Here is a 69,785-nt window from a genome sequence, read left to right as displayed (position 1 = left end):
CTTAACCACTGCGCCACCAGGGAAGCCCCAAATTCTCTTTCTTTATTGTGTTTACATCTAGTGGTAAAATGTTCACAATAAGTAAGTAAACAAATAAATAAGCGAGATGATATCAATTTGTGAAACCATGAAGACTACACAACAAGATATTGTGATACCGTGATGGAGAGTGTTTTATCATGGAGATTGTAGTTAACCTGAATTTCCTAAATTGTTTATGTCATTTGTGATTATGTTACTCTGTAATATATCAGCTTAAACATAATTTCCAAGGTCTTTAAGAATTTTGACTGATATTAAATCAAGTAAGTTGGTGAATAATCTTTAGATGGCTGAATAATTTTTAAGGAAGATAGAATACAAAAACATTGGTCACCAAGCATGGTATGTACACACACACATACACACCACACATGCCTCCTATTTTTATGTTTGAGAGTAGATAAACCTTTGGGGTATATTAATGTATATGTTCAGTTTTGCCCCTTTAAGAAATTTAAAAGGGATATGTGTGGCCATAGGAAGTTTTATGTTTGCTTTGCTCATAGCTAAACGTTTGTGTATTTCAAACCATACTCAGTTACTTGCCTACAGTTACCTCCATGAGGAAATAGAAGGTAGTTACATTGGTTAAAATTTGTAATTTATATGCTAAAAGAGTAGAACTTAATGTTCTCAGCACAAAAAAAAGGAATGGTAGCTATATGATGGGATGGAGATGGTAGCTAATACTGTGGTGGTAATAATTTTACAGTTTGTAAATGTATCAAATCAACATTTTATACATCTTAAACTTATACAATGTTAAGTACCAATTATATCTTAGTAAAGCTGGAAAAAAAGAGAAATGGATAGGATCCCATTTTTTAAATTGAAGTTTGGTTGATTTACAACGCTGTGTTAATTTCAGGTGTACAGCAAAGTGAGATATATATATATATTTTTTTTTTCAGATTCTTTTCCATTATAGGTTATTACAAGGTATTGAATATAGTTCCCTGTGCTATACAGCAGGACCTTGTTGGTTATCTATTTTGTATATAGCATCTTGTAACTGTTAATCCCAAACTCCTTATTTACCCCTTCCCCGCTTTCCCCTTAGGTAACTGTGAGTTTGTTTTCTGTGTCTGTGAGTCTATTTCTGTTTTGTAAATAAGTTCAATTGTATCATTATTTTTAGATTCCACATATAAGAGATATCAGATGATATTTGTCTTTCTCTGTCTGACTTATTTCACTTAGTATCATAATCTCTAGGTGGTCCATCCATGTTGCTGCAAATGACATTATTAGTTCCTTTTTATGGCTGAGTAATATTTTATTATATATATATATCCATTCATCTGTCAATGGACATTTAGGCTGCTTCTGTGTCTTGGCTATTGTAAATAGTGTGGCTATGAACATTGGGGTGCCTGTATCTTTTCAAATTAGAGTTTTCATCTTTTCCAGATATATACCCAGGAGTGGGGTTGCTGGATCATATGATAGCTCTATTTTTAGTTTTTAATGGAACTTCCATAGCGGCTGCACCAATTTACATTCCCACCAACAGTGTAGGAGTGTTCCCTTTTCTCCATGCCTTCTCCAGCATTTATTATTTGTAGACTTTTTGTTGATGGCCATCTGACCAGTGTGAGGTGATAGCTCGTTGTAGTTTTGATTTGTATTTCTCTATTAGCGATTTTGAGCATCTTCTCATGTGCCTTTTGACCATCTCCATGTCTTTTTTGGAGAAATGTCTATTTAGTTCTTCTGACAATTTTTTGATTGGGTTGCTTGTTTTTTTTGTTATTGAGTTCTGTGAGCTGTTTGTATATTTTAGAAATTAAGCCCTTGTCAGTCACATCATTTGCAAATATTTTCTCCCATTCTGTAGGTTGTCTTTTCATTTTGTTTATGGTTTTCTTTGCTGTGCAAAAGCTTATAAGTTGGATTAGGTCCCATTTGTTTATTTTTGCTTTTATTTCTTTTGCCTTGAGAGGATGACCTAAGAAAACATTGGTACGATTTATGTCAGAGAATGTTTTGCCTATGTTTCTTTGTAGGAGTTTTATGGTATGATGTCTTATATTTAAATCTTTAAACCATTTTGAGTTTATTTTTGTGTATGGTGTGAGGGTGTGCTCTAACTTCATTGCTTTATATGCAGCTGTCCAGCTTTCCCAAGACCACTTGCTGAAGAGACTATCTTTTCTCCATTGTATATTAATGCCTCCTTTGTTGAAGATTAATTGCCTGTAGGTGTGTGGGTTTATTTCTGGGCTCTCTATTATGTTAGGATCCCATTTTATTCAATATGATGGGAACTAGAAAAATCTTTTTGAGATACACAAAATAAGATACGAACTAATGTATGAACCTATCACTTTTCTAGAAGAAAAATCTAGTTGAGACAATGTCAATTCTCTTCATATAAATGTATAAGCTCAAAAAGTTTTGGGCTTCCCTGGTGGCGCAGTGGTTAAGAATCCGTCTGTCAATGCAGAGGACACGGGTTCAAGCCCTGGTCCAGGAAGATCCCATGTGCTGCGGAGCAACTAAGCCCGTGAGCCGCAACTACTGAGCCCGCGAGCCACAACTACTGAATCCTTCGTGCCTAGAGCACGTGCTCCACAACAAGAGAAGCCACCGCAATGAGAAGCCTGAGCACCGCAACGAAGAGTAGCCCCCGCTCGCCACAACTAGAGAAAGCCCGCGTGCAGCAGCAAAGACCCAATGCAGCCAAAAATTTATTTTTTTAAAAGTTTTAATTTATATGGGCCATTGAGACTATATTAAGAATTGAAGTAGCAAAGAAATATGAATATGTATGTAAGATTATGAGTGTGATTGTGTTTATCAACGTAAAAAGAGCAATTTTTTCTTGAAGTAAAATAAATGGCTGACTGTGCCAGAATGTGAAGATTAGTAAGAGACAAAATTTGAATGGGTAAGTTGTAGAAGTTTCAGGGAAAGAAAAACTTGTTTTCTATGGTTTATAATACCTACAAATTGTAAGTCTCAAAAGAAAGAATGAAATATGTTAAAACTTTTGACAAAATTGGCTCAGCTTTAATGCGTTTACTCATAGGACTTGTTATAAAGGTCTGTGCTGCGGGCTTCCCTGGTGGCGCAGTGGTTGAGAATCCGCCTGCCAATGCAGGGAACACGGGTTCGAGCCCTGGTTTGGGAGGATCCCACATGCTGCGGAGCAGCTGGGCCCGTGAGCCACAACTGCTGAGCCTGCGCGTCTGGAGCCTGTGCTCCGCAACAGGAGAGGCTGCGATGGTGAGAGTCCCGCGCACCGCGATGAGGAGTGGCCCCCGCTTGCCGCAACTGGAGAAAGCCCTCACACGGAAACGAAGACCCAACTCAGCCATAAATAAATAAATAAAAATTAAAAAGGAGATTTAAAAAAAAAAAAAGGTCTGTGCTGCAAATTGTTATATTAATACAAGAGTAGAACTTGATTTTTTTCCTTTATGTTAAAATGACAAACTAGTCTTGGACTATTCAGTTTGTTATCAACAAGAGATAGTAAAAGTTATTTTTAACTTCTGTGTAATCTGCCCAAATATCAGATATTATATATCTGACCAGAAGAACTGTCTGTACTTTCTGCTGACTTTGTCATGGCCTTGGTTATTTCAAAACAAAAAAAAACAGTAGCAGAAATTCCTCATTTCTTAGATAGTTGAAGTTCCTTGTAATTATACCTACAGTTATGTTTATTTAGCACCAGTGTATTGTCACACTGGTTAATAGATAGCCAAGCTACAACCATTCATTGTTCCTAGGCATCTAGGCTTCCATCTTAAGCTGTTGATGGTTTTTTGAAAATTCTTTACAATATTACCTTCCCAAGATCTATCCTGTAGTTTATAAAAATGTAATTATTAATGTGTTTTTACATGTCAAACCATCTTTGTTGCTTCCTAGATGACTAAAATACCAAAGGCTTGGCCTCTTACCATATAACCCATGATGTGTCATTCACAATCAGGAGGGATAGTAAAGTTAATTAGCTGAGTTTAATATGCTCTATATTTCTTTTTTTTTAAATATTTATTTATTTGGCTGCGCCAGGTCTTAGTTGCAGCATGCGGGATCTTTGTTGCAGTATGTAGGGTCTAGTCCCTTGGCCAGGGATCAAACCCAGGCCCCCTGCATTGGGAGCGTGTAGTCTTAACAACTGGACCACCAGGGAAGTCTCGGTATGCTCCATATTTCTTAATTGGCTTAATCCTGTTGTAGGATATGCATTAAATATTAAGCCCACAAACTGGGACAAGCTGTCCCATCAAAAAAATAATTTCTATCTTCCCTATGTTCATCTTTTAAAGTAGATTTGTCAGTATCCCCATGTCCACAGTATATTCTTGCCTTTGAGGAAACACTGACAAAGTCCACAACCTAATAGGATTTTACTCTCCTCTATTCTGATGTAGTTGTTTTCTCTAATAAATTGATAAAGCCTTCAGTCTAATCAAGATCAAGTGACTTTTGCTTTCCTTGCATGCTTACCTCAAGTCTTCTGCTGCATGTAAAGTCTTCAACATAGGACAGTCCAAATGACTTGGTGGGAAAGATTGCACCAGGTACTCTTAACTGGAATAGACTTATAGTGCTAGGCTTCTCCACATAAGCTGACATTGCAACCACAAGTAGATATCTATATCTATATCAGGATTTCTAGGACTCTTGTTAGTCCAGAAGTGAAAACTTCATGGAAGTATACTTCTGGTCCAAGATTTGTGAGTCAAGAATAAATCACATAAGCCTAATAAGTTGATGAGGGGAACATAATTGTAGATTGTGGTTATGCATTGTAGAATATTGTTGCTGGACTATTTTTAATGTTTTGTATTTGATATACCTATGAGGATGTCCTTGTTTTCTCTGTTGCTTCTTTGCTTTCTTCCTGATCTATCTCTAACCCTCAGTTTAGCAAGGTACGCTTATACAAACTAAAAGGAAATATTTTTAAATGATATTTTGTTCCCACTGATCCCTCGAAGTTCAAATGTGAATACTTTCTCTGAGCCCCTAGTAATGTAATTATTTGCAAAGAATAACCACCAAGATTCAAAGAAGCTGCCCTTAATCTTTATCAGGCTGCAATTGGACAAATCTATTATAAAAACAAAGCCATCCAAAGAGTTTTATATTTGAGAAAATATGATTGTGTAACCATTAAGGAACAAGAGTTGTACCTCCTTGTGGAAGCAAGACTATGAAGTCCTCCCAGGAGACTGGCCTGATAAACCTATTTTATGGCTTACAGAGCCCAGCATTATGCTAGTAAGATAGTAAGAATTTCACTTGCTGGCAGGTCAGGAACTTTAGCAAATGTTGAGGACCTCGAGAAAAGATGAATTCACTTATTTTTAGGGACTTCAAGTAAAGCCTGATAGAGGTTAATTTCTTAGCTTTGGTTTTCTCATACTGGAATAGATGAGCAAAGAAGAGCAATTTTTAAACATCAATCATTAAATGATTGAAATATTAACACTAGAAAATATTACTTGATACAAAAGAAAACAGTAAAGGAGGAATAAAAGAACAAAAATACATATGAGATATTTAAAAAATGAAATGGTACTTGTAAATCCAATTATATTAAAAGAGCCACATTTTATAATGGGTCAATCCGTCAGGAAATTTTAAACATATATGCGCCTAGCAACAAGGCCACACACACACAAAAACACCATGACCAAGCGAGACTTATTCCAGGAATGCAAGGTTGTTTAACATCCAAAAATCAATGTAATATGCCACATCAAGAGACTAAAGGACAAAAATAACATGATCATCTCAATAGACACAGATCTGATGCAATTTTATGAACACCCCAAGTGTATTTTTTGTAGAAATGGACAAGCTTATAAATTAAATTCATATGAAAATGCAAGGTACCCCAAGTAGCCAAAACAGTGTTAAAAAAAGAATAAAGTTGGAGGATTCCCACTTTCCAGTTTCAAAACTTACAAGGCTACAGTAATTAAAACAGTGTAGTACTGGAATAATGATAAGCATATAGATCAATGGAATAAAAGTGAGAGTCCAGAAATAAACCCTCACATTTACAGTCAATTGATTACAAGGGTGCCAAAACAATTAAGTGGGAAAAGAAGAGTCTCTTCAAAAAAAGTGCTGGGAAAACTGGATATCCAAGTGCCAAAGAATAAAATTGGATTCCTACGGATCACAGGCATAAATGAAAGAGTTAAAACTGTAAAACTCTAAGAAGAAAACATAGAATAAATCTTCATGACGATACAATGGAATATTACTCAGCAACAACAAAAAAAAGAAGTACCGGTGCAGACTTCAACATGAACCTTGAAAATGTTATGCTAAATGGAAGATGCCAGCCACAAGGACCACATGTTATATGATTCTATTTACATAAAATATCAAAAACAGGTAAGTCAATAGAGATGGAAAGATTAATGGTTTCCTAGGGCTGGGGGTAGTGAGGGGGTGGGGAGCAGCATATAAAGAATGTGGGATTTCTTTCTGGGATAATGAAAATCTTCTGAATTGATTGTTATGATAATTGCACAGCTCTGTGAACATACTAAAAGCTGATGGATTGTATACTTTAAATGAATGAATTGTATGATATGTGAATTATATCTCAATCAAGTTAAAAATATGTGTGGAATGATAGTGGGTAATGAACATTCAATCCTAGTTCTTTACGAAATCTCCAAACAGAAGTCAATCCTCTGGCTGTAGTAGTTGTTCAGTACTCATGCTCTAGATTTGCTGACCATACAACAATGAGGCATCTATGCACATGAGTCAGGTCAAATATCCCCAGCATATAATGAAATCAGCCATTTTTGTGATCATAAATAATTTTTGAAGTTTGTAGTCATAGAGGTGGACTGATAAGAAAACTTATCCAGAACTCAGATATAAACCAAAAGGATAACCAGATGTCTTGTCAACATCATACAAGAGCATGGCCTAACAAGCCTGCTTAAAGATCATCTGACTCTCTAGAAATATGTACGTTTGTTTGATTTACTATTTACTGTTCTTTGTGGGGGGTTTTTGTTTGTTTTTTTGAAGATGTTTTTGATGTGGACCATTTTTAAAGTCTTTATTGAATTTGTTACAGTATTGCTTCTGTTTTATGTTTTGGGTTTTTTGGTCGCAAGGCATGTGGGATCTTAGCTCCCTCACCAGGGATCGAAACTGCACCACCTGCATTGGAAGGCGAGGTCTTAAACACTGGACCCCCAGAGTCCCCACTGGTCCCTTACTGTTAATTAGGGTCCAGACATTTTACAGCTCTGTAAAGTTAGATGCTAACTTGTAGAAAATTTGATAAGGTACAGTTCGTTTGTTTGGTTGATTGGTTGTTTGGTCGTTTGGTTGGTTGGTTTGTCTAGTAGAGATGCAAATTATTTCTATCTGATAGAAAAGATAACCCCAAAAGTTGTGTTTTTATTGCCTTATATGGTATTAACCAATTTTGTACCTAACATCAATATTTTGTCAGCATTCTTTGTCATCCTACTATTTCCTCCGTTAAACATCTAAATAAAACTTTGATACACACTCACTATATGTATGAATATTTTTAACATTTTCAAAATTATACTTGGACAAACTATTTGGAGAGAACACAGCGTTAGAAACAGATCCTGGTTCTGGCACTTACTAACTGTGTGACTTGGGCACAGTATTTAATGTCTATGAGTCTCAGTTTTCTCTTCTACAAACTGTGAATGCAGTGCCTACCTCCAGGGGTTTTAGTGAACATGAAATAGGATCAACTCATGAACGTGAAAGAGCTTATGACTGATAACACTGCTTATTTGTATACATAGTAAATATGAATTTTATATTCATCTATAGGTTTTTCTCCTGGGCCCTAAAGTAGATGTTTTTCTTGCCTTATAGAGCATCAACCCATTTTGCATCTAATTTATCAATCTTATTTCAGCATCCTTTGTCATCCTATTGGTTGACTGATACTATTTACAGTTCTTCAATTCCTGAATTTTTGATAAATTAGGACACTGCTTGTACAAAATTAAAGGGAAAACTAAAGATCGTCTAATCTAATCCCCTCATATAGATGGGGAGAATAAACTGAGGCTCAGGGAGGGTGAGTGACTTCCCAAGGTCACTGGCAATTGTCAAAGCCAGACATGAACCCAGGACTGTCTGAATACAGAGCCTAAATTCTCTGTCACTCTGTGCTATGATTTTGGCCAGGGTCTGATTTTATCAAGGCCCTAAGTTCATAACTCTTATTGCAATATTTTCTTTTCTATCACCAGCACTTGGTACAGAATAATGTTCCCTCTGTTGAATGAATGAATGATGGATGCTGAGAGATCAACCAAGGCTTCTCTTTCCAGGTCTGATGTTCTGCCTAAAGGCAAAGTTCAATGCTTGAAAACATCGTATTAGTCAGGATTCTCCAAAGAAACAGAACCAATTGTGTGTGCGTGTGTGTATTGTAAAGAGATATGGGGGGAAAGAGATTGATTTATTTTAAGGAATTTGCTCACATGAATGTGGAGGCTGACAACTTCAAAATCTGTAGGGTAGGACAGCAGGCTGGAGGCCCAGGGAAGTGTTGATGCTTCAGCTCAAGTCCAAAGGCCATCTGCTGGCAGAATTCCCTCTTCCTCAGAGGTGGACAGTCTTTTTCTTAAGGCCTTCGACTGATTGGATGGGGCCCACCCACATTATGGAGAGTAATCTGCTTTACTCAAAGTCTACTTATTAAAATGTCAATCTCATCTAAAAAGATACCTTCATAGCAGGACACGCCTGGTGGGCCAGTGGGTAAGACTCTGCACTCCCAATGCAGGGGGCCCGGGTTCGATCCCTGGTTGGGGAACTAGACCCTGCATGCATGCCACAACTAAAAGATCCCACATGCCGCAACGAAGATCTCACGTGCCGCAACTAAGATCCAGCGCAGCCTAAATAAATAAATAAAGCTTCCTCCCTGGAGGCTGTAAGTACCTTGAGAACCTGATTTCATTTGTCTCTGCCTCTCCTGTGCCTGGCATGGTTCTTGCCACAGAGTAGATGCTTAATAAATGTTTGCTGACTTGAGATGAAAAAAAAAAAAACCTTCATAGCAATACCAAGAAGTGTTTGACCAAGTATCAAGGTACCATTTCCCAGTTAGGCTGATGCATAAAATTAGTCATCACATATGTGTTCCCACAGTCCGAAGGAAACCTTAACTAGGTAATTGCGTGTGTGTAGAATATAAGATTCCTCTCAGCTTCTAAAGCAGACCAGAAAAATACAGAATTGCAAGAAACCAGGATCTAGAGATGGGGGGTTCATGGAGGCCATGCGGACTCTGAGCAAAGCTCCATGATACACTGGGACAGAGCAAGCCATCTTGAGGGCCAACCTAGAACCAAAGAGTGTCAGCCAAGGAGAGGCAACTCTGAGTTCACTCTAAGAAACAATTTTTTTAGAGCTGTCTGAAAATGGAACAGAATAAGCTTTCTTGGGGTGTTCATGAGCTCCCTACACTGGAGGCACACAAGCAGAGGATTCCACTGGAATGGTGGAGGGCCAGGGAGACAGAGGGAAGTGAGTGCAGCATGGGCACAAGGTAATGGGCACGAAACTGGCACTAAATCATACTACATCATGGCTTCTTCTGCTGGCTCTATCACTAGTTTGCTATGTGATCTTCAATGAGTCCCTACCCCTCTCTAGGTCTTTTGACCCCAAAAGTGAAAAAAAAGGAGTTAAATTAGATATTCTTTGAAGTCACTTACACTTCCAAAATCCCTTTAAAGCTAAGACTCACAGATCATAAAATGACTACCATTTTGAGTTAAAAGCATGTGAATGTGAGGTGATCCATCTTGTTCCACATATGGTTATGTCCTGGCTCAGACATAAGCTCCCTCTTCCCAGGCCCCTGTACAGCTCAGTTCTTTCCAGGAAATCCGGAACTGGGCACCAGGACTCCTGAGATCACTGTGCTCCCTCCCTTCCCCTTCTCCCCTGAAAAAATTCCCAAGGTCTTTTTGCTCTACACATCCTTGGGCAAAATGCCTTCTTACTTTTTGGGGAAGCCCCACTTGCTTGCTAATTCTCTAAAGAAATATGCTTTTAGCCTGAAAACTAGATGCAGGAATTTTTTAAATTACAACTTTTTTTTTTTTTTTTTTTTTTTTACTGTAGCTGAAAGAACTAATTGAACTAATGATTAGGCAAGAAGGTAAAATGATGGAACTCTCCAAACACGTGGAATTTGAGATTAAACAAGTTTCTGAGCAGACAGGAAGAAAGAAAAGGAAATGAAAGTTTCTGTTTTATAGCTTTCAAGCAGAATGATGGTCACATGGTCTCGTTAATGTGGTTATAATTATTTGAATCAATTCTCATGGCTTAATTCAAAAGTGTTCAATTATCACACAGTCATGTAGCTGAGAGAAAAGAGAATGCCTATTACTGCAAGATATCTCAGTCCAGTTGGACTAATTTTTGATGTAAACTGTGAGCTCAAGAAAAATATATGTAATAAAAGCCTTTGCCTTTTTTTTCCCCAAAAAAGATTACTTACTTAAAAGACATTGCTTTAAGAGCACGTACCGTGTAGCTAGGATTTTACATGCATCATACCACTTATTCCTTGTAACAATTCTATGGTGAAAATGTTATTAACTTAACCTCCCAAAGAAGATAAGTTAACTTGTCTAAGATAACCCAGCCATTAAGTGGCAGAACTGACTCTAAATGTCCTGCACCTAACTGACTCTTACTGAGTTAAGTCCTCTCTATGCCTCTGTTTTCTAATCCATGAACTGGAGTAATTCCTGTTGTAGTTAGTGCACAGTCAGACCATTAGAGGCATGACAGTGATAGAGGGTAGAGGACAGTAATTGTGAGAATCAAAATGAAAAATTGTTTTGAAATCCAAATGGTGCTTCTAAATTTTACAGAGTATTGGTAAATATTACTTAGCTACTTTAGATATGCATGTAAGTTTTATTTGTCCCTCCAGATTCACCCTCCACACACTTCTCCATTCTGCATTGTACACGGGGAGGTGCATCTGTACCACATCTATCCCACATCAATGGGCCCTGTAGGAGACACTGTCAATACCTTACTCAAATCCTTTGGACCTCACCCACTTCTGTTCTCCACAGACTTCCAACTGCTACTATCTGCACCTTTGTGTCTGAGGGCTTTTCCCAGAACCACACAAGGCCAGTCTGCCAGCCTGGCATTCCATACATACCCAGGAATTAACACCCATCCCCAGGAGCAGCTCTCGATCAAAGACTGTAGAGCTACAGTATAAATACCCCAACTCCCTCACCCTTTGATGGAATTATTTTTTTAACAGCAAAATTGTTGGAACCATTTTGAGGCATGTGTTTATATTGTTTTCCTGAGTTTCTCTATGGGACTCAGCTCCAGTCACCCACTCTGATAACTGGTTTAATAACACAATCTTATTGGCTACCTTCTCTTCCCTGTATCACTTCCTCACTCCTCTAATAGTTTACCCTAAACCTCTCAAATAAATGACTTACTTAAACCCTTATTGCATAGTCTGCTTCTAAGGGAACCCAAACTAACATAGGTTTCCTTGATGTCTGACTTTCTGCTGGGTTTAGCTAAGAGGGAAGAACCAGCAGGAACTGAGGTGTTTTGCATTCTACGCTCTACCCCCAGGATGTCAATGCCTGGCTCTGTCCTGTACCCAAAGGTCCAACTCCTGTCAGGGGCCTTCTTCACACAGTTCTCTCTGTCTCCAGATCCCAGCAAGTGCTCCCTCCCCTTACCCTGTCAGGCCTCAGGCTACAAACAGAAGCCCACCTCCACTAGCCCTGGGGTACGGCAGTATTCCTTGTGATTACCCTCCACCCCATTCACCCTTTTTGCAAATAGTCCCTTCATTAAATGTTCCTCAAATTCCAAGTTTAGTCCATGATCTGTTCCTGTTTGTACCACAAGCGGTTCAGCAGGTTTGATGACTTCTGGGTTTGGCTACAGATAGTTGGGTGAGGTGAAGTACACAAGGTGATGCAAGGATGGTAGAGGGGGCAGAGATGAAAGGACAAGTGTACAGTGCAACAAAGGTTAACTGTTGTGGTGGGAAGGGAAACTGGTTATATTAGTTATCTTATTGCTGTGTAACAAAGTATCTCAAAATTTAGCAGCTTATCAGAAGAAAAAGAAAACACTAACTTGAAAAGATATCTGCACCTCTGTGTTCATTGCAACATTACTTACAATAACCAAGACATGGAAAAAGTTGTTTCCATGGGTGAATGGATGAAGAAAATGTGAAAGATATGTATGTATGTGTGTGTGTGTGTGTGTGTGTGTGTGCGTGTGTGTGTGTATATATATATATATATATATTATATATATTATATATATAATATATATAATATATAGAATGGATTTCATGTAATCTTGGCCAAGTTACATAACATTTTTTTTAAAACTGAAGTATAGTTTATTTATAATATTGTGTTAGTTTCAGGTTTATAGCAAAGTGATTCAGTTATATTTTTTCAGATTATTTTCCATTATAGGTTATTACAAGATATTGAATATTGTTCCCTATATTATACAGTTAATCCTTGTTGCTTATCTATTTTATATATAGTAGTTTGTACCTGCTAATACCATACTCCTAATTTATCCCTCCCTCCCTCCCTTTCCCCTTTGGTAATCATAAGTGTTTTCTTTTCTTTTTTTTTTTTCTTTTTAACATCTTTATTGGAGTATAATTGCTTTACAATGGTGTGTTAGTTTCTGCTTTATAACAAAGTGAGTCAATTATACATATACATATGTCCCCATATCTCTTCCCTCTTGCATCTCCCTCCCTCCCACCCTCCCTATCCCACCCCTCTAGGTGGTCACAAAGCACTGAACTGATCTCCCTGTGCTATGCGGCTGCTTCCCACTAGCTATCTATTTTACGTTTGGTAGTGTATATATGTCCATGCCACTGTCTCACTTTGTCCCAGCTTACCCTTCCCCCTCCCCATATCCTCAAGTCCATTCTCTAGTAGGTCTGCATCTTTATTCCCATCTTGCCCCTAGGTTCTTCTGATCATTTTTTTTCTTTCTTTTTTAGATTCCATATATATGTGTTAGCATACGGTATTTGTTTTTCTCTTTCTGACTTACTTCACCCTGTATGACAGACTCTAGGTCCATCCACCTCACTATAAATAACTCAGTTTCGTTCCTTTTTATGGCTGAGTAATATTCCATTGTATATATGTGCCACATCTTCTTTATCCATTCATCTGTTGATGGACACTTAGGTTGCTCCATGTCCTGACTATTGTAATTAGAACTGCAATGAACATTTTGGTACATGACTCTTTTGGAATTATGGTTTTCTCAGGGTATATGCCCAGTAGTGGGATTGCTGGGTCGTATGGTAGTTCTATTTTTAGTTTTTTAAGGAACCTCCACACTGTTCTCCATAGTGGCTATATCAATTTACATTCCCAATAAATTAGTAAATTAGGTCACACTAGGTTAGGAATATCATTGGGGACACACAAAGAATTGCCAGGAGTCCATGGGCACATTCAGTTGTAAAGAAACCAATTTCTAGACTCTTGACTTCCTAAAATGATGAGCCTGAGAACACTGTCTCCTTTCCAACCTCCTCTTTCTCAACAGCCCTTCTCTCATTTTACTGAAAAAAACACATTCCTCTTTCCCCGCTACCCCTCATGTGGCTAATCTGACCTTGGTGCATTGCCCCAAGGGACAGAAGCCTCTGAGTACCAAACAACAGGACCAGCCAAAATAAGGGTGTTGATGTGGAAAAATGAATGACCCTAATCTCTGCTTAACAAGACCTTTTGCAACACAGGAGGTTTATAATTCTTTGCTTTCAACAAAATTGCTGAAGTAACTAATGGAATTGTCAGCTAATAAATCATGAAAATTAATTTTTGAGGCTCATGATGGAATTTTTGGTACATAACTCAGAGGAAATACAAAGAATTGTGTGACAATGCTGTGAGAAAAACTTTTCATTTCCTTCTACCTATTCATGTGAACAAAACTTCTTAGCATTTACATTTTTTCAAAGTGAAAGAATCAAAATAAAACTGATACTGAACCCTGTCTCAAAAAAAAAAGTAGCAGCTTAAAACAAACATTTAATATTTCACAGTTTCTGAGGGTCAGGAGTCCAGGAGCTGCTTAGGTAGGTGGTTCTAACTCAGGGTCTCTCAAGAGATTAAAGTCAGGCTGTCAGCTGGGTCTGTAGTCATCTCAATACTTGACTGGAACAGGAGAATCCACTTCCAAGCTCATTCACTAGTTGTTGGCTGGCCTTGGTCCTCATTGGCTGTTGGTGGAGGTTTCAGTTCCCTACCGCATAAGCCTCTCCATAGGGCTGCTCACAAAACGGCAGCTTGCTTTTCCCAAACAAGTGATGTAAGGGAGCACCCAACACAGCAAGAGGGCGCCCATCATAGAAACCACAGACTTTCATAATCTAACCTCAGAAGGGTCACCACCACTTCTACTGTATGCTATTGGTCTCACAGACCAACCCTGGTACAATGTGGAAGGGGAATACACAAGGGTATAAATACCATTGAAGGACAAGTTGCAGGCTGGCTTCTACAGGTGGTCAAGAGAAACAAAACATCCCATTGAACTTCCCTGGGAGGCCAGAAAGATCCTCTCATGTAAACTGACAGCTCAAAGTCTAAAAGAGCTTCCCAGAAATGAACTGTAAGAGGCACTCAAGAGGCACAGATGAGAGTGTGGGCAAGACTGGAGATCCCAATCATCCAAACATAATAAAAGAAATCAACTTAGTTAGTGCTCATTAAGTAAGCTGGAGATCCATGTAACTTCAGACAAACACTTCCTCTCTCTGAAACTGTTTTCTCACTTGTAAATGAAGGGACTGGACTAAACTCTGTGGCCGAATAACAAATACGTAGCAACTTATCATGTTCTGTGCTCTACCCACTTTAACTTTTAACTCATTTTTCCTGCATGGCGAAAGGCAAAGCTCATTTGGAAGAGCCCTCGGCACCATTGCAAATGTGTTGGGTGCTCCCACACCAGTTTCCTATTCTCAGCCTGAGCTGGAGCTCCGAAGATGTGATCATGTGTTTAGTAATGGGCTGGCTCTTTCTCTGGGCTTCTTGTGAAATATGCTTCCCTGTGTGGCAATCACCGTGCTTTTTGACTTGGAACAAAGTAAACTAGAGGCTAAACAAGTTAGCTTCATCTGCTTCCCTTAAATATGAAAGTGTCTGATCCTTTCTGTGATGTTTTTATTTTGACCTCCGGGAAAAGAGAGAGTCTTGATAATTTCTGAGGAAATAAACTCCCAGCGGCTGAATTTGGCTAAACCATGAAATGGATTTTCCCCCAGCCTAACAAGGGCATCTCTGCTGAGACTCCAAACTACCCTTCATATGACAGTCTATGTACATGTCTTCCCAGGGTTGGGCATTGGGAAATCCTGTGAGCTCTACTTCAAAATATAGTCAGAATCCCTAGTCCATGGCACTGTTGCCTGTTGCCTGGTCACTGCAGTAATCTCCAAACTCACCCCCTGCTTCTATCCTTGTCCCTCTACAGTCCATTCCCAAAACAGCATCCAGAGTGACCCTTGTTAAATGTAGGTTAGATCATATCACTGTTCTGTGTGAAATCCTATAATGGCTCCCCACTTCCTTCACAGCAAAATACAAAGTCCTTAAAATGCCTTCAAGATCCTGCATGAGCTGCACCCCCATTACCTCTGGGACTTCAGCCCCTGTACCTCTCTCCCTTGCTCACTCCTTACCAGCCCCACTACCTCCTTGCTGTTCCTCAGTTAGGCCTTAGAGACTTTGCTGAGACTCCGCTTGGAAGGCTCTTCCCCAGATGGCCACCCGGCCCTCTCCCCACCTCCTTCAAATCTTTGTTCCTATCTTACCTTCTTATGAGGCCAACCCTGACCACCCTATTTAAAATTGTGACCAGTTTCCTTCCCCTATTTCTTCCTTTACCTTCTGAAAGAAGGAGTTACCTAAAGACCAAAAAGAAAAAAAAATTTAGTTACTGGATTCCATCTGCAGCAAGTTCCAGATAGTTGAAGATAGTATATTGAGTTAGGCTGGAATTCAATTTTCAATTCTCTTTTATTCAATTCAACAAACAATACACTGGTAGTCTCCCAGAAGCAAGCTTTAGGGTTGGATGGTGAATTGTGGAGAGATGGAGGTCCAGCAAAGTGTAGTGAAGGCAATAAACTTGGAACAAAGACCTGCATTCAAACCCTAGCTTCACCTCTAACTTCCTTTGGGAACCTGGGCAAGTCTCTTCCCTACTCTGGGCTTCAGTTCTCCATCTTGAAAATAAGGGGAGGGAACTAGTTAGTCTCTAAGGTCACGTTTGGCTCTATAGCTCCATGACTTTACCCTTATTTCACAGAGAGCTATGGTCTCTTGTGTCAGTTGCGAGTTCTCAGGGGTGAGTGGGCACAGAGAGTGCATGGCCACCAGCTATCCCTTATAAGCCAGCACCTCAGGGGCCTGAGGTCTGCCTTAAGCACTAGCAGCAATTGGGTAATAGCTGCAGTGGTTAACCTGAAGTCACCCTGTGCATCCTCCAGCCGAAAGAGGATGCCCGTCTCACCTCCCTGCATCCTCAGCAGAACACAGAGGAAGTGTTCCATGGTGCCACAGAATTAGCATTAGCTTCCGGTTAGTCTACTAAGCAGAGAAGGGGGGGCGGGAACAAGCCTTGGTTAGGTTTGAGGTATGCTTGGGAAATTACTGTTGAAGCCAAGCAGAGAGCATTCTAGAGGTGTGAAACTCATGTGCCCATAATGGGAATGATGCAATTCCAGCAAAGTTCCAGGGCAAAAATGAGTAGGCTATCAATTAATGTTCCACTTTCCTTTGCATTTGCTTTCTTCTCTTTCTAAGTGTTGTTAGAAGAGCAACTGGTTTCTTACTCTGCTGTGAATATAAGTGAACTGCTGTAGTGTGCAGGGAACTGCATTTATGGAATTAGAAAACAGAATACTGTACCAGGAGTGAGAAAACCTGGGGCATGTTCCTGGGGCGTGTTGACGCTCAGGACCTCATTTTCAACATTTGAAAAATACAAGTATTGAACTAGGATCTTTCTAGTATATGATAATTCTAAGGTATCCAGTCCACTACCCCAGGAGGCTATAGCAGGCGTCAGCAAACTCCAACCCGTGGCTGTTGTCTGTTTTGGTAAAACCTGCCAGCACCACTGAAGCAGGCTGGCCCTGTGAGCCTCAGAAACCAAGCCAGGTATCCTCCTATGACTCACTTTCTCCCTCTGCTCCCAGTGCCGGTCTGCAGTGCCAGTGCCTGTGCCTTGCTGCTGTCCAGGGCCCAGGCTGGTCCCTACCTACACACTGGGGATTCTGCTACTGGTGACTACCAGTCACAGAGCAGAGGAATCTCAGTCTGCCCCAGTTGAGATGGCCAGGCTTTCTTGGGAGAAGAGAAGGGCACCCGGATCTCAGTTTCCTGCACTGTAAAATAGAGATAATGATACTACCTGCCTTTTGAAGTTCTGGTGAAAATTAAATGAGGCAATGTATGTATAGTTTTGACACAGTGTTCTGCATTCAATTAAGTGCTCAATAAACATCAACTAATATTACTATTCAGTTCTATTTCTTCTCAATCACCAACTCTAATATCAGATAGGCAATAATACAACACTAGTACAAAGAGAAAAGCACTGAACTGATGGCAGGTAACATGGGCTCCAGTCTCTGCCAGCCCAGCTCTAAGTGGTTATTTTACATGTCTAAGCTTTAGTTTATGCACTAGAAAAATGTAAACGACACCTAGCAACATTGTTCATTCATTGATTCCACTCCTTCATTAGGCAATACTTATTGAACACCCAGAGTATAGACTTAGTCCTAATGCTAAATATGCGAAACCCGAAAATGAATGAGATATGGCTTCTGCGTGGAGGAGCTCAATCTAAGAAACTTCAAACGAGATAACGTCCGTGAAAGTTTCCTATAGGTCAGCAGCAAGACTGTCAGAAGCAAGTGCTGGTGTGGACTCTTAGTTTTCCAGTTCCAAGGAAACTCTGTCTCAGAGACCCTCCCTAACTTCCGGATGTTTGTCTGGAAGGTGAGGGCGGTAGAGGCAGTGTTAAATAAAACGGAAGAGCAGCCTTCCTTTCTGTTAGATACAAAGGAAAGGAGCGCACTGAGTCTGTCTGGATTTCTTCTGCGACTCCGTACTTGTCAAAAAAAGGTCTAAGCTCAGCCCGGACGGCTGACGCTCACAAAAATGGTTGAGGGGGAAGATGCAGGCAGGGGGAAACAAAAAAACAAAAAAACAAACAAACAAAAAAAAAAAAAACCTGGATCCCCAGCTGAGCATGCGCACTTTGACTTTCTTCCGGCGCAAAGCCCCCCTAGCTCGGAAACCTTACGTCAAAGTCTACGTTGAAAGACACAGGGAGGGAAGCCAGGGAAACGCTGACTCTCGAGTCACGTGATGCGACGAGAGCGTCGTTGACTCCTCCCCCTCAAGATGGCGTCGTTGCTGCAATCGGAGCGGGTTCTCTACGTAGTCCAGGGAGAAAAGAAGGTTCGGGCCCCGCTCTCGCAGCTTTACTTCTGCCGCTATTGTAGCGAGCTGCGGTCGCTGGAATGTGTGTCTCACGAGGTAATGCAGTCGTCCCATGAAGAGTGTGTGTGTGGGGGGAGGGGGGAAGGCGGTTCCTGCTAGTCACCGAGCCCAGCGGGTGGTAATTTTCCTAGCATGTTGATTGGCTCTGCCTTCCGTCACTCAGATTTGCCTGTGATTTAATTTGCTTATACGTACGTAATTTGTCACTTGGAAAGGAGGAGCGGCCTTGGGTGGGGCTGAGCGGCCCTTCTGTTCTAGAGCGCCCTCTGGGACAAACTTGACTTTGGGGACCCTGGCCATCTCCTGGGGCGGGGGTTGGTAATTGGGTGGGTCAGGGGAAAAAAGGTATGGGGGTGCTTAGTTCAGGCCACTTGAGGGGCGAGGTATCGTCTTTCCAGCATTGACTGAGGGAGTGGGGAGGTCCGCGGGCATTCTCATCCAAGCCCCTCCCATCCTGGAAGTTCTGCCCCAGCTTGGGCAGAAACTGGGCCTTCTAACAACTGCCTTGTTCTGTTTCCTGACCCAGCCCAAGGCCTGCAGCAGATAAGAGGTTGGGATGGGGTGAGCTGAGTGAAAAGCGCTTACAATAGGGTCTGTCGTTTAAGAAGCTCGAAGTGTTACATTCATGGCGCTTCTCCTGAGGGTACATTTCTGACTTTCACTGGCGCAAGTGGGCGTTGGAGGCGGGATTGCTCAAAATGTAAAAGACCCCCGGAAAAAAAATCACCAAATAACAAAACCCCAGAACTTCTGCAGCACTTGGAGCATGCTGTTCGTTCAGTAGGCTCTGCGGATTAAAAGACGCGTTAAGACGTAAATCTTGCTGTTGAGTAACTTGCAGTCTCGTGAAGGAAAAGCTGATTAGTAATAATACATAGTTAATGCTTATTCAGTACTTTCTATATGCCACGTGCTTTACATAATCTTTAATCATCCTACAAATTAGAATGGATACCTTTTTTAAAAAACCACTTTACAGTTAAAGAAAGAGGCACATAATGTTTGCGCTGGGTCACACAGCCAAAAATTTGTGGTTGGGAGGGGGGCACCAAGATTTGAAACCAAGCAGCCTGATTCAGAGGACTTCAGTGAGGATCCCTGGACGGTTAAAAATGCATATGAGAATATGTCCTATACTATAAGCCATTTTACACATTATGAATAATTATTATTTTATTGGGAATATTTTTCATACTGTTAAGAATAGTCAGAGAAAGCAGTTAAATAACACAAGAGAAAAATCAGTGCTGTATTATATACATGATTTTTTTTTCTCCATCTCCATTAGCACTTTGTATGCTTATTCTTTGGCAGGTCCTTTCTCTTTAGGATGCTGTCCTAACTCCATCTCCAGAATTTATTGGATTAGATTCTCATTTGGTGATCATTAGGGAGCTGAGTCTCCATGATCTGTAAGGATCTCTTCAGCTAGGACATTCAGTCTGTGACTGCATCTTTTACAGACTGGTGTGCACCTGTGAAATGGAGGCCATTAGGGTGTGGGGAAGGATGATGCTAGTGAAGGCTGAAGCAGTCCAGAAATTTCTAATGACAAGCCTGGGATTGGAGCTTCACATGAAGGGATGAGCATAATTTGGAAAGGGGACGGGGAGGAATGAATTATATTTTGCCTTTTATGATAGTAAGTGCAAATATAAGTTAACAGTATTATATTTTGTGTTCCTGGAGACTTATTTGAGCAGTAACTTTATCTTTTCAAAGGTGGTTCTGTTTATAAGCAGATGATGAAAAAAGAAAACAGTTTCTGTCATAGTATTTATGTTCAAGTGAATCTGTCCATCTGCAGGTGACTAGAGTTCTAGAATTATCAAATAGGATCTACTACATTAAAGAAAATATTTAGTCCTTAAAAAAATACAATGAATTTAATTTTTGTACTATGTTTTTGCATTAAATGCAGTAAGACTATGTTGTTAACTTAGTAGTTTTAATTTGCCATTTAAAAATCTCTAATTGGTTGGCTACAGCTGACTTTGTAAATGTTAATGTATGCTTTTCTTCAGTGAACATGTAATACCTCAGTAATGGGAAAACTTTTAAAATCTCTTAACAGTTTGTGTGGTCAAGTTATTGCAGTCACACAAAGCTAGACTAGATAGAAGGATATTTGATCACAGCCTCATAAATTGGGTTATTTTATTTGTTAATCTATTTAGATTATCATAGAGATCTTCTTTTACATAAACATGTTTTAACACGTCTAATACATAAAACCCTGATGAAAGGGAATAGGAAAGACCAGAAAGGAAAAATAGAAGGATTTCAGGAAATCCAGAGGTTAAGAAAACAACAGGTGATTGAAGAATAAACCCGATGCTGAAAACAGCCCAGGTTCTTTGCCAGATCAATGATCTCTCACCTCTGCTGCAGAATAATGTATTTTAAATTTCACTAATTGGCATAGACATATATACAAGCCAAGCTAAATGTCTTTTCCTCCGATTTTTTGATTTCTTGTTTCTTTCTAGGTGGACTCTCATTATTGTCCCAGTTGTTTAGAAAATATGCCATCGGCTGAAGCCAAACTAAAAAAGAATAGGTAAGACTGGGATCAATTTTTTCTATTTTCCCCAACTATTTTTTTAATAGCTGGTAAAAAAGCACATGGAATTAACTCTCATTTTTAACAAGCTGTTTTTCTTTTTTTAGCATCACTTATGCCAAAGATGAAACTTTCATTTTAAAAAAATAAATTGTATTTTAGAACAGTTTTAGACTTAAGAATTACTGTGAAGATGATACAGAAAATTCCCGTTACTCCTTACCCAGTCTCCCCTATTGTAAATGTCATATATTAGTATGGTATATTTGTCTCAACTAATGAACATTATTGGTAACATTATTATTAAATAAACTCTATATTTTATTTAGATTTCCTCAGTTTTCCCCTAATCTCCTTTTTCTGTTCTAGGATCCTATTCAGAATACCCACATTATATTTAATAGTCATGTCTCTTTAGGCTCCTCTTGCTGTGATATTTTCTTAGACTTTCCTTAGTTTTGAGGAGTACTGGTAAGATATTTTGTAGAATGTCCCTCAATTGGAAGTTGTCTTATGTTTTTCTCATCAGCTGGGGGAATGTGTTGTGGGGAGGAGAAACACACAGGTAAAGTGCATCTCTCATCACATCATATCAAAGGTATATACCACCAACATGACATCACTATTGATGTTAACTTTGATTACCTGGCTTGTGCTAGTGTTTGTCAGGTTTCTCTGATGTAAAGTTTCTCTTTTTTTTTTTTCTTCTCCTTTTCCATATTGTACTCTTTGGAAAGAAAGGCACTGTTATAGCCCACACTTAAATAGTGGGGAGTTATGATCCCCTTCCATGAAGGCTATCTCCATGTATTACTTGGAATTCTTTTGTGTGGAAGATTTTTCTCTTCTCCCCTTTTTATTTATTTAGTCATTTACTTCAAGCAGTATGGGCTTGTGAATATTTATTTTATACTTTAGGTTATAATCCAGTACAACTTTTTTTTTTTTTTTTAACTCAGATTGTTCCAGCTTTGGCCATTGGGACCTCTTTTAGTAGACTTCCGTCTCCCTTTGGCATACCCTCGTCATTATATGGCAGTGAGGAGGAGGGAAGTGTTATTCAATTGTTTGAGAACTTTCTTACTTACTCCAGGCTCATCCTCTATATTTTCTGCTCCAGTCCTAGAATTAGCCATTTCTCCAAGGAGCCCTGGTACCTTTTATTCGAGATTGGTATTGCAAACCAAGATCTAGGTAGTATTAAAAACCAAGATTGGTATTAAAAACCAAGATTTGGTATTAAAAACCAAGATCTGGTACTCACTGCTACTGGTGCCATTTTGGTTTTTAGCATGGTGTGGAAGTCCCTTGTAACCAGTCACACCTCTGTACCTCCATGGATATGAACCACTGTTTTGTCTTTCCTGTCCCGGAGAAACAGCTCCTTGTAAACCAGTTTTGTATGCTTTCCATACATTAATTTTGTCATTTAATCCTCAAAATATCCCTATGAGGTGGGTACTGTTATTGTCCTTATTTGAGGATATTATCTGGTAGCAAAATATCACAGAAAATTGGAGTTATGGAATGGAACGTCAGAACAAGTCCAGGACTGGAGGTGAAATCTTGATAATCTCAGATGGTGGGAAAGTTAAAAGCAACAAGGCATGGGGGAGCCTGTAGGGGAATGTTGAGTGTTTCACTAGGAAGAGTAATGCCTAAAGAGAGCAGAAAGCCCTGAAAATGCCCCGCTTCTGAAACATTTCATCTTGGTAGCATTGTTTGGTATCTGTTTCAGCTCTCTGGCACAGCAAACAAGCAGTTATTTTCCAAACCCAGTTTCACAGCTTATTGTATTGTTGCCTCTCAATTTTCCATTGTGCAATTGGTCTGTCCTCTCTAAAGTCATAAGCTGTGACATTTCTCTGTCCCACAGAAATCTTTGTGGTCTGTAAAAAAGTCTAAAAGTTAACTCCAGACTGTTAACAGTGATTCCCTCTCTGGAGTAGGATTGGGTCATGCTGTGACTCTTCAGGAACTTTGATGATGATTGAATTTTTAAAAATAATTATCGTAATACTTTTGAAATTTTAAAATGAAGTTTGTAGGAGCCTCTTCAGAGTACTTTTTAATTTCTTTTTGCTTGAGAGCCGCCCTTCCCTTATAGTTCTCTCTTGAATTCCTAACATGTAGAACAATGTCTGGCACATAGTAGGTGCTCAGTAAATATTTGTTGAATGAATCAATGGTTGTTTGTCGTGTCCTAGATGCGCCAACTGCTTTGACTGTCCCGGCTGTATGCACACCCTCTCCACTCGGGCAACAAGCATTTCCACACAGCTTCCAGATGACCCAGCCAAGACCACGGTGAAGAAAGCCTATTATCTGGCCTGTGGATTTTGTCGCTGGACATCTAGAGATGTGGGCATGGCAGACAAATCTGTGGGTGAGTGAGGCGGACTTCAACATGAGATTTTGTGAAATCGGCAGTGCTCTAATTGCACACAAATCATTATTTCTGTTACCTGTTGGGAGGTAGGCGATAAATTCAGAGTATTTTGTCATTAAATCTTCTATGTTCCCACATTCTCACATGGACCATGATGTTTCATCTGAGACTTGGTAAATTATTTCATTTTCTTAAAGTTGGTAAAATAGCATTTATAAATCTGATACTTTTTTAGAATCAAAAGATTAATGTTCTTCATAAAAAATAAATGCTCCTGATGGTAGAACACACCATGAACAAACCTAAAAGATAAAAGTCACAAAGCTTGGATCATATATAACAGTCTAAAGATAAATAACCAAAAATAAGGAACCCTTAGAAATCAGAAAGCTACCCAATAGAAAGAAAGAAATTGTCAGAGGATATGAACAGCAGCTCTCAGAAATGGAAATAAAGATGGTCAATGACCAAAGTGTGCACAAATCATTGGATCTTTTTTCTTGCACACAACTTGGTGAGGTGATTTTTTTAAAGTCAATAAATATGCAAAAAGATACGTTCAGTTTTGCTAATAATCATGAAAATGCAAATTAAAACTTCGTCCATTGATTTGGCAAAATTTTAAAAATCTGGTAGTATGACAAGAATATGGGAAAATAGTTGTTTTGTCTGCTGCCATTTTAGAGAGCAGTTTGACAACATTTATTAAAATTTCAAATTGCTTTTATTCTTTTACCCAGAAATTACATGTCCAAGTACCTATCCTGGAGCATTCAAACACATGCTCAAAGATACATCTATATGTATCATAAGTGAAACAGAAAAGTTATGTATGTTTGGACCTAAAGAAAACCTAAGGTATTAAATTACCTCTCCATCATTTGAGCATTTCAAAGCAGAGGTTGCATTTACCTTTATTAGGAAACTTCCTTTATTTTTTCATATCCTGTACTCCATGGTTAATATCAGAGAGTAGAAACACTCTTTATTACAATCAGTTGAAAATCTTGAGTTGCTGTTTATTTTTTATATAAACAGCAGCACTGCTAACTCCCCATTGTCTTTTTTCTTTCTGAAATTTCATTTGTTTAATTTTGTGAAAACGTTTTAGACTTGTTAAAAATTCCCATTTTTACATTTCCATTCAAAATATCTACTTACTATTTACATGAGGAAGCCAATTAAAAACTCATTATGTTATTTGACATAACTAAAATGAAGATGGACTTCAGCTGAAAGTTTTCTACAGATTCTTACATAGTTTGGAAGTAAATATGGGTGAAGTTCCTTTAGATTCAACTCTATTCTTAAAACTTAATCCTTGGTTCTCTTGAGTTCGCCCTTTGGTTTAGAATGCTTGAGCTCTTGGTTGTTTTTCTAACTTCATAAATTATGTTGATAAAATACTATTCAAAGACAAAAAGTTAACTAAACAAGTCCCTTAAAAATGCTCATTGGTGGGTAGGCGTTTCCTGAAATGTGATTTATATTGGAAAGTTTCTGTAGCATCTTCTTAGATTGTCAGTAAATATTTGTGTGTGTGTGTGTTTTAATGTCAGTGTAGCAAGTAAATTGTTTGAATTTGTTTATGAATTTATGTTAAATGTAAAAAACAACCTCAAAGTGACACTTAGTTCAGTGAGTTAAAGTGTATTTTTTCCATGTTTGTATTTTGTTTCTTTTTATCAAGTTAAAGAAACGAAGCCTAGAAATCCAAATGGATTTCTCAGTTTGTTACTCTGTAAGTGCTTTTTTAATATTTTTTGGACTGTAAGCTATTAGGATTGGAGAATTTATTTTTCAGAGTTTAAAGGCTGTGCTTGTTTCTAGAAATCTAGCTCCTCTAGGGTATCTTGACAGTGATAATTGAATACTAGGAGTTCTTAAGGAGTACAGATAATTTCATTTCTTCCATGATGTCACTGGTGTCTGGGAAGCCCTGAAACCACTTTAGTTACAACTATTTGTTTATTTTTAAGTAAGCCATTGTGTCAGTAACGTGAAGAAACTTTTTAATGTCTCTCAAATTTATATTTAGAATAAATCACCAGTTCTAAAAACACAATTAGGTAAAACATTCAGATTTTCTAAAATATTACTAAAACATTTCTTTCACATAATTATTTTTCATAATTGCCTTAAGGCAACTTTTAAAATATAAATATTGTACTTAAGGATGTTATTGCTACATTTTCTTGCAGGGGGCTATAGTGTCACCTTCAACAGGAGTCCTTTTTATTTGGAAAAAAAGTTATTTTTAATTATACAAATAATACACTTTCATGAACTTATCACCCAGCTTAAGAAATTAAACATAACCAAAACAGTGTAAGCCCATTGTATAGCCTTCCCCCCACTGCATCTGCCTTCTTCTGCCTTCAAGACAGAGATAGTCATCACAATCCTGAATTCAGATGGTCATCAGTGTCCATGCATGTTTTTGCACTTCTTCATGTATGTATGTAGCCACTAGCAAAGAATGCTTCTCAACTTGAAACAAATGGAACCATGCTTTGTGCATCCTGCTACAATTTATCTCTATCAGGTTTGTGGTATGTAGTTGTGATGGTGGGTGATTCATGCATCACTTACCACAGATTACTTCTTCACTCTTCTTCTTCACATTTAGGTTGTTTTCAGTTTTTTGGTTCTGACAACAGTGCTGTTAGAAACATTCTTGTGTGTGTTTCCTGTCAGAAGAGCAAGGGTTTCTCTGTATAACAAAGTAAAATTGGTGGTTTTAAGATGTGTACATGTTTAGCTCTCCAAAATGGTTTACCAATTTTTGCTCCCACTAATAATATATGAGTAGACTACCCATTGCTCCAGATCTCCGGCAGCTCTTAGCATTGTTGGACTTCTTTCAAGTTTTTCCAAACTGATGGTTGTGAAATGTCATCTCATTACAGTTTCTGCACCCCCCCTTTTTTTTTGATTAGCTTTATTGAGATATAATTTACATACAATGAAGCTCACCAATTTTAAGTGTAAAATGCTTTGATTTTTGTCAGATGTGTATAGCCATGTAGCCACCTCCACAATCATAGAACATTTCTGTTACCCCAGAAAGTTCTCTCATGCCCCTTTGCAGTCACTTCCTTCCCCCCACCTCCTGACCCCTGACTACCACTGATTTCTTTCTTTCACTGTAATTGTGCCTCTTCTAGAAGTTTATATAATTGGAGTAGTTTAGTCTGTTGTGTCTGTCTTCTTTCACTTAGCATAATGCTTCTGAGGTTCGTTCGTGTTTTTGCTTTTTATTTTTGAGTTGTATTCTATTGTATGGATATACCATAATTTGTTTATTCATTCTCCAGTTACTGGACATTGAATTTTTTGCAGTTTAGGGCTCATATGTATAAAGCTGGCTATGAACATTTGCCTAGAAATCTTAGCGTGAATATGTATTTTCATTTTTCTTGAGTATATACCTAGGAATGGAATTGCTGAGTCCTAGGGTTAAGTGTATGTTTTCCTTGACTGAAAACTGCCAAACTGTTTTCCACAGCTGTACTATTTTGGGTCCTCACCAGCAGTGTAGGAGAGTTCCAGTTCCTCATCAACTATTAGTATTGTTTTTTTTTTTTTTCATCTTGGCCATTCTAGTGAGTGGGCAGTGATACCTCATTGTGGTTTTAATTTGCATTTTCTTAATGTGCTTGTTTGCCATCTATGTATTTTCTTTGGTGAAGTGTTTGTACAAATCTTTTGCCTATTTTTAAACTGAGTTTTAATCTTTTTATTGAGTTGTGAGAGTTCTGTATTGTGGATACAGGTCCTTTGTTGAATATATATTTTGCAAATATTTTCTCCCAGTCTGCGGCTTGCCTTTTTATTTTCTCAGCTGTGTCTTTTGAAGAACACAAGTTTCTAATTTTTTTTAATTTTTATTTTAATTTTATTTTTGGCTGCATTGGGTCTTTGTTGCTGCACTTGGGCGAGCTGCAGCGAGCGGGGGCTACTCTTCGTTGTGGTGCATGGGCTTCTCATTGCGGTGGCTTCTCGTTGCAGAGCACGGGCTCTAGGCATGTGGGCTCAGTAGTTGTGGCTCATGGGCTCTAGAGCGCAGGCTCAGTAGTTGTGGCGCACAGGCTTAGTTGCTCCTTGGCATGTGGGATCTTCCCGGACCAGTGCTCGAAACTGTGTCCCCTGTATTGGCAGGCGGATTCTTAACCACTGCGCCACCACGGAAGCCCTACAAGTTTCTAATTTTCATGAGGTTCAGTTTATCAGTTTTTTATTTTATAGTTGTGCCCTTTGTGTTCTAGTAAAGAAACTTTAGCCTAACCCAAGGTTGCTAAGATTTTCACTTCTGTTTTCTTCTAGAAATATTATAGTTTCAGCTCTTACATATAAGTTTATTACCATTTCAGGGTAAATTTTGTAAATGTTGTGAGGTAAGGGTCGAGGTTAATTTTTTGTAAATTGTTACAGCACCATTTGTTGAAAGTATTCATTATGGTTTTACTTTCAGCTTTCTGGAATAATCTTTTCCCATATGATTTGTGCTTTTGTCTCTTATGTAAGAAACTCTTCTCTAAACTGAGGTCGTAGAACACAGAAATTGCCCAGTGTTGCAGATACGGGCAAGTTCTCTGGAGTCAGACTGCCTGAGTTTGAATCCTGGCTTTACCGCTTACTATCTCTATGACTTTGGGCAAGTTATTTAATTCTCTGAGCCTCAATTTCCTCATTTGTAAAATAAGACTAATAATGAGAGTCCCTACCACAGCGCGTTATTTTTTTTTTAATGAATTTATTTATTTATTTATTTATGGCTGTGTTGGGTCTTTGTTGCTGCACGTGGGGGGCTTTCTCTAGTCACGGCAAGCAGGGGCTACTCTTTGTTGCGTTGTGCGGACTTCTCATTGCGGAGCACGGGCTCTAGGCTCTGTGGCTTCAGTAGTTGCAGCACGCAGGCTCAGTAGTTGTGGCTCGCGGGCTCTCTAGCACAGGCTCAGTAGTTGTGGCACGTGGGCTTAGTTGCTCTGCAGCATGTGGGATCTTCCCAGATCAGGGCTTGAACCCATGTCCCCTGCATTGGCAGGTGGATTCTTAACCACTGAGCCACCAGGGAAATCCTCAGAGGGTTATTATGAGGATAAAATAGAGTGTGATACATTTCAAATACCTGGCACAGAAGTTATACATGTGTTAGTTGTAGTTGTGGTCCTAATGGTGGTTATTATTATCACCATCATTATATTTAAAGAAAAAATTTCATTCTGAGCCCTTCGGTCTGTATAATTTCTAGGATTCTTTCTTGGAAATTCTGTGATTTTATGTTTTTAAGCTTTATTTTGTGGCCTGCAGATGACCTGTTTTTGTGAAAATAAAATCAAATTATGTAAGTCTTGTTTAATATTCCTTTATTTTGCAGCTAGTGGTGGTTGGCAGGAACCTGAAAATCCTCACACGCAACGGGTAAGTAAAGGGTCATCAGAGAGAGGATGAAATGAGAAAAGATGAAGAAAAAGACCATTTTATCAGTGTATATGGCATATGCTTATAAATCCATGATGTGTATTTTGGTGTTTTTTACACTTAGAAAGTGCTTCTCGTTGTAAGACATTAAATCACAGTGGCAGTTTTTTCCAGTCTGACTTAAGTTAATAGAGAAACCTAGGTGTAGTTTTAGTTCTGTACTCAGGTTGTGAATTGGAAAAGGGAAATGATACGTTTCTGTTTTCCACGTACCCACCAACTATGTTAAGGGTCCATTTGTTCTCAGAAATATCATCAACATATAAACATTTTAACTCTTGGAAACACCACTAATTTGGAAGATGCCATTGGACTCAGTAGTGGTTGCTTATAGAATCATGATTTAGACATCCTTTAATAGTTCACAGTGAATTGATCTCTGCAGTATACATTAGAACTGATTTTGTTGCCCCTGGAAGTAGAATATTAGAGAGATGATAAAATGCTATCGAAATGAAGTTGTACAGACTGCAAATTAAATAGTAATTTATAATTATTCACTTATGACATCAGCAAAAATTAGAAATACTGAAAATATCTTGGATGGGAATGTATGGAATTTGACCTTTTCACATATACTATTGTTAGTGTAAATTAGTACAGATTTCTTGGTCTCTCAGCAGTATCTACTTCCTGGACTCTGACCTACAGAAATACTTGTACTTATGCACAAAAATATGTATATTCATTTATCAAACACTTATCAAGCATGTGCTGCATACTGTGTGTCAGGGATTGTGCTGAACAATAGGAATACATGGTCCTTACCCTCATAGAGCTTAAGTCTAATGGGAAAACAAAAATCAATTAAATAATCCCCAGATAAAGGAAAAACTCAAGGTAATATGAAGGAGAGAGAAACTGTGCATGTGGGCATTTATTAGGGGGAGTTTCAACTAGGTAGGTCCACATCTGAGGATTGCGCTAGGATCTGAGGATGACAGGCAGAGAAGGGAAAGAATTCAGGGCGGAGGAACAGCATAGGCAAAGAGCTTGTAAGTGGAAGGAGCAAAGCAAGTTATAGACAAGAAGGCGAGTGTGCCAGAGTGGAGCATAGCAGTAGGTGAATGGAGAAAAGATCTGGGGTCAGACTGTGCAGAACCATGTGGACCAAGTTAAGGAGTCTGAGAAGCCTTTAAAGCAAAAGAGCTGAAAGGATCAGGATAGTGTTTCTAAAAAATAATTACTGCTGAATTGAGAGGACAAGAGTGGGTACCAGGGGACCATTTAAGTGCTCTCAGAGGAAATGGTTAAATACCTTTAGGACATCTGTACCGTTTAATAAGATGCAGCCTTTAAAAAGAATGAGGTAGATCTATTTGTACTGAATGGAAAGTTCATGGCACTTACAGTGAAAAAGTTTTAAAATAGTATGTTTTTTCCCCTTATATGAAAAATAAAAAGAGCTGTATTTATTTTACACATATAAAAGCGATATGTCTGTACATGCATTTTTTTAATGTATGCAGGATATAATATCATACCCGTGTCTGTAAGTGTGTAAGAAAGATATCTGAACTTTAATGGTGGATACCTGTGGTGAGGGGAAGGGTGGACTTGGGCGTGAGAGATAAAAGAGAAGTTTCACTTTTTATTCTTTATGTTTCTATATTGTTTGAACTTTTCACAGTTATCATATATTGCTTTTATGATTAAAATATATTTTTTAAATGAAAATATGTGATGGAGAGTGGGAGAAAATAAAGTATGAAATGTCACATCCTTGGAAGTAGGTGGTCCTCTGGTCATGCAGAGAAAATAGGAGCAGTTGTGAGGGGAAGTAAGCAATGAAGTTAGAGAGCAGTGAAAAGAGAGCATGAAATTTTCAAGCCTTTTCATTGCTCATTTCTTCCTGTTGTTGAGCTTGAAGGTTCCATTTCAATTCTGAAAATAGAGCATGTAATGAAGACAAATTCTCTTTGAAGAAGAGGGCAAACTTGCCCACCTTAATAAATCTGTCTTGTCTATTCATTATATGTCTAGTCAGTGGAGTTGATTAATTTTGTAAGTTTCTTGTTAGCTTTTTCGTGAAACGAATACTGAGTCTTTGATTTCTTACAGATGAACAAACTGATTGAATATTACCAGCAGCTTGCTCAGAAGGAGAAGGTTGAGCGAGATCGCAAGAAACTGGCACGGCGTAGAAACTATATGCCTTTGGCTTTTTCGGTGAGAAATTGGTACAAAAAGGAGTTTGCAATTCATGGATCAAGACCAGTGTGGCATAAGAACAGGGAACGTTTCAGAAAGTGGCCATTGTCCCTAGATTCCTGAACGATGGCTAACAGAAAAAGGTTCCTCAGGTGATAGGTGTCTAAGTCCAGCGGTTACGCTTTTGCCATATCATTAGTTCTGTTTGAGTTCTTTGAGTTTTAAGTACATTTGTGTTTCTTTCTCCATCACACCCCTTTCTCTTCTGATCATTCCTAAAGAGGCTACTGTTTAGTTTTGTAGGCACCCACATTTACAGCTTTCGGATATTACAGAAAGTCAGGAGAATATGGGCGAGTGGTAGGTTTTATCCATATTACCCTGTAGCCCACCCACCTTTGGCATCCTGGTAGTAGTGGTTTCCCAGCTTTAGTTACCATAATTTTTTGGCCCCTTCCAATATTTCTCCAGTATAAAAAACCCTGACTTTTACACAGAGCATTTTTGTGGTTAAATAAGTAGTGCTATATGCAGGTGTAATTTTTGATAGGAATTATTTACAAAAGTCATTCTCTACTCGTTTGTAAACTACCAATTAGAAGCAAGAAATTAGGATTTGGAGCTTTTGCTATTGTCCCCCAAGTTTTATTTGCTCTCACAGAACAGTTTATTTTCTGTGTGTTTGCTTGGAGCCAAGCAGGTTGGCATTTAATAAATAATGTTTATTGAATAGCAATGATATGTCAAGCTCTGTGCTAAGCACTTTATGCATATTATTTTGTTTAATCCTCACAACAATCCTGTGTAGTAGGTGGTATATCCCCATTTTACGCTGAAGGGAATGAGACCTGTAAAGGTTAATTAACTTCTTTTACTGCCTCTGCATGAGAATTAAGGCATTAAAACCCTAAGAATTGGTAAGGTTCATATAAAAATATCTAGTTTAGAATTTAATAAAACATTAAAACTTGCAAAGCATCCATATTTGCCAGAGATTTTTATGAAGTCTCAGTGAATTTTTTGACCAATCCAGTGGTATAATCAGCATATGCACTAGTGTATTTAGGAGAGGAATTTGAATTAAATGTGTTATTCTTCCAACTTTCCCATATAAGCTGCCTGCTGTATGAGTTTGCTTCTATCTGATGCTGCATTTTTTGTCTCTGTTGCAACCTGCTGCTATTTTGGGGCCTACAGCAACATACTATTCATGTAGTGGTAAGTTCTCTTTTATGATTCTTGCTAACCCTGAAGAAGTTAGCAGATGATCACTGGTGTTCCAAGAAGACGTTCATCGTGTATCTTAGATACTCAACATAGTTCTGGTCTAAGCCATAGCTTAGATATTCTTAGATTATCACATTTTGCTCATTTTCACTGTATTAATGTAGTTTCAATCTCCATGTTCGGTGCTTTTGTTATTATTTTAAGAGTAAGATGATGTGGGGCTACAATTACTCTCTTTAAAAGAAGCTTTAAAATTAGCTTTTTTTTTTTTTTGGCTTATTTCCCTGAGCTTCTCATGCTGTCCCTCCCAAAATTCTTTATTTTGATACACAGGATATATAAAAGTAGAATTTCTAATAGGAATTTCTGAACTCTGTTTAGGACAAATATGGTCTTGGAACCAGGCTTCAGCGACCACGAGCTGGTACAACCATCAGTACCCTTGCTGGACTTTCGTAAGTTTGGACGTTAAATGGCTTTGAGGGAAAAAGCTGATATCAAAATGAATATTGAAGGAATGTGGTTTTAAAGTTAATAACAGTTGCCAATGGGGAAGAAGATACTCATACTTAGGAAAAACCTAAACAGAAAGAATATTCTACAATGGAGTAATACTTCAATTATTGATATCATGGACTTTGAAGATATTGAGGTGGACCCTTGAGAAATGATGGCTTTTATCTTTTAGCCTTAAAGAAGGAGAGGACCAGAAAGAGATCAAGGTTGAGCCAGCTCAGGCTGTAGATGAAGTGGAACCTCTACCTGAAGACTATTATACGAGACCAGTAAATTTAACAGAGGGTAATTTTATACATGATTCTGCTTTGTTTCTATTTTACATCTAATTCTGTTTTTACTTATATGTCTTGTGATTTGAGGGTTTTTCTTTGAGATTTTTAATAGCATAGTTGTTAGTACTAAAATGAATCATGTAGAAAATAAAATAGATGTAATCATTTGAAGAACTTGAAAACGTCTGTCAAATTTCTGTATTATAGTTTTTTGAAGAGCACTATTCACAAAGGCAGTGTTATTTTGTGTAATTATCTCATATACGTCTGATTTTGAGCAAGTCAGTGTAAACCAAGCTTGGTTTCTGCCTTTCATGCTAGTGACCACCCTTCAGCAGCGCCTCTTACAGCCTGACTTCCAGCCAATCTGTGCTTCACAGCTCTATCCTCGTCACAAGCATCTTCTGATCAAACGGTCCCTGCGCTGCCGAGTAAGTATTCCTTTCTGTAGAGTTGTCATTTGTGTAAGAGAAAAGCAAAAATAAACACAATTGGCATCTGGTCAGTATCAAAACCTCTGGAATGTAGTAAATGTAGAAAATGCTTGTAGATAACGTTCCTGTGTCCAGGCACTACTTTAAAACTTTCAAGATAAACTTAATCCCCCTAACTCAGTGAGGTAGGTACTATTGTTACCCTTGTTTTACAGATGTGGAAGCTGGGGTATTTGAAGGTTAAGTTCATACTGCTAACCCCTAAAAGAATACTGAAAGAATATAAAGCTTTTAGGCCAGTAGAGAGGGGAAAAAAAGGACTAATAAAAAAAATCAATTTAAAAGAAAGCAAGAAAGAAGAAAAATCAGCAAAAGCCTCTGGGAATCTATGAAACTAACAACAGGGTTTCTTCAATAAATAAAAGAAACATTGTAAAAGAAAACAAAGTATGAAAGAGAAAATGGAAAGGAAACCTTTGCGATCAGTACCGTCCAACAGAACTTTTCTGTGGTGATAGAAATGTTCTTTATCTGCATAGTCCAGCATGTTAGCCACTAGTCACCTGTGGCTACTGAGCACTTGAAATATGGTAGTGCAGTTGAGGGCCTGAATCTTTCTAAGATGAAATTCATTTAAATAATCACATGTGACTAGTAGCTCCTGTTATCAAATAACACAGCGTTAGATTAGAAGAGACTTACGAGGCCTATCAACCAAACACAGTGTATAGACTTTAATTCCTGATTCAAACACAGCATAGAAAGATAGAAAGGGACCAGGGGAGGAGGGAGGGAGGAAAGAAAAATGTGTGGAACCTTTGGGGAAATTTAAATACTGGATTTTTTAATGCTATTAAAAGAATTATTCATTTTTTTAGGGATAATAATGGTATTGTTATTTTTTTTAAGTATCTTTATCTTTTAGAGCTGCATACCAATGTTTAAGGATGAAATGACATGATGTCCCATATTTGTTTCAAAATAGGCATAGGGAGTGGGTAAGAGTCTAGGTGAAACAAGATTGGCCATTGTTGCTAACATGTTGCTAATTGTTGAAGCTGGGTGGCTGGTACCAAGGGATTTATAATACTACTCTGTATTTTTGCATATGTTAAAAAATTTCTATATTGAAAAACCTTTTTAGAAAGAAAGGGGCTTCCCTGGTGGCGCAGTGGTTGAGAATCCGCCTGCCAGTGCAGGGGACATGGGTTCGAGCCCTGGTCCAGGAAGATCCCACATGCCGCGGAGCAACTAAGCCCGTGCGCCACAACTATTGAGCCTGCGCTCTAGAGCCCACGAGCCACAACTACTGAAGCCCGTGGGCCTAGAGCCTGTGCTCCGCCACAAGAGAAGCCACCACAATGAGAAGCCCGCTCACCACAACTAGAGAAAAGCCCGCGCGCAGCAACGAATACCCAAGGCAGCCAAAAATAAATAAATAAATTTATTAAAAAAAAAAAAAGAAAGGAAAAGCCCACTTTAAATATAAAGACACATATAGATTAAAAGTAAATGGAGAAATCCAAAAATGGGCAGAAGACCTAAATAGACATTTCTCCAAAGAAGACATACAGATGGTCAGGAAGCACATGAAAAGCTGCTCAACATCACTGATAATTAGAGAAATGCAAATCAAAACTACAATGAGGTATCAGCACACCAGTTAGAATGGGCCTCACCAGAAAAATCTACAAGCAAAAAATGCTGGAGAGGGTGTGGAGAAAAGGGAACCCTCTTACACTGTTGGTGGGAATGTAAATTGATACAGCCACTATGGAGAGCAGTATGGAGGTTCCTTAAAAAACTAAAAATAGAATTACCATATGATCCAGCAATCCCACTACTGGGCATATACCCAGAGAAAACCATAATTCAAAAAGACACATTCACCCCAGTGTTCATTGCAGCACTATTTACAATAGCCAGGTCATGGAAGCAACCTAAATGCCCATCGACAGATGAATGGGTAAAGAAGTTGTGGTACATATATGCAGTGGAATATTACTCAGCCATAAAAAGGAACGAAATTGGGTCATTTGTTGAGACGTGGATGGATCTAGAGACTGTGATACAGAGTGAAGTAAGTCAGAAAGAGAAAAATATCATATATTAACGCATGTATGTGGAACCTAGAAAAATGGTACAGATGAACCGGTTTGCAGGGCAGAAGTTGAGACACAGATGTAGAGAACAAACGTATGGACACCAAGGGGGAAAGGCACGGTGGGGGGGGGGATGGTGGTGTGATGAATTGGGCGATTGGGATTGACATGTATACACTGATGTGCATAAAATTGATGCCTAATAAGAACCTGCTGTATAAAAAAATAAATAAAATTCAAAAATTAAAAAAAAAGTAAATGGAGAAAAATATACCATGTCAATACTAATTGAAAGGAAGCAAGAGTAGCCATATTAATTTCAGACAGAACAGACTTCAAAGTAAGGACAGTTACGAGGGATAAAGAAGGGTATTACATAACGGTAAAGGGGTCAGTTCTCCAAGAAGATGTAACAATTTTTAACGTGTATGTGCTGAACAATAGAGTGTCAAACTGTGTGAGGCAAAACCTGATAGAACTGCAGGAGAAATAGATGAGTCCACCATCGTAGTTGGAGTCTTCAACACCTGTCTCTCAGAAATGGACAGATCCAGCAGGCAAAAAATCAGTTTCGTATTGACCCATCGATCTCACTTCTAGGAGTCTACCCTGAAGGTACACCTCTACCAGCCAAAATATATAGAGGTTAAGGTACATCCACACAATGAGTACCAAAATATAAAACAGAATGTACTAATGTGGGATGTATTTTTAAATGCAAAAAGCAGGGTGCGCAGCAGTTACATAACTTTTTGTATAAGAAAAGAGGGAAAATAAATATATATTTAAACATAAAAAATATTTGTGTATGTTCGATTAATAGACTGTTGGAACAGAATAGAGAAAGCAGAAACAGACTCATGCATGTGTGGAAACTTGATTTTACTAAATATGGCCTTGCAGGTCACTGGGGAAAGAATACTATTGAAATTTTGCTAGGTCAAATGAATCTATGAAAAATAAAATAAAATTGGGTCTCTAACTCACACCATACACAAAAGTCAATTTCAGGAGCATTGGAAACTTTAAAGAGTAAATATGATGACCAGTATGTCTAGAAGGAAATATGGGAGAATATTTTTTGTGGCTTCTAGTTAAGGGAGTAGTCAGAAAATAAGACAAACCATAAAGGAAAAGTTATATATTTGACACATTAAAAGTAAAGTTTATACCCCCATTCCAAAGAAAACCCATAAAGAAATGAAAAGGTAGGCCATAGACTGAAAAAAGTAATTTGTAAGGTATATAATTGACAATTAGTATCCAGAATATGTAAAGAAGTATAGCAAATCAGTAAGGAAAAGATACCCTGTATAAAAATAACAAGTAGGTACTAACTTGCAATTTATGGCAGAGGAAATCCCAATACCCAATAAATAGGAAAGATACGCAAACATGTACAGTAATCAGGGAAATGTACATTAAAACTACAGTGAGAAACCATTTCATAGTCATCAGATCGGCAAAAGTTAGCAGTTTGGCAATATCCATCAAAATAATAAATGCATGCACCCACTTTTAGGAAATTATCCTACAGATACATTTATATGTGTGGGAAGTGATTTGCATACAAGATTACTCATTGCTGCATTATTTGTAGTAGCAAAATCAAGGAAATATCAATTTGGGTCTGGTTACATAAGTTATGGAAATCATTACAGTAGGACACAGAGGTACATCTGTGTGTGCTGGTATGTCATTCCAAGATCAATTCAGTGAAAAAGGCAGAAGAATATAAAATGTTCTCTTTTGTGTTACTGTGAAAAAGAAAGGTGATGTATGTGTATACTTCTATGCGCATCAGCTATCTGAGAAAACACATGAGAAGCTTGTTGGCTCTGGGGAGAGGAACAGTGGGACAGGTAACTGGTATCTTTACACTGTTTCTTTTTTATACCATTAAAAAAAATGTTTTAACCGGATGCATGTGGAACCCATTGAAGAAAGTAAGCAAGTAATTGTTACTGTATTTTAAAGCATGAGATCTGGAATCACACCACTTGGACTTAAATCCCAGCTCCAAGTCTTACTGGCTCTGAAGTTTGCACAGATTATATACCTTTCCTGTGTCCCATTTTTATCATCTGTGACATAGGGACAATAATAATTATAGTACCTACACCTACCTCATAAAGTTGATGTGATGTTTAAATTCATTTAAACCAAGAATATATATCTTTTAGGCTAGTAGAAAGGAAATTAAAAAGGACTAATAATAATATAAAAGAAAACAAGGAAGGGACTTCCCTGGCGGTCAGGTGGTTAAGACTCCACATTTCCACTGCAGGGGACATGGGTTCAAATCCTGGTCAGGGAACTAAGATCACGCATGCCGCAAGGCACGGGCAAAAAAACAAACAAAACAAAACAAGGAAGAGGAAAACTCAGAAAAATCCACATCGTTCACACTTAACAAGTCTGTGTTATTATTTCAGTAGTTTTGAAGCACTACAAGGTTATTAATATTTGATAGTGTGGTTGCATATTTCCAGAAGTCCAAAACATCTTTTGTATATTTTGGTTATGGGTAGTATACACTCTATTTCAAAACATCTGTGATCTTGCAGCAAAATAAATCCAAACTGTAGTAAATGCTATGCTTCTGGATTTGGCAGGTCTCTGGATCAGCAGAGTGTGTTCCTGTTTTCCTCTGATACATATTTTTTTCGTTTTAGAAATGTGAACATAATCTGAGCAAGCCAGAATTTAATCCAACATCTATCAAATTCAAAATCCAGCTGGTTGCTGTGTGAGTATTTGGGATTGGTGTTTTGGGTTACTGTTTTTTTTTTTGTTTTTTCACTGTGACATGTGCTTACTCTTGGCTTAGAAAAAGAAAGAGAAACTACCTCAGAATAATCTTGCTGTTTTGTTCCTGTTTTGGTTTTGAAATACATACCAGGAAGTTTAAGGCAAATATACAGACACAGAATCCAGGGTGTTATATCAGGGCACGTGATAGTATGGTTTGTGGCAATGTGGTATGTTGCTGGTTGGAGAGTCACTAGTCATTCATCACAAATGATAAAGTACCTCCGTTTGGGAATGATCTCTTAAAAAAATTAATAAAATATATCAGATGGAAGAATATCCCTGTAACAATGTTCATGCTATTTAACTGTGTTCTGATAATGCTTTGTTGAGTGGGATAAAAATGATTAAATTAGCGTTAACTCACTGAGACTTGTCAGTAGAAGGGAATTTTGTGTATGAAAATCATCTATGAAACAAGAAAAATTAGGAAACAATTGTCTTGACTTTAGGGTGAGAGAGCCCTTCCCAAGTAAGGCAGGAAGCCCAGAAGCCACTAAGGAAAGTAGCCAGCTTTGACGTTAGCAGAAAGATATGAGTTGTAAAAACCAAAATTGACAACAAAGTCCTGAGACGGTAGAGCAAGAAAGAATATTTGCTACTCCATGATAAATAAAAGTTGAATATCTCTGGAATGGGCTTGTTGTGGGGGGATGAGGTAGGGCAAAGGATTTGAACATGTAGCTCACAGAAGAGAAATTCCAAATGGCCGGTAAATATATGGAAAGATGCTGAGACTTGATAGGAAAAATTTTAAATAATAAGTAGTAGTGAGTGCTCGTGAGCGTGTGGGTAAACATACTTGCATACATTGTTGGTAGACTGAATTGCTAGAGTCTTTTTTTGGAGAGAGACCTGGAATATCAAGACAAAATGACATAGACCTTTTAACCTGGTAGTACTATCTCAGGAATCTATTCTGTAGAAACAAAGCAATATATAAAGACCAATACATAAAGATACATTTATAAAGATGTATGTTATAACATTTTAAAGGCAAAAAGCTGGAAACAATTTTAATGTCAAACTGATTAACCATTAAAGAAATAACTGATTAAATTGAGATACACTCAGGTAGAATATTATGCAACAATTAAAAAGAAATCATTGGCAGTCAAAATGGCAGAGAAGTGCTGGTCTCATGACTTAGGAGGAAGAAACTAGGAGGGCCAGATATGGGTTCTGGCACTTACAGAATTTGTCTAAACTGATTTCCCTCATCTCTGAAATGGGCATAATACCAGTCCTGCCTCTCTCTTGTGGTTGTTGAGAAGGATCAAATGAGCTTTGTGTTCACAAATGCTTTGTAACTGTAAATCACCGTACAGTATGTTCTGTTTTCCCAAGTGCTACTTAATGCCTGACTGGTTAGGACTACAAAAATGGCATGTGAAGTGTGGTACGAACTCCTTTCTTAATTAAGAATTACACTCATTACAGAAATCCTGAATGGCAGGATGTGCTTTGCATCAATTTCTTAAGTTTGCTTTGAAAAAAAGTGCTTTTCTTCTGGAATCATGGCAGAGTCACCGGGGAATCTTAATACATATGTTCTGGTCACACATCAGACCAGCTAAATCCAAATCCTTGATAGTGGGGCTCTTGAATTTGTATCAAGTTACTCAGGTAGTCCTGATGACCGTCATGAAAAATACCTAGTAAGAAGTTAAAATACCTTAATGCTAAGATGCACTCCTACCCCTGCCCACTTGTGTTTCTGCAATAGATTTTGTCTTACGTTAATATATGCACGATAACATTTATGCATGCTTTGTTCCAAGCACTTTTTGCACTATTATTTAATTTATTCTTCACAATAACCTCAAGATAAAGGTACTTTCAATGTTCTCATTTTATAACCGAGGCACAAAGAGGTAAATATCTTGCCCTGCTCTTTACAAAGAAGTATCTTGGTATATAAACACTAAGCTGGAATTTGAACCTGGGTTTTGAGGTTTTGAGTCCAGAACAAGCACATATAAGTACAAAATTCTATTGTCTTATTTAGAGAGGTAGTGTAACATAGTGGTTAAGAGCAAGGACCCTGCAGCCAGACTGCCTAGATTTGAATGCTGGCCGCTTACCAGCAAGCTGCTTCTCCCAAGCCTAGTTTCTTCCTCTTTATAATGGGGATAATAGTAATATCTATTTTACGCAGTTGCAGTGAAGATTACATGAGTTAATATTTGTAACATACTTCAAATGTTACACATAGTAAGTGCTATATAAAAGTGGTAAGTTTTTGGTAGTGTTTTTATACCCCTACAATGTATTATTAAATCAGTCTTGGATCTTGTAACCAGTTGCCTATAGATTTACAGAAATGAGTTAATAAAAATCTCAAAAAATATATCTAATCAGTATATAAGGTAGAGATATCTGCCATGATGCACCCACATATGTAGGCTGTAAACTAGAGGTATACGTAAGATTTCAGAAAGAATCCATTACCAGTTTGGTTTCATATCTTAAGTTCTTATCATAGTGGTATGATTCTTTAAAATTTTCTCTGACATGTTCTAATTAACGTGAAGAAATCGTTTCTTTGCTGCACTAGCTTTAAAAAAAAAAAGTAACAATTTTAAGAGACTCCAATGACCATTAATGCATTTTTTTATTCACGCATAGCAATTATATCCCAGAAGTGAGAATCATGTCAATTCCCAACCTTCGCTACATGAAGGTTAGTACCATGCTTATTTACGGGAAGAGAAAGAATTAATTGATCAAAGATGTGTGCATATGTGTATGTGGTGGCTGTGTGTATTTGACATGGGATGCAATGAACAAGGGATAAAGAAGAAAGTTTGAAATAATAAAGGGATTGAGATTTTAAGTGTCCTTAAGCTGGGATTCTTGATAACAGCACCTTTGAAATATATGCAGAAGGAGCAGTGTGCACATTACATTGAGGTAGAATCATGGCAGGGAAAGAAAGGAGATGTTAGACCCCACAGGCATCTTCAGCTCTCCTCCAGCCAGGAGGTTCTCCACCACCTCATGTGTGTGTATGTGTGAGATATTAGGAGTCAGCTAGATTTCTTCTTTACCACAGCCCCTCTCTTCTTTGAGGTCCTTATCTCCCACACACAGACACCCCAGTGAATTGCACATTGTTCTGCAGCAGCGTCTTAGTTCTTTCATGCTGCTCATAAAGACACGTTTATAGTCCCTGTTCATTTTAATTTTTTTTTTTTTTTTGCTAATGTAAAGAGCATACCAAACAAGAGCAAATTATGGTTCAAGAAATCTTAAAAGTCTTTTACAGTCTTGATGTGCCATTTTTTTTCTATGCTAATATATCTGGCTAGCCTGTGGCTCCCATATTTTATTTATGAGGGCTTACTTCTTTTTAGTCCTTAAGTGGCGACCTGGGTAGGGCAAGAGTTGTAAACTTTAAACAATCACTTAGATAATGTGTATTTCTCAGAATTTCTGCATCTAGTAACTGGCCCTTTCTGTGGGATCTATTCGATTTCCTCGGTGAAATAGCAGCTCCAGAGAGTATGTAGACTAGCATGTAAGTAACAGAATAGGAGTTAGTGAGCGCTTTGAGAATGCAGTGATGTAGAGGCACAGGTGGGTGTTACTGTTCAAGAGTAATGGTGGGGGCGTGGAGGGCGGAGGGGGTGATGATTTTGTGATCTAAGCATCTAAGGAAGTGGACCTAGGTGGCAGCAGTGGAACATGTCTGAAAGATGCCTTTCCTTTTCCCCAGGAGAGCCAGGTCCTCCTGACTCTTACGAATCCAGTGGAAAACCTCACCCACGTGACTCTGTTGGAGTACGAGGAGGGAGACCCTGATAATATCAACAGCACTGCTAAGGTAGGAACGCTTTGCCTCATCCTGAGTAACCCTGACTTCTCCTGGAGTGGCCTCATTTGCCCTGGCTTAAAGGACTCCCCACTGTCTCATTTTCACATCCAAACAGTCATCAGGTTCTTCTGATTTCACCTCTTGAGTTTTTTTACTTCATCCGCAGGCACACTGCCACTGCCCTTTTTGAAGGTCTCATCATTTCTTATGTGGACTGTGACAGTAGCCTCCTAAGCCCCTGTTTTTTCTTCAGCCCCACTTCCGTGCCAGCCCATCTTCCATCTTGCCACGAGGGTGCTCTTTCTAAGATCTCACTTTGATCATGGCATGCAGCTTGTTTGGTGTCCCTCTGACGTTGGGATGAAGTCCACATTCCTTGGCATAGCTTAAGAGCTCCCTACTGTCCTCACCTCTCTCTTTTCTTCCAGGATGATCTTCCCTGAAACCCCCAAATCTAGCATTCTCGAAATTGTGCCTATTAATGGTTGAGATCCAAGCATATCCATTGGGTCATAAACTTTCATGCTTCTGGAGGGCTGCATATGCTATTCATTTTATCTAGAATTCCTCCTTCCCATCCCCACTCCCCATACATGGGCCACACCTCTCTTTCTGCCTGATGCATACTCATTTTTCAAGACACAAAGGAAATAACATTTCCTTTTAAAAGCTGGTGTGCCTCCACTAGATGCCCTCTGCTTACACAGAGTATACATAGCACTAAATATTTTTTTTTGTAATAGTCAATTCATTTATTTATTTATTTATTTATTGGCTGTGTTGGGTCTTCATTGCTGCACGTGGGCTTTCTCTGGTTGCGGTGAGCGGGGGCTACTCTCCGTTGCGGTGCGCGGGCTTCTCATTGTGGTGGCTTCTCTTGTTGCGGAGCATGGGTTCTAGGTGCGTGGCTTCAGTAGTTGCGGCTCACGGGCTCAGTAGTTGTGGCGTGCAGGCTCAGTAGTTGTGGTGCCCGGGCTTAGTTGCTCTGCGGCATGTGGGATCTTCCTGGACCAGGGATCGAACCCGTATCCTCTGCATTGGCAGACGGATTCTTAACCACTGCGCCACCAGGGAAGTCCAAGTACTAAATATTAAAATAGGTGATTTTGACTCTCGTTGGTTGAATGAATGAAATGAGGCCTTTCTACATTTTGCTACTTCATGATTCATCTAGTACTTGAAATTTTAGAGCAAGAACTTTTCTCTATAGACCATCTATTACTGACTCATAATTCAGCACGATACTCATAACAAAAGTTGGTAGAAAGGATGCCTGTATCTTTAATTAGCTGTTATTCAAGTTATACTTACTAGAGAATTTATCTTTTTTTTTTTACTTCTTCTTTTTAATGATTTCATTTACTAGCATCACTTCCAAAAAAAGAGAGATGACACTCATCTGTCCTTGCTCCTTTTTTTTTTTTCTTTTTTTTTCTTTCTTTTTTGCTCCTTTTTAAAATAACACTAATAAGCTGTGCCAGTGAGGACAGAGACAGAAATAAGTGCCTGATGAGTATACGCAGCTTATGGATTTGCCGTTTTTCTCTCTCTTTACAGCTCCCCGGCCACATTTATATCCATAACTAGGAATGTTGTTTACATTGTTATCTGTTAACTTCTAACATAGCAAAGTTGAAGCCTAGTTACAACATAAGGCTAAGTGTAAAGAATGCTTAACTGTTTTTCATGGCCATAAACATACCCAATATCTGCATTTCAGAAAATATGTTGGAACCACTGTTTCACATTATGTTTTTTCTTTTTTAAAAAAAATGAAGAACTGTTTCAGATATACCACAAAGCATAAAGAATAATATAGCAAACACCCATATTCCCCCAGCCCCTTAAGAAATAAAACATTAAAGACACAATTGAAGCCCCTGCATCCTGCCCACTTAAATTCCCCTTAGCAGCCCCAGTGAAGTAAGCACTCACCTGACTTTACCATTCCCTTAAATTTCTTTGTTCTTATATTTTTATCAGAAATGACCGAACAATATATTTGTTAAACTTTTTATAAGTGAAATAATGTATGTTTCTTGAAACTTGCTGCTTACTTCTGCATGTCTAGGTCAGGGCAATACTTTTCTGTATCCCATTGAATGAATGTTCTACAACACACTGATTCCTTCTCAGGCAGCCCTCTTTGTGTTGCTCTCCAGGTGGTGGTGCCTCCCAAAGAGCTTGTTTTAGCCGGCAAGGATGCAGCAGCAGAGTATGATGAGTTGGCAGAACCCCAGGACTTTCAGGATGATCCTGAGTGAGTGATCCTTTTGTCACACACACACACACACACACACACACACACACACGCCACAACTGGCTGGTACACGAGGCCCACTCATAGATCTCAATTTTCTTATCTGAATTTTTAAAGTAATTTTTTCTTCCTATTTATAAAAATAATTACTATAGAAATTTGGTGAATATATATTTATATTTATGTATAAAACCATGAAGAAGAAAATAAAATCTCACCACCAGAGATAAGCACCATTAACATTTCCATCATTGGGATCATTCTATAAGCACAGTTTTCTTAACCTATGTTTCCTGTGTTAAAAAATTTTCAAGTGTATGATTGTTAATGGTTGTGGACAGGATATAGTATTCTATCCCCAAAGATTTACCATTGGATTTGTCCACCTGCCCGCCAACCTTTCCCTCTTAGAGCAACAGATTTTACTCTCTCATACCTAATAACTGAGAAGTAAAAAACCAAACCTTTCCCAGAAGAGGAATACATCAGTCAGGTTCCAGTCTAAAAACAGACGTCACATCAGTTATTTGAACAGAGAGAATTTAATATAAAGACTTGTTAACTGGGTAACTTCAAAGGTTAAGAAGAAATCTGAAATATCCCAGAGATGGTAATTTTATGAAGCAGTTACCACTCCGAGGGCTGAGGGAACAAAGGGAAATGGTTTAAATGATTCAAATTTAGAAGCTTGAAGGAGGAGCCCCATGGAGCTGAAACTCAGACCCCTGGGAAATGGGAGAGGGGACACTGCCTGACTGGTGCTGGCATCACAGGGTGCCAGAGGAGGGGTGGCATGCTGAAGCTGGTTATGCAGTTGGAAAACCTGGATACTGCCGCTTCCTGAGTGAAGAGGCATTGCCGGACTGCTGCCCACAGGAGCTGCCTGCAGACGGGAAGCTCACCGGGAGGCCTCTCGTCTCCGTTAGAGCCCCTAAAGGGAGCCTGGGAAGGAGCAGCCTACCAAGCAGAAATGCGGTTAGCAGAATCCTGTGTCACAAAGCCGGCTGCAGAAAGTGGGCTTGGAGCTGAAAAGCAATAACATGTAATACACTGGTGTAGGGAATATTTAAGGTTTTTTAACAGAATGATCAAAAAGCTCCCTCCGCAAGATCCCGGAAAGAAGAAATAACATGGGACAAATTAGAAAAACAAAGTGAGGGCAAAGAGGAGGTTAGTACAGTGATTACCAAACTTGGGTGAACTTCAGAAAGCACCAGCGTGGGTGTTTTGTTTTAATTTTTTTTTTTTTAATTCTGTATAGAGTACCGGACCCCACAGCTTCTCTTTAACAGGTCTAGGTAGGCACCAGGAATCTGAATTTTTTTAAAAAAAGCTTCCCAGGCATCAGTGGTGGCCTGGGAAATTAAGGCTAGAAAAACTTTTTCTTTTTTGCTATTTTTGAACTGAATTTTTAAAGTGAATCTGATGTAAATCAAAGGTTTGATTAGTTACTACAAAATGATTGTGTTAGTATAATACAAAATGCATTCTCTATAATCCTTGCTTTATATAAATTATATTAATTTAAGTACAGAAATTTGTTAAGCCAAGGTGAACTTCTGGAAAGATCATCTGAGATAAATTCCAGTCAGATTACATGACAGATTAATGAAAGATTGAACTAATTATATTCCACATTATTGTACTTTATAGGACTTCCATATATCTGGAAATTAATAGTACTAATACTGGATAATATGTAAATATTTGATTTCAGTAACTTTTCTTAAAGTAATTGAGTATCATCTGGATAGTAGATCAAGTTCTGTTTATTTCATTGCCTTTTGACTTTTTGAAGCTAAGTTATTTAAACACAAACTTCAAGTGCATATCAGAAAACTGAAATGGAAACTTCAACTAAAGAGATTCTTTCCTATTCTAAAAATTCCTAATTTACAGACTCTATTTACAAAACACACTGATTTATGGTATCCCAGAAATTCCTTTAAAGCTCCAAGTTAGCATCCGTCTATATCCTACAGAAATAATACCATATGTATATAAAGGTTAATGTGAAGGGATGTTTATAACAGTGGAAATCGGTGTATACTAATTATGGTCACTATGCACCCATTAAGTAGAATGGAGAAGACCTATATATACCAGTATGGACAGGTGTTTGTGATAAACAGTGAAAAAAAGCATGTTACAGAATAGTGTGTGTCCCTTTTGTGTTGGTTAAAAAAGCAGAAAAGTGTAAGTGCACAGAAAAATATTTGGTAGGTTAAGAGCCAAACCGTTTACAGTTGTTCTCTGTGTACTGAAGAGGAAAATAAGAGGAAAGACTTACTTTTCCCCATTTAAAATTTTTATGACTATATTTTACTGTTGTAATATTAAAAAAATAAGGAGGTCAGCATTTTGCTGAAGAAACTCTTCATTGTTGACAAACGGGATGGTGGTCATATCTTGTCAACAGAGATTTTCAGTGGGGCATAACATGACTGTGAGTCTAACAGGCTTGGCTGACTTGTGACCTGCCTAATACTATGCTTATTTCCTTCCATAGCATTATAGCCTTCAGAAAGGCCAACAAAGTGGGTATTTTCATCAAAGTGACGCCACAGCGTGAGGAGGGCGAAGTGACCGTGTGCTTTAAGATGAAGCACGATTTTAAAAACCTGGCCACCCCCATCCGCCCCATCGAAGAAGCTGACCAGGGTACAGAGGTCATCTGGCTCACCCAGCATGTGGAACTCAGCTTGGGCCCGCTTCTTCCTTAAAGTGTTCCACTGGCGGGCCGACCCCACAGGACAGTATCATCACGAACCCGCGTTAAAATGTGGAAGCCGCTGCTTCGTTAGGCCTTGTTTATAATGATGTACCCGTGCACTACTGAATCCTCTTCCTAGGAGGTTGGGGGCATAGGCAAGGCATTAGGAACACAGGGTGACTGCTGTTCCTCTGGCCCTCTCTTCTGTTAGCACCCGTAAGTCTGTGTCTCCCTCACTGAACCCTGCACGTTGACTAACAACAGCATAGTTCCATCCCAAGAAAGGGGGTGGCTGTTCCTTGGAGTGGCATTCGATTGACCACTTGAGAAACTGACCATACTATCTCCCGATCTGATCTCATAAAGGATCACAGTCTCACAGATGAAACTTAAAATAACCGAAAGGTAGGCCCGCTATTGATGACCCAGCATTGGTCTCAGTATACCAGCTGCTTTTTGCATTCCACTAGATATAATCTAGAACTCTAAACATATCCCTTCACTTGCCGTCTTGGCTTCCATCCATTTGACAGGATAATAGAATCGTCATGTTGTCTTTAGTTTTGTGATGATTGGAAAAACCTGTGAAATAGTTAAGGCACCTTAATTTGCCTTCTTTTAAGTGAATATAGGATACTTATTTATTAATTGCTCTTAAAAAATTTCTTCCCAATAGAATACAGAACTTTTTCTTCTAGGAAGATTTTGAGAAGCAAGCAATTACATGTCATGTCAAGGGGGTGGCAAATTCTGTTCGTTTTAACTGTTGCCACAATATCCAGGGACTGATGCTGCCACAGCGAGCCAGGCTTTATGTCTTACTCCCTATGCTTCTCTTCGGCTCGGCCTCTTTAACTCAGTAAGTTGTTCTGAGTACTGGGGACCTGGAAAGAGCCCAAAGAAAACTTGGTGGACAAGTTCACTTCTGGAATGCAGAAAACATTTTAAATGTTAGATGTTTATCATGATCTGAACTAATGTTCTTTCCATTGATTCGAAGGGGAAGTTAACATTTTGTAATCTCTTGAATCCAAAACTGGATATTCAGAAAAAGAACCTTCTCCCTTCCTGCACTTAAGACTTTTATCATACGGTTTGTCAAATAAGAGCATTTTGACCATAAATCATAAAGAATACTTGCCTAACAGCACACATGCTGTTTTCACTTGGTACCCTGGAGTTGGGTTGCTAACCTTAATTTCTGTGATGTTTTCTCAACTGAGACTTGACAAAGTAGACCACCACCTGCACCACATTTTCTGTAAATGTATTGTTAGCAAGCAGCCAACAGACTTTCGGGGAAAGAGAAATTTCCTGTTTATTCTGGTTTTGTTTTTAAGTTCAAGCCTTCAGTTTAAAAAAAAAAAATTAAAGGTATATATAGTAATCTAGAGTACAGACAGGACATAGTTACTTTTCAGCTCCCCTTGGAAGATAAAAATATTTAGGAAGCCTCTGAAAGACACTAAATACTACTCTTTAAGATCAAGCCAATATTATGAAACAGTATTCCACAGAGTAATATATATGCTGCGGTATAAGAAAAAAACACTCATGTCTCCAATATTTTGACAGTAATAAGGCTTAGCCTGTTAGGAGTTGGGGCAGGGTGTTGTATAATGACACCTCTGCAGACTATAGAAATTGCTTAACTTTTTGTGACCCCACAAAGTGTCAAATTAATTTTTATTTCACTCCCCACTACAGCCTCCTGTGACGTGAGTGCTCCGTATTTGCCAGTGGAGGAGATGAGCCTCAAGGTAGAGGATAGCTTCCTGTGTTTACACATTTGCATAGACTACACACAGTTACGTGTTTATGGCATATAGCTGGTGTTTGTTCCCAGAAATAATAATGTTGAAGTAATGGGTCTCATCACCCCCATGTGACACAGAAACACAAGAACACTTTTGATCATAGAATTTTTTCCTCAGAAGCCAAATTAACTTGCAGAATAACAGAGCCATTGATTTAATGGTTCCTCAAGATAGTTTTCAGTGCAAGCTGGTACTTCCGTGTGTTAGTAGAAATGGTTCAGTATCCGTGTGTTAGTAGAAATGGTTCAATACCTGCAGCTGGTGAATTTGGAATTTTATTTGTTCCTTTTTTATGTTCGATTAGGTGCAAGATTTTTAAAGTATAGTCAGTGTGCACCACTGCAGGCAAATTAGATGTCATTAGCACTAGAAACTACAATTTTGGAAACTTAAAGCTAAGTTAATTTGAATTTGTGATTTGATTAGCCCACCAGAGTTTTCTTTTCAAACTGTTTAATGAGCTAAATGTCATGCATATTTGTAAAGAAACAGCCTTTTTGGTTCCTTTTGGGAATGAGAGGCACTCCTTGGTCTTTATGAATGACAGGTTACTGTTTTGCCTGATTGCTTAACTTCGTGTGGTGAAATAAAGCAGAAAAAGCTTGAAAAGTGTCTTTTGTTTGGTTTCATGAAGACTGATTGGAGTAGCATGCCAGGGGTGGAGTTAGGGTTAGCATGAGGGTCAGTGGGGCATACTCCCTTCTTCCATTTGTCTAAATGAACTAAGGTAAAACCTCAAGGTAGTTCACTATAACATTATATAGATAGATGTTGCCTGAGCTCCTTCTGAACGTATTATCAGAACCAATATGTAAATGTTATGTTGTTAGGACTCCACCAGCTTTCATCCTGGGTCATTGCTCCCAAAGATATCCTTTTAAGTGTACAAAGTGGCCCAGCCCTCTCAGGTGGCCACTTGTCCACTTTCATCTGTACTCAACTTTTCCCTCCTCTTACTGTAGATGAATTGTTCATGTTCCTCCTGTCTAAAGCCAGCCCCACCACTTACTGCACTCAGTCTCACCCTCTTACCTATTCAAAGACCTCGCTTCACCAGTTTCTCCCCCTCCCTCTCCTGCATCATTTCCATTGGCATGCTATGATTTATCTAAAAGAAATTGACCTTATGCCCCTCTTCAGCCACCACCCCATTTTTCTATTCCCTTTACAGCAAAACTCCTAACTTTATTTTTTATGTGGAACATTTTTTTAAGTCTTTATTGAATTTGTTACAATATTGCTTCTGTTCTATGCTTTGGTTCCTTGGCCACAAGGCATGTGGGATCTCAGCTCCCAGACCAGGGATCGAACCCGTGCCCCCCACGTTGGAAGGCGAAGTCCCAACCACTGAACCACCAGGGAAGTCCCCAAACGCCTAACTTTACCTTCCAGTTCCTCTTCCCATTTTCACCTGAACCCATTCCACTTAGGCTGCCACCCCTTCCACATCACCAGACTGTTCTTGTCTAGGTCCCCAAGAATCCACACCATTAAATATAATGGTCAGGGACTTCCCTGGTGGTCCAGTGGTTAAGACTCTGTGCTCCCAACGCAAGGGGCACGGGTTCAATCCCTGGTTGGGGAAGATCCCACATGCACAGTGGACGTCTCCCTGCTTGAAAGACTTACTTCACTTGGTTTCCAGAACACAGCTCTCTTGGTTTTCCTTCTACCTTACTGGCAACTTTTGTTCTGTATCCTTTGCTAGTTCTTTCCCATCTTCCCAACCTTGGAGTGTTCCAGCTCTCATTTCTTACAGTGCTTTTCTCTCTGCACTCACTCTTAGCGATCTCACCCAGTTTTCAGGCCGTCTGTCAAATTCATATACCAACTCTAGAATAGTCTGTGAAAGTGCAAAACCACAGTCTGGATTGTCTCTCACCACATCTGTCTCTCCAGCATTCGTCCCTAACTAGGTGGCAATTGTTTCCCTTCAGTTGCTCACAACAAAGACCTTGGCATCACCATTGACTCCTCTTACATGCCACATCCAGTAAGTCAGCAAACCCTTTCAGGTCTGTCTTCAAACTGTGACCACTTCACAGCCTCTCCAACGTTACTATCCTGGGCCAAATCAGCATCATCTATGTAGACCCCTAGATGATATTTACAGTAGCATCTAAACTGGTCTTGAAGCCACCCTGGTCCCTGCCCCACTCTAGTCAGTTTTCAACATAGCAGCCAGAGTGATTAAGTCATTTCTCTGCTTAAAACCCTTAGTCTTCTTAGCTTGCTCAAGAGCAAAACAAATATAAAGTCCTTACAATAGCTTAGGGGGTCCTACAGGACCCAAAGCCCACTGCCCACCCCTGCCTCCCCGAATTCATCAACTACTTCCCTTGCTCTCTACACCCTAGCCACACAAGTCTCTGCTATTCCTGAGTCACCCCAGGTTGCGCTCTCTCAGGGTCTTTGCACTGGCTGTTCCCTCTGCCTGGAAAACTCTTCTCCCAGATATCTGTACAACTCAAACCCTCACCAGTCAGGTCTGTGCTTAAATGCTTCCTTCTTAGGCTTTCCCTGACCTCCCTATGTGATAATGAAAACTGCCCTTCCCTAAACACGTATCCCCCTTCTTTGCTGCTTTTTTTCCCCATAGCACTGATTACCATCCAGCACTATATACTTTATTTTTTGTTTCATCATACAAGAACATAAGCTCCCATAGTACAGGGATTTTTGTGTTTTTTTTAAAATTGATGTATCTGCAGAGCCTAGAGCAATGCCTGGCAAATAGCAGACAACCAATATTTGTTAAATAAATTAATACCATCTTCCTTTTCCTTGTTTATGTAGCTGTTGGTCTTTTATCTTTTTAAAAAATATATGTACATATGCCTCTTTTTGTCATAAGCCAAATATCTTAACTTCCCTTGAGCTCTCTTGTTCCAGTGTTAGCTCAACCTAGGATACTCTTTCCTCTCTCTGCACCTTCTCCAGAATTACTTTGCTGCTCCCATCTCTCCCTTACTCCCATCTAGATGTGGTCTTAATCTGTAGTACTTAACCTCTCCAGGGCATTTACCTCTGCCTAGTATTGGGTTTTGTATGTGTATAGTTCCTTTGCTGTAATGCACACCCTTGCAGAGCCAAATCCAGGCCCCTTTGTCATCTCTTTCTCCTATATTCCAGTCAAAGGGTAACCTGGAATAAATTCAAAAACTCAGAGCCAAGTCACTTGCTCAATTGCAATATAGTTGATCCTTGAACAATGCAGGGGTTAGGGACACTGACGTTGGGGCAGTCAAAAACCTGTGTATAATTTTACAGTTGGCCCTCTGTATCCAAGGTTCTGCATCCATGCATTCAACCAAGTGCAGATCATGTAGTATTGTAGTATGTATTTAGTGGGGGATAAAAGTGTGCAAGTGGACCCATGCAGTTCAAACCTGTGTTGTTCAAGGGTCAATCATCATTAGCTTTATTTATCCCCATTTTCTGGTGGTCAGGGACATCAATAGTGAAATATATTTCACGATACAAACCACCTACACAAGACAATGACTTTAAGTGTTAAGTGAAAGTAACATTAAATGATATGGAATCAAATAGAAAGTTGTATCATTCTCATGCCCTGCTCCCCTTTCCCCATCCTTCTGTCAAATAAGGATAAAGTATCAGTTCTCTTATGTAGCACTTTTTTTTTCTTTTAAACATAGGCTTCTGTCTCAGAGCCTTTGGCAGACAACAGAGGCTTACTTACTAAAAAATATTGTTTCATTTTCATTGTACTTGTTCTTAAGGCTACATCTACACAAGTGATACTAATTTTCCATTTACAGAAGTGATAAAAAATGTTCCTCTTAAAATATATTTAAGTAAAATGAGGAGACTTAGGAGTTCCACTTGTGCCTATGATGTGGATGTGTGGAAAGAGTGTCACCCTGACTCAAACAAAAAAAGTGGATAGATGACAAAATCATCCATTTTATTGGATCTATCAGATAGCTGATGTGGCAGGGCAGTCAACTAGCCTGAATTTCAAGGAAGGACAGACCTCTCCAAGGAGAGATGGAATGTAGACTGGCTCATTTGTAGCACAGCATGGGAGGAAGCAGTGTTGACCACCATATAAGCAGGTAAGAGGAAATCAACTAAAATAAAGAATTGATAAAGGCCAAACTGGGGCTAACATGACAGTATAAAACCCCTGGGAGCCTGAGATACTAGGGGACCTTGCATGCACTGACAAGCTCTTTCCAAAACCTCCACCGGGTGTTCATGAGAAAGAGCTGGGGGGAGTGGGGTGCTGGAGCTCTACAGAGGCTCCCTTGGTTTGGAGGCATGCAAAGGAAGGAGGAGTAGGAAAGGCATGAAACCTTGCCTCCCCCTGGCTAGGCCCTTCCCTCATTAGGAGCAAAAAGGCCTAAGCCACTGGGGGAGGAGCAGAAAACCCTGTCTCCCTAGAACACAGGTAAAGACCCGTTGCTGCTGGGACAAGGTAAGAAAAAACCTCTACCCTTGGGAGGGACAGGATTCAGTCCTGAGCCCCCCCCCCCCAAGATTTTATACCAATACCATTAAAGGCCTCTTGCCAATGCAAGAAGGGCAAGAAACTCTCCCCCCTCAAGACCAACCACAGATACAAATCAGGGTTTGGCTGCCACAGAGAGGAGGGGCAAGAATGCTGAGAAAAGACCCATTCCCAAGGCCTGGGCATGAAGGACCTACTAAAGACTGAGGCTTTGGGACTTCCCTGGTGACGCAGTGGTTAAGAATCTGCCTGCTGGGGGCTTCCCTGGTGGCGCAGCGGTTGAGAATCTGCCTGCTAATGCAGGGGACACGGGTTCGAGCCCTGGTCTGGGAAGATCCCACATGCCGTGGAGCAACTAGGCCCGTGAGCCACAACTACTGAGCCTGCGCGTCTGGAGCCTGTACTCCGCAACAAGAGAGACCACGATAGTGAGAGGCCCGCGCACCACGATGAAGAGTGGCCTCCGCTTGCCGCAACTAGAGAAAGCCCTCGCACAGAAACGAAGACCCAATACAGCCAAAAATAAATAAATAAAAATAAATTAAAAAAAAAAGTAGCTAGATAAAAAAATATTATTTAAAAAAAAAAAAAAGAATCTGCCTGCTAGACTTCCCTGGTGGCACGGTGGTTGAGAGTTCGCCTGCCAATGCTGGAGACACGGGTTCGAGCCCTGGTTCGGGAAGATCCTGCGTGATGCGGAGCAACTAAGCCCATGTGCCACAACTACTGAGCCTGCACGCCACAACTACTGAGCCCGTGAGCCACAACTACTGAGCCTGCGTGCCACAACTGAAGCCCGTGCGCCTAGAGCCCGTGCTCTGCAACAAAGAGAAGCCACCGCAATGAGAAGCCCGTGCACCACAACGATGCTCGCCACAACTAGAGAAAGCCCACGTGCAGCAATGAAGACCCAACGCAGCCAAAAATAATTAATTTTTTAATTTTTTAAAAATTAAAAAAAAAAGACTGAGGCTTAATTAGAATAAAGAATCCCTGAGTCCTCCCTGACTACCAACGTAGCAAGCAGCTGCTGGGGGCATGGGCAAAGGCATAGAGACTTAACCATATGGTGCAGGTATGCAGGACAGCTGAAAGCTAAGGATGAAGTATGAACACCTGAGAAAAATTCTTCAGCCCCAACCTAAAGCACAAAATTAGTGGATATGAAACCTGTGGTACACTGAAGGCAACCATCGCAACAACAAAACCCAAACCTAGCTCAATTTCTGACCAGAATGACCAAACCCCACATGAATGGCCTGACAGAAGAGGCTTGCCTATTTCCAAGCATTAATACTATTGACTTCAGTCTCTACTGTTAACGTAAGTAATGACTGGCATTCAATAAAAATTTTGATATACACAAAGAAGCAAGAAAAATCAACCCATTTGTGATAGACAATCAACGAGACCATATACAGGTATGACCCAGATGTTGGAATTATTGGTCAGGGGCTTAAACTCTGATTAACATGTTGAAGATCTAGTTGAAAATAGGGATAATATGCATGAACAGATTTCAGCAGAGAGGTAGAAACTATAAGAAAGGGACAAATTGAAATGAAAACCACAGGATCAGAGATGAGGAATATTTTCTCTGGGCTCATCAGAACACCTTGTCATACCTGAGGAAATAATCAGGAAACTTGGAAATGGGTCAATAGAAATTATCCAAACTGAAACTCCCAAAAAGAAAACAACAGAGTATTCAAGGTCTATGGGATGATATCAAATAGTCTAACGTGTAATTGGAGTCCCAGATGGAGAAGAAAATGGGCAGAATATTTAAAGAGATGACACTTAAGAATTTTCAAAATACAATGAAGGACAACAAATCACAGACGCACAAAGCTCAGATAAACGCAAGCACTTTCTTTTACAGGAAAAAAACATACCACATGATCAAGTAATCCCACTCCTAGGTATTTACACATGCAAAATGAAAACCTATGTCTGTACAACAACCTGTATGTGAACGTTTATAATGCCTTTATTTATTTTTAGTTTTTGTTTTTATTTTTTTTAACATCTTTATTGGAGTATACTTACTTTTCAATGGTGTGTTAGTTTCTGCTTTATAACAAAGTGAATCAGCTATACATATACATATATCCCCATATCTCCTCCCTCTGTGTTTCCCTCCCACCCTCCCTATCCCACCCCTCTAGGTGGTCAGAAAGCACCGAGCTGATCTCCCTGTGCTATGTGGCTGCTTCCCACTAGCTAGCTATTTTACATTTGGTAGTGTGTATATGTCAATGCCACTCTCTCACTTCGTCCCAGCTTGCCCTTCCCCCTCCCCGTGTCCTCAAGTCCATTCTCCATGTCTGCGTCTTTATTCCTGTCCTGCCCTTAGGTTCTTCAGAACCTTTTTTTTTAGGTTCCATATATATGTGTTAGCATACGGTATTTGTTTTTCTCTTTGTGAGTTACTTCACTCTGTATGACAGACTCTAGGTCCATCCACCTCACTACAAATAACTCAATTTCGTTTCTTTTTATGGCTGAGTAATATTCCATTGTATATATGTGCCACATCTTCTTTATCCATTCATCTGTCGATGGACACTTAGGTTGCTTCCATGTCCTGGCTATTGCAAATAGAGCTGCAATGAACATTGCGGTACATGACTCTTTGAATTATGGTTTTCTCAGGGTATATGCCCAGTAGTAGGATTGCTGGGTTATATGATAGTTCTATTTTTAGTTTTTTAAGGAACCTCCATACTGTTCTCCATAGTGGCTGTACCAATTTACATTCCCACCAGCAGTGCAAGAGGGTTCCCTTTTCTCCACACCCTCTCCAGCATTTATTGTTTGTAGATTTTTTGATGATGTCCATTCTGACTGGTGTGAGATGATACCTCATTGTAGTTTTGACTTGCATTTCTCTAATGATTAGTGATGCTGAGCATCTTTTCATGTGTTTGTTGGCAATCTGTATGTCTTCTTTGGAGAAATGTCTATTTAGGTCTTCTGCCCATTTTTGGATTGGGTTGTTTGTTTTTTTGATATTGAGCTGCATGAGCTTACGCCTTTATTTATATTCATTAAAATCTGGAACAACTCAAATGTCCATCAATTGGCAAGTGTGTGTTGGGGGGGGCGGTGTGTGTTTAACCCCAGGTGCATCCATACAATGAAATTCTCAGCAATAAAAAGGAACAAATTACTGATACGTGTAACAATATGGATGAATTTCAAATACAATATGCGAAGAGAAAGAAATCAGACCCAAAAGGCAAAAAGGATTCCATTTATGATATTCTGGAAATGGCAAAACTATAGGGGCAGAACACAGATCAGTGGTTGCCATGGACCAAGCATGGGGAGAAGTGGATTCACTCAGCACAAGGGAACTTTTGGGGATGATAGAACTATTCTATAGTTGTATGACTATATGTAAAAATTCATAATTGTTCAAGTAAAAGGGTAAAATTTTACTCTACACAAATTATGCTTTAAACCTAATTGTTAAGATATAAGGTGGCATAAATAAAAGTATTAGTTTGATGATAGGGTATGTCAAAAATTACGAAAGTGATACCAGGACGCTTGGAATTCATAAAGTATCGGCAGTGTGGTTATGAGTTGTTCCAAAAACGATGTAACAATACATGTGTTGATCCATAGGACCCTTTTCATTTCAGAAGTTGGAAACACAGTACTATTGTCTTTGGATTTGTGGCTTCACCATTTTCTAGCTACACGACCAGAAGCAAGTTACTTAATCTCTCTAAACCTCAGTTTCCTTCTATAAAAGAGGTACAATAATACTTGCCTAGAGGGTAGTGGTTGCCAGATAAAGTACAAGACATCCTGCTAAATTTCACTTTCAGAAAAACGAGTCATTATTTAGTGTAAGCATGTTTGGAACATATTTGGAACTAATATAGGGTTCGCTGTTTATCTGAAATTCAAATTTAACTAGACGTTCTGGGTTTTCCTTGCTAAATGTGGCAACCCTACAGAGAGAAGGCTTATTGTGGGAATTAAGTAATACACGGTCACGGCAAGACGTTACCCCACCGTTTCGCATAATAAGCGCTCAGTGGGGGACCAACGCTGTTTTAATCCCAACCTCTCATTCATTACTTGTTCCTTTATTCTTTCACTCAAATGTTTAAATAAACCAGTTGTACTCGTAATTCTTCATCCCCTGCTGTCACCGCTCTGAAGAAGCACCAGGAAGCCAACTATCAGGCGAAGAAATTCTGAGCGGGCGACGTCATGACGCACAAGGCCCGCCCAAGGGCGCACAAGACGCGTAAATCAGACGTCGACGGCCGGCAGGCAGCCTCGGGGCCTGACGGGATTGTGGCGGTCCTCTCTCCCAACTCGGAAGCTGCGGCTACCTCCGGACGCTTTCAAGATGGCGACCTCTCTGGGTTCCAACACCTACAACAGGCAGAACTGGGAGGATGCGGTGAGTATACCTGCCGGAGGAGGACGGAAAGAGGCAGCGAAGCCAGGCCTCCACCGGGCGGGCAGGGACGTGGCTGCGGCGCAGCCGAGGGAATTCCGGGGAGAAGCCAGCACCGCGGCCTAACTCGGCCACGGCTGAAAGCTGAAGGGCGGCCCGCCTGCGGGCTTGGAGGGAGAGGGCTTAGCCAGGGTCCGGCACCAGCCCCCTTTCCATCCCTACTCCCTCCACTTTTTTCGAGGGGATCTTTTCTCCCGCCATCTGCCGGAAGTGCAGACAGCACCCCGTCCGCGACCCGGCCCGTGCTGGACCTCGGGTTCCTGCCCCCTGTTCCCCAACCTCGCTCCTCGTCCCCGCCCCCCACCACCACCACTGTGGCCGAGATGGCAGGGTCTTCGGAGCCTGGCGTTCGACCAGATTTCCCATTTTCACCAGGACTTCCCTATTCTGTGCCAGACGTGTCTTGGAGAAAACCCATATATCCGAATGGTGAGTGATCGTGTGTGAAACGGGACTTAACTGTCTGTGTTCTGTCAGTGTTGTGGTACTTGCACACTGTCGGTGATGTGTTTGTCTTAGCCAAGAAGTAATAATGCCCCTTTACTAACCCGAAGAGTACGACGAATTTGCAAAGGACTGTCATGGTTGTCCTCTCACTTTGGAACTCAGCAACAGTCCTGTGATATAAGAGTCATGATAATAGCTAATATTCGTTGAGCATTTACCTAGGAGATAGGTCTGTTAACCAGAGGCAAAGGGAGTTTATGTCTTTTCAATATAGCAAGTAAGGTGTGGAGCTGGGATCTAAGTTCAGATATTCTGACTCCAGGGACCTCAGCAAATAGGAGGAGAACCAGGACTAAAAATCTAGGTTTCCTGACTCCTAATCAAGTGCCTTTTGGCCTCTGCACCTTGTAATCTGTTTAGTATAGGTACCCTCTATCCTTACAAATAAGGGTAAAATTAGCAGCAGTTAACATTTAATACTTAGATTAGGGCTGTGTTGTGATCAGTCTTGGAGGTATTGGTTGACTATATGCAGGGGACCAGCACAGGATGAATCTGTAGTAGTTAACTCTGACTAAACTTTGTAAAATGGGCTGGCCATGGCTGCATCCTCCATTTAGGGACTGTGGAAACCATTAGGAAATGGTTCTTGGGAGAGAACTTCGGAGCCAGAAATGAATCTAAGAGTTGCGGTTGTGGAAAGGTACATACTTACCTGGTGTTAGATCTGTAAGATTCTTAAGAGGTTATAACTTGTAGGTGACTAGATTATATCCCCAGCCCTCCCTTACGCCCCCTCCCTCCCCAAAAGGGTGCATTTTTTCCTCCTCTCTTCAAGATGCCAGGGATTTCCAGATAAATTTCTTGGGTCCTGTCTAGAGAAGGAGCAGGCATCAGGTTTTCTTCTTTCCCTAACTCATTCTTTTCTATTTTTTCTATTTCAGACCAAAGAAAAGTACGGGAAGGAATGCAAAGTAAGTATGTTTAAAGAGTAATGATTTAATTTTATTTTCCTTTTCTCTTCCACTTGCTGAGGTATGAAGTCCTTTATAAAAGTGAGTGCTACACAGACATTCATGTATCATTTATATACTCATTGGCTGTTAACTATTTAGTGTAGGGATAAGAAAATGAGCCCTTTCATGTAAGGATTCTTAACTTGGTGTCTGTGGTTGGGCTTTGAACCCCCTGAGATTGTATATACCAAGTGTTGTATGATTATGCACATGAGCATTTTAGCTGAGGAGGAAGGTCATAGCCACCATAAGATTCTCAAAGGAGTATATGACACTCCCTACTCACCCCGTAAAAGATTAAGGGTTATATCATTAATGGTGGTGACCTCTAGGGTGGGGAGGACTTTGATTTTTGAGTATTTTATTTCTGTACTATGTGAATTTTTTAACTACTGAGGAAGGGTGTTGCAAAGGATTGAAACATCATATGGTGTTTAGACTAGATGATTGCTAAGATCCCTTCTACACCCTAGATTCAGGGATCCTTTTATTAAATCTCCTGGATTGATTGTCCAGATCAGGACCATTAACACTCTGTGGCTTTATTTTGTGTTCCAGATCTGTGCCAGGCCATTCACAGTGTTTCGCTGGTGCCCCGGGGTCCGCATGCGTTTCAAGAAGACTGAAGTTTGCCAGACCTGCAGTAAATTGAAGAATGTCTGTCAGACCTGCCTCTTGGACCTAGAGTATGGTATGTTTGCCCTGTCCCATAGGTCTGAAAGTGTGCAACTACTCTACACAACAAACCAGTTTTCTTGTCTCCCACTTCTCACCCCTTCTCTGGTTCTCACCCACTTTGGAGTGTCTGCTGTGCTCTGCTTTTCCCAAGAAGAAAAGAACCATACTAGTTTATTCTAGCGTTCTGAACAACAGTAGGGACTTAAAGAAAAGTTGGTAATTGATCAGCACTGGCCGAAACCTCCCTTCTGTATACCTTTGTAGCCAAGGTAAGTTAAAGGCATTGTTGCTATGATAGGTAATTTCTTTGCCTTTGGCTTCTTTCTAAATCCAGAGCTTTTTTTCCCACAATCCCTGACAAAGTTCTGGCTAATTGTGCTCTAGATTTTTGTATCAAATATATTGTTAGGACTGATACACTATATTGCTACTGTTTCAGCATAACTGCTTTTGGGAGTGATTTTTTTTTTTTTTAACTGCAGGTGACTTTTTATTTATGAGAAAAATATTCTTTCAACAAAAGTGTCTACTATACAGTAAAATAAAAGGGAAAAGGAAAATACAAGTTTATCTATGTTAAGTTCAGAAAGTTGACTCTGCTAATCAGAGTCCTGGTCACATATTGTTTAATATTATTTGTATGTTTGTTGAGGGGGTGTTCTGATTCTGGAATACAATGACGCTTACATGACTGTGACTATCCAGAGGATGTGTAGGACAAGCCTAAAAATAATCCATTTTTTGTATTTGTTTTAAATAAATTATGGCATAGTAAAAGCTAGATGCATTATTCATTGTAGGTCAAATCTAACTATAGTAAAAGTTTGTTCATCTAAAAGATTTCCTAAAACATTCATTTCATGAAATTTCATGAAGACTCAGGAATTTGGATAATTTCTTAGAATGCTCTGTAGTAGTATTGGCCTGATGGTGCTAAAGATTTTGAATTAAAATAAAGCCTCTGGTACCAACTAAGAAAGTAGAGAAAGGAAGAATGATGTATGCTGTCTACAGATTCAGTTTGGATATGGTTTAAAATTATTTTGAGTTTTTTCCTCCTTTCCTTTGTTCTAGGCTTGCCCATCCAGGTTCGTGACGCAGGATTGTCTTTTAAGGATGACATGCCAAAGTCCGATGTCAACAAAGAATACTACACACAGAATATGGAGCGAGAAGTATGTTGCCACTTGCTTGATGTAGTTTTATATTTGAAAGAATGAATGAATCCTGGGGGATTGATACAACCTGTGTAATTTATCTTTTGAATGTGTCATTCCTTTATAGATTTCTAACTCTGATGGAACACGGCCAGTTGGCATGTTGGGGAAGGCCACATCCACCAGTGACATGCTGCTCAAACTGGCCCGGACCACACCCTACTACAAAAGAAATCGACCCCACATTTGCTCCTTCTGGGTGAAAGGAGAATGTAAGAGAGGAGAGGAGTGTCCATACAGGCAAGAGCTGAACTGCTTTTTCAGTTTTTGCTTTCAGATGATTAGTCATCTAAGAAGGGGGAGGTGCTAGCTTAAACTATTTCGGCTTTAAAATGTAAAAGTTTACACAACTAGTGTCATATGTCTTATATCTTAGGACTAGAGCTTGATTAAATTGTGTTTACTTATAATGGAACTTTTACTTACAACCAAGCCTTGGGAAACTAAATTGCTCTGCCATAAAATATCAATGTTGACCTCAAAAGTTTCTGCCTAAGATGTAAGTCTTTGCCATCATGGTATGATTGGCTTGAATCTCAGTATATAGTTGAAATCAGATTAAGACCAGACTTCTAAAGAATGTGTAAGTGTGTTTGAGTCAAGACTGCCAGGCATCTGGATTAGGAGTTCTTACGTTGGGGTTGGTGAAGCCTACACCCAACAAAAAGTTAGCTATGTTTTTTTCTGGGGTTGGGTCCATAGATTTAATAAGACACTGAGTGGAATGCAAGACCTCAGACACATTAAGAACCCTTGACCTAGAGGAGGGTAATCATGATGTGGTTGCCTTTTGTTTTGGAGTGGATTGTGCCAAAAACATCTTTATAAGGAAACTCTGCCACGCTGTGGCCGTTTAAGTGGCTTTTCGGAGGCTAGCAAGTCCTTGTGTGATACAGTAAATCCCTTGATATTAGCTCTGTTTTAATAGTTATGTTTTGGTACGGCCATGGTTTCTAGATCAAATGGGGACTTTTGTAGCTCCTGTTGGGTGGTATCTATAAAATTTTTCCCTTGTTTCACCTTTATGCATTGTTCTTTCCTGAACCATAGACATGAGAAGCCAACAGATCCGGATGACCCCCTTGCTGATCAGAATATTAAAGACCGATATTATGGAATCAATGACCCTGTGGCAGATAAACTTTTAAAGCGGGCATCAACAATGCCTCGTCTGGACCCACCAGAGGACAAGACTATCACCACACTGTATGTTGGTGGTCTGGGCGATACCATTACTGAGACAGATCTAAGGTTTGTGAATATAATTTTATGAGTTATTTTTGCTTTCACCAGCCCTAGAATTTTTTTTTTTTTTTTTTTTTGGCAAAAACATGGGAAAACATGATAATTCTGTATATGGTACATTTTTCTTTAGTTGCTCTAGAGTTAGTAAGTGTCATGCTGACTGGAATTTTTATAAAGTTGTCCTTTATGATGCCACATAATGTTCCTCAACAGTGCTTATTCCATGCTTCTGTAGGGTATTAATTACATGAGCTTCTGTTTGGCCTAATAGCCATTAGAATTTCTAAAGATGGCACATATCCAAGTATGATTAATTTTGTAGGGGAGGGAGAGCTTTGCAATTACAAAACCTTGTGGTTTAACTTGTTGGCTTTTTAAAGAGATTGGTATTTGGTAAATTTGTGTTATTCTTGGCTTGTATTTTGCATGGCTAGATGAAACATCTGGGCAGATACTGATGGAAATTGCCTCTTGCAAAGAGAGAGAGGGGAGAAGAAACTCTTATAGGTGTACAACCTGCCCTTGGTAACTTGTCTGCATTAAACCCTAAGTGAACTAGAGTGTCCCCAGGGGGTGGCAGACTTTTTCCCACCTGCTCTTTCTCTTCTTTTTTACAACCTTAAAAAAAAATTTTTTTTAAAACGTTCTTGGCTCATCAGCCATGGGGCCTGTAGTTTGCCAACCCCTTATCTAGGGTTTAAGGTCTTTAGGGAACCTTCTGGAGCCCCTTTTCCTCCATGGGAAAAACACTGAGATGTTTGATAGCCTTTATTTACTCATTATTTTTCTTTCCCTTCCTCAATACACAGCACCCACAATAGGGTGTAAGGTATGGGGGGAACCACCTGCAGGTAATTAGGCAGATCACCATGGGGCCACCTGCCTTGTGGTGAATCAGTTAAAGAGTTAATAATCCATATTCAACTTCCTGGGAATGTCTATGTTATTAACTCCGTTTTTCTCTACCTGTATCCCTTCAGAAATCACTTCTACCAGTTTGGAGAGATCCGAACAATCACTGTTGTGCAGAGACAGCAGTGTGCTTTCATCCAGTTTGCCACAAGGCAGGCTGCAGAAGTGGCTGCTGAGAAGTCCTTTAACAAGTTGATCGTCAATGGCCGCAGGCTCAACGTGAAATGGGGAAGGTGAGCATTAGACTGTATTAAAATACCATTATTGAGATTTTCAAGAACCTTTTCATTATCTGGGGACTAGTTAGCTTAAATCAATAGGACCTTTAAAAAGAATTTTTCATTCTGTCTGGCACTCCATTCCTGTGGATATTAGGAAGATGCTACTTTGGAAATTTATTCAGGGTTTTGGTGTAGTGATCTGATCCTTTGAAGGTTCATGTGTTTTGTGACCAGCCGTTATAGGCCAAGGGTAATGCCAGGGCATGAAAGGTGGCATGCGAGTTTACACAAGAATTAGACCTAGATTCTGTCCTCTATAGGCCAACTGTCTAGTGAAGAAGAATAGCTAACATAAGTTTGAAAGTGGTGATTGCATAAGAGAGACACAGGTAAAATGCCCTGGACATTCAGAGGTGGAAGGTGTTTCTGGCTTGGAGCCAGGGAGACCTTTCACAGCAGCAGCAGCAGCAGTCCTCACGGAGTGCTTCCTGAGCACTGGGCTCAGCGCATGGGTGTTGCCTCCTCCAGCCCCTACAGCAGTTCTAGTGAATTTTGAACCCAAGTCTTTCTGGCTTCAAAACCTTTGCTCTTATCCTCTGTGCACTGTGGCATTTATGGGAAAAGAGTGTGTGCTGAAGAGGAGGCAAGGAGTGAAGGAACTCCGTTTGACTAGGAAGCATGAGAAGCAGAGGTGTGAGAGAAGGTGGGACCGTGTGCTGATGGCGTAAGGGTCTGTGTCTCCCAGGTCCCAAGCAGCCAGAGGAAAAGAAAAGGAGAAGGACGGAACCACAGACTCTGGAATCAAGCTAGAGCCCGTTCCAGGGCTACCAGGAGGTGAGTGCAGACTTTCTGCCTACCTGGTAGCTTGCTAACTTCAGTTGCTCACACTGCCCTTGTGTCCCACGGATGTTAGAAGAGACCCAGGTCTCTGGCTCCCAGCAGCTGTGTTCTCCCAGCAGGACCTCCCAGGATTTCAAGGCAGTGGAAACGCTGTTGCACGGTTGTCCTCTGCTCTAACTAGCTGTTTCTCTTCTTTAGCTCTTCCTCCTCCTCCTGCCGCAGAAGAAGAGGCCTCAGCCAACTACTTCAACCTACCCCCGAGCGGTCCTCCAGCCGTGGTTAACATCGCCCTGCCACCCCCACCTGGTATTGCCCCGCCCCCACCCCCAGGTAACTTCAGCTTCCTTCTGAGGAAATCGGGAAACCCTGGCGAAGTCCTGTAGGCTGTGGGTGTGTGTTAGCTCGTAAAGCCTTTACTACCTGCCTGCAACGAGGTAAGGAGTTTGCACCAAAATGTAAATTCGTCAAGAAAGTCGTGTTACCAAAAAATTGTCAGATGAGCTAAACAATGCACTTGGTCATGTAATGAAGTTACATTTTGGCTCAAGCTCTTTACCTTGTTCATGGCAAGTAATAAACAGTTCAGGGACTAGCACTTTGTATAGCACTGCTCTTTATAGCACTGTCAATGCCAGCATGAGCAGTGTAAGTAAATCACAAGCAGCCGGTTCTCCCGGGCAGAGTTCCCATACTCTCTGGAGAAAGTCCTGGTTTCTGAACACCCTTCACTCGAGTATAAAGCATTGAGGTTAATGATGACAGGGTCTTGCCATCAGCCTGTTTTCTCCCTCACCTCCCAAATTCTGATCAAATCCTGTCTGATAGGCTTGGCATGTTTGATAGATAGCAGAGGCTCAGATGACATACTAGCAATACCTGAGACGTGTGGAGTTTTTTTTTTTTAAGCCATCTTGAGGGGGAAGGTTTCTAAAACCAAGGAAGTCAGCAGGTAGACATTCCTAAGCAAGTCTTGTGAACTGACATTTTCTGAAGCCCCATGTCAATTTGATTTATGTGTAGGTGGTATTGACCTTAGAAAATTCAGGGTTTGAAAGGTTGTCAAGAGAACTGCAAACCTAACAGATTTTTCTCTCCTATCTGTAGGTTTTGGGCCACACATGTTCCACCCAATGGGACCACCCCCTCCTTTCATGAGGGCTCCAGGACCAATCCACTATCCTTCTCAGGACCCTCAGAGGATGGGAGCTCATGCCGGGAAACACAGCAGCCCCTAGCACATTATCACCACTCTAGGGATCTACGGAAGAGAGGGCGCTTAAAAATCCCAGTAAATGAATCTTGGAATAAATATATTTTTCCTTCCTTTGTACTTTCCATGATAACGGAATGTGTTCAGATGTGGGCAGTTGGAGAACAACAGCCGTGCTTTCCTACATGTGCTCAAAGGATTGATGGACCTGAAATAAGCTGCCATTAACACATCTGGTTACTGCTATAACATTACTAATAAAGCTTAATGCCTCTTCCCCTTACCTGTATGGGGAACAAGCAACTGGGTAAATTGGAATGTCCAGTGGAGTTACCATCCCAATTAAATGTTCATTTTGTATCTTTTCTGGGGGGAAAAAGTTGACCTGCAGTAAAAAAACAAACAACTTTGACCATTTTTATGTCCATTGGATATCTTCCTTTTTATCATCTAAAAAAAGATTACTAGTACTAATCATTGTAGTGGCAAGAGTGTGATTTAATGCTTCTAAAGTCACACTCAGAAAGACAAGTAGAAACCAGCAGCCAGCACAGCCCAGGTCTTTTCTCATCTCTCCTCATTTATTACTAAAGGAATCTGGCTGATAGTTTTACTTCTTTATGCTACCAAAAAAAGACAAAGATAAAAATTACTTTTTATTCCTGTCAATCAGATGGAAACACAGATGTCATGGGGCTGTGTATCATTGAAGAAACCTGGTGTCTAGGATGAAATTATTTTAAAGAACTTCCAGTAAAACACTTGAACAAACTGTGAAAGGAAAAGAATTAGAGTGTGTTTGAATGGAAGACTTGTGACCTATAGCTGGAACTTTGATCTTCAGCATTCACCTTTGTGTGACTTCAGCGTCTCATTTTAATTCCCTGCTTCTGGGCAGGGGACTCTGGTCTTAGAATATTTGGATATAACTGAATTGTAGATGGCAAAAAAAAAAAAAAAAATTGATGTTGTGGTTTTGTTTTTAAAAAATTAAAACGGGTCAATTTTCTAAATGTTGTCATAGGTTTATTTCTGTTTTCTTTATCCTTGGTAGCTGAACTTGAGGTCAGTGGGAGTTAGAAACAAGTTACAGATAAATATGTTTTTGTTTTAGACTGTTTTGATTCTGATCTCTATCCATTCTAAAAGAACCAGGCCTTTTTAGTACTTATGTCAAAGGTTAGTTGTGGGCTTGAAATAGGAATACACAGAAGGCACAGCACAGAGCCTGTCATGTGGTTGTTGATACATGGTAGCTTTAAAAAGTTGTCCTAGTTATTATACAAGTCATTTTAAAAGGAAACAGGAAAAATTTATCTGCAAGTGCATTTTACCAGAAGCCAATTCCCATGTCATTTTTATCTAAAATACGTACTTACAGAATGGGTATACCCCTTATTACCCTATCTTAGCTTCTCTGGAGAATTTTTGTTGTTTTCTTCGAGAGGACTTTATCTTGCCTTGTTTTTTTTAAGATCTAAAATTAATCTAGAAGCACTTAGAAATTTTGATTTTAATTCTAGTAATATCGGATGTGAAGCAATGTAGGGGTACTTCCAAGTATTTTGACACCCTTTTGGGTAGGGTTTTTTACTTTTGAGCAGGTGAGAGGTTTTTAGCCAATTTGTGAATAATGTGAAACATAGTGTTTTAATAATTGCCAAATTCAATTATATCTGTACATATTTATATACACGCGTAAATATGACTATCCAATTTGCGTATTCTTGCCTTTTTGAGAAAGAGATTCTAAATTCTGTGCACTACCTGGCTGTGGATGTGTATTTTTTTTTAAAGCATAAACCAACATAAATTGAAGTATAGAATAGATGCTTGATTAGTCTTTCTTATGGAAATCAGAATTATGAGGAATTAGCTTTTGGCAAAAACTCTTAGGTGCTTACCAAACTCCATTTCCTTCTCTAGGGTGTACAGCCAGGGGTACACTTGGCGAAAAGTAAACTTTGCCATTCCCAGGCCTCTGTAAAAAACATCTCACCCATCCAGTCCTATGAGCTTTTTCCCCATCTGCTGGCTGAATGCACAGGAGGATGATCCCTGGAAGACGGCAGAGTCACACAATGGAAGGAGCCTGGGTTACTTTATCACTGCTTCAAGGAGAGCATTGTGACAAGAGGAATTTTTGTTATAGTAAGCCATTGAGACTTGGGAATCTGTCTGTAACAGCAGCTAGTGTTACTCTCATAAAAGGTGTAATCAGATCTGATCACACAAAAAAAGCAGAAACCCATTTTTGTACTGAGTAATGGTGATTTTTTAAATTTATTTTTATTCAAGTATAGTTGATTTATAATGTGTTAATTTCTGATGTACAGCAAAGTGACTCAGTTATATACATATATACATTCTTTTTTATATTCTTTTCCATTATGGTTTATCCAAGGATATTGAATATAGTTCCCTGTGCTGTACAGTAGGACCTTGTTATTTATCCATTCTATATGTAATAGTTTACATCCACTAACCCCAAACTCCCAGTCCATCCCCCCCCCCAACCTTGGTAACTACAGGTATGTTCTCTACGTCTGTGAGTCTGTTTCTGTTTCGTAGATAAGTTCATTTGTGTCATTTTAGATTCCACATACAAGTGATATCATAGAGTATTTGTCTTTCTCTTTCTGACTTACTTCACTTAGTATGATAATCTCTAGTTGCATCCATATTGCTGCACATGGCATTATTTCACTCTTTTATGGCTGAGTAGTATTCTACATCTTCTTTATCCATTCGTCTGTCAATGGACATTTAGGTTGTTCCCATGTCTTGGCTTCTGTGAATAGAGCTGCTATGAACATTGGGGTGTATGTATCTTTTTGAATTACAGTTCTGTCCAGATATATGCTCAGGAGTGGGATTGCTGGATCATTTGGTAACTCTAGTTTTAGTTTTCTGAGGAACCTCCATACTGTTCTCCACAGTGACTGCACCAACTTATATTCCCACCAATAGTGTAGGAGGGTTCCCTTTTCTCCACACCCTCTCCAGCATTTGTTATTTGTATACTTTTTTAAAAATAAATTTATTTATTTTTTATTTATTTTTGGCTGCATTGGGTCTGTTGCTGTGTGTGGGGCTAGTTGCGGCGAGCGGGGGCTGCTCTTCGTTGCAGTGCGCGGGCTTCTCATTGCGGTTGCTTCTCTTGTTGTGGAGCACAGGCTCTAGGCGCACAGGCTTCAGTAGTCGTGGCTCGCGGGCTCTAGAGTGCAGGCTCAGTAGTTGTGGCGCACGGGCTTAGCTGCTCTGCGGTATGTGGGATCTTCCTGCACCAGGGATCGAACTCGTGTCCCCTGCATTGGCAGGCAGATTCCCAACCACTGTGCCACTAGGGAAGTCCCTGTTATTTGTATACTTAAAAAAAAAATGTATTCATTTGTTTATTTTTGGCTGTGTTGGGTCTTCGTTGCTGCACGCGGGCCTTCTCCAGTTGCGGAGAGGGGGGCTACTCTTCGTTATGGTGAGTGGGCTTCTCATTGTGGTGGCTACTCTTGTTGCGGAGCACAGGCTCCAAGCACGTGGGCCTCAGCAGTTGTGGCACATGGGCTCAGCAGTTGTGGCTCTCAAGCTCTAGAGTGCAGTCTCAGTAGTGGTGGCGCACGGGCTTAGTTGCTCCATGGCATGTTCGGTCTTCCCAGACCAGGGATCGAACCTGTGTCCCCTGCATTGGCAGGCGGATTCTTAACCACTGTACCACCAGGGAAGTCCCCCATTAACTTTTTTAAAAGGAGGGATTGTCTTGGTAAAATGTAACTCATGTACAGAAAAAGTGCATAAACACAGAAGCACAACTAAATTAAATATTTTAAAATGAATATCTGTGTAACAATCAC

At 39.6% G+C, this 69,785-nt stretch overlaps 2 protein-coding genes across 2 annotated transcripts; both read left to right on the top strand.

The window, feature by feature from the left end:
- Positions 1–18,511: 18,511 nt before the first annotated feature.
- DCTN4 (dynactin subunit 4) lies at positions 18,512–49,803 on the top strand. Its single transcript, XM_059917519.1, has 13 exons — positions 18,512–18,671; positions 21,125–21,195; positions 23,406–23,584; positions 28,968–29,011; positions 31,133–31,240; positions 32,831–32,904; positions 33,138–33,250; positions 33,562–33,671; positions 38,452–38,525; positions 41,216–41,270; positions 42,306–42,413; positions 44,567–44,664; positions 47,174–49,803. Exons 1-13 carry the CDS (start codon positions 18,537–18,539, stop codon positions 47,385–47,387), a joined length of 1,383 nt encoding a protein of 460 aa, XP_059773502.1. The 5' UTR covers positions 18,512–18,536; the 3' UTR covers positions 47,388–49,803.
- Positions 49,804–57,963: 8,160 nt separating this feature from the next.
- RBM22 (RNA binding motif protein 22) lies at positions 57,964–68,995 on the top strand. The gene is made up of 11 exons (XM_059917516.1): positions 57,964–58,094; positions 58,527–58,580; positions 59,543–59,572; positions 60,173–60,305; positions 61,367–61,467; positions 61,577–61,749; positions 62,560–62,760; positions 63,735–63,899; positions 64,633–64,721; positions 64,926–65,057; positions 65,832–68,995. The coding sequence occupies exons 1-11, from the start codon at positions 58,041–58,043 to the stop codon at positions 65,960–65,962; spliced, it is 1,263 nt and encodes a 420-aa protein (XP_059773499.1). The 5' UTR covers positions 57,964–58,040; the 3' UTR covers positions 65,963–68,995.
- Positions 68,996–69,785: the final 790 nt, after the last annotated feature.

This window comes from Balaenoptera ricei, chromosome 3 (assembly GCF_028023285.1).
Source record: "Balaenoptera ricei isolate mBalRic1 chromosome 3, mBalRic1.hap2, whole genome shotgun sequence".
In the NCBI taxonomy this organism is placed as follows: domain Eukaryota; kingdom Metazoa; phylum Chordata; class Mammalia; order Artiodactyla; family Balaenopteridae; genus Balaenoptera; species Balaenoptera ricei.
The sequence above is the reverse complement of the archived record's forward strand: the minus strand, read 5'-3'. Positions and strand labels throughout refer to the sequence as shown.

Bases quoted from the DNA above. Each gene is read 5' to 3' on its own strand.
- DCTN4 (XM_059917519.1), top strand. From the start codon at position 18,537: ATGGCGTCGTTGCTGCAATCGGAGCGGGTTCTCTACGTAGTCCAGGGA. The intron at 31,241-32,830 runs GTGAGAAATTGG...AACTCTGTTTAG, and splicing joins ATATGCCTTTGGCTTTTTCG to GACAAATATGGTCTTGGAAC. The intron at 32,905-33,137 runs GTAAGTTTGGAC...TTTATCTTTTAG, and splicing joins AGTACCCTTGCTGGACTTTC to CCTTAAAGAAGGAGAGGACC.
- RBM22 (XM_059917516.1), top strand. From the start codon at position 58,041: ATGGCGACCTCTCTGGGTTCCAACACCTACAACAGGCAGAACTGGGAG. The intron at 58,095-58,526 runs GTGAGTATACCT...CATTTTCACCAG, and splicing joins GGCAGAACTGGGAGGATGCG to GACTTCCCTATTCTGTGCCA. The intron at 63,900-64,632 runs GTGAGCATTAGA...TGTGTCTCCCAG, and splicing joins CTCAACGTGAAATGGGGAAG to GTCCCAAGCAGCCAGAGGAA.